The following is a 72,089-nucleotide window of genomic DNA, read 5'->3' on the forward strand; positions in this document are numbered from 1 at the left end:
AGCTAGAAAAGTTTCTTTTAAGGACTCGTGTGATTAGGTTGAGCCCACCTGGATAATCTGAGATGATATCCTCATCTCAAAGTCCTTAACCTTAATCACATCTGCAAAATCATTTTGTCCATGTAAGATAACATATTCAAATGTTCTGGGGATTAGGATTTGGGCATCTTTAGGGGACCATTATTCTGCCCACCAAAGAGATGAACAGAAATATTTTGGGGTGAAATGATGCCAAAGGAGAAAGCAAGTAGAAAAGAAGGGATTTGCCGCTGATGTTGATATCCATGTGACCTCATGTCTAATTCAAACATTGATGAAGTCTGCCAACACTTGAGCTGTACTTAGAATAGAGTCATTTGCAGAAGATCAAAAAAAAATCCTGGAAAAAGAATAAGATAATCAAAGGGGTTGAGGGAAGCAATTTCTAGACTCTCAGATTAACTGCACAGTGGGGAGGGTAGAGGTGGAGAGGGTGGTGTGGGAGAGTTGTAGGGGGCAGTGTGAGGGTGGGAGGAGTTGCAGGCTCCCAGATATACCGTGAAATGTGAAAATGAATGGGGTGAAGAGAAGAAAAAAAGCTGAAAAATATACATTTCCTTGTCTTTCATAAAAGAAAGCTAAGATAGCCTGGGTACGGTGGTTCACACCTATAATTTCAGCACTTTGGGAGGCCGAGGCGTATGGATCACCTGAGATCAGGAGTTCGAGACCAGCCTGGCCAACATGGTGAAACCCCCATCTCTACAAAAAATACAAAAAAAAAAAAAAAATTAGCCAGGTGTGGTGGCGGGCACCTGTAATCCCAGCTACTCGGGAGGCTGAGGCAGGAGAATCGCGTGAACTTGGGAGACCGAGGCTGCAGTGAGCCAAGATCATGCCATTGCACTCCAGCCTGAGCAACAAGAGTGAAACTCCATTTCAGAAAAAAAAAAAGAGAGAGAGAGAGAGAGAGAGAGACTTAAGAACTCTAAGCTCTCCCCGCCCCCCAAAAATTAGCAAAAACAGCTATTTTTTTTATTAGAGAGCTTAGTTATGGAGAGGTAATTTTGGCATTAATGTTTTAAGGGAATTCCTAGCAGAATCAAAAACTGCACGTTTATCTTTCAAATGAGTGACAAAGATGAAAACAAGTAGAGCATTGCCCAGACATCAGAAGGCCAAATAGAAGATTCAATAGCAGAGTATTAAAATACAGCATGAAATAGACTGACAGAGGCTGGATCCAGGAGGCACTTACCCCAATGATTTGTACCTAATGGTGTAAATTCCACTGCCAAGAAACAAAGACTCTCAGACTACAGGACTGTATTTGTTTAACAAATTGTTGCTTGTGAAACATCTCGCTAAAGCTAAATGACCTCAAAAGTCTAAAAGCAAAGTTGAGAAAGGCAATATTAATTAAAACATAAAAGGTGACTTCTAGTGTAGAAAATAGTAACATAACATCCAAGCCAAAATTATTCACCATGACAAGCAGAAAAATTACCTATGATAAAAATCTATAATCAATAATACAATTTTGAGATTATCAAAGTTTTACTCTTTGAATCAATATAATAAATAAAATACAACCCTTGGGAAAGACATGAAAATCATAACCAGAGAATAAATTTTTTCCTGTTTTTTTCTTTTTTGAGACAGGTTGGAGAATGATTTTCTCAGCCTAGAGAAAGATTTTACTTGTTGTATGTTAATGACAAATTAAGGATACAAAAATTAAATATGGATATAAATGATATAAACAATAGCAATAAGTTAGATGGAATGAATAGGATAAGTTTTTTCTTTAATGAAAATATACCTTCTTTTCTTACATTTATGATTATTTATACAAATTGATTATATGATACACACTAAAAAGCACAAAGATTCAAAAAAGCAATCAATGAATATAGAATTTCAACAAACATTTTATTAAATAACAATTGTCTCGAAACTTAAGATTAAAACCACAGATTACTCAGAAAATAAGGAAACTTCTTTTTTTATTTTAAAACACTATAGAAACAGGCCGGGCGCGGTGACTCACCCCTGTAATCCCCGCACTTCAGGAGGCTGAGGCGGGAGGTCAGGAGTTCAAGACCAGCCTGGCCAACATGGTGAAACCCCGTCTCTGCTAAAAATACAAAAATTAACCAGGCATGGTGTCAGATGCCTATAATCCCAGCTATTCAGGAGGCTGAGGCAGGAGAATCACTTGAACCTGGGAGGCGGAGGTTGGAGTGAGCTGAGATCACACCACTGCACTCCAGCCTGGGCAACGGAGTATGACTCTGTCTCAGAAACACACACACACACACACACACACACACACACACACACACACACACACAATAATCCTCACCACCGAAACCACTATAGAAACCTATATTCAGTCATGCGTCACATAATGACACTTGGACCAGTGATGAATTGTGTCTATGACAGTGCTCCCATGAGGAGATAATAATGTATTTTTGCTGTTTCTTTTCTATGTTTAGATACACAAATGTCATTGTGTTACAGTTGCCTACAGTATTCAGTGCAGTCATGTGCTGAATAGATTTGTAGCCAAGGAACAATGGGCTATACCACTAGGTGTGTGGTTGGCCCTACCATCTAGCCTTGTGTAAGCTCATTCTGTGACGTTCACACAGTGATGGAATTGCCGAACAAAGCATTTGTCAGAAAATATCTCTGTTCTCAAGTGATGAATGACTGCAATGTGGTCAAAGCAGGACTCCAAAATAAATTCTTAGCTTTGAATATTTCATAATAAAAGGTGAAAACAAAATGAAGCATTCTAACTAAAATTTAAAAATAAATAATTATAGTGTCTACTTAAACAACATGAAACCATGAAACTCAGCAATAAATATTTTAGAAAAGACTAACAGAATAACTAAAATACTAGTTATTTTAGTATAAAATATTACACTAAATATAAAATAAAAGGGTAATAAAATAATATTAATAATATTAATTAGTAAATAAATAGTAATTAATATTAAATAAAATATACTAAATACAATACTAAAATAACTGGCGCCGGGGATGGTGCCTCACACCTGTAATCACCTTCGGGAGGCCTAGGTGGGTGGATCACTTGAGGTCAAGAGTTTGAGACCAGCCTCACCAACATGGTGAACTCTCTACTAAAAATACAAATGTTAGCCTGGCCTGGTGGTGCACACCTGTAATTCCAACTACTTGGGTGGCTGACACAGGAGAATTGCTTGAACCCAGGAGGCAGAGGTTGCAGTGAGCAGAGATCACACCACTGCACTCCAGCCTGGGCAACAGAGTAAGACTCCATCAAAAAAATAATAATAATAATAACTAAAACACTAGCAATTTTCAAAACATGAGAGAAAAAAAGGAGGTGTAACAATAGAAAATAATAATGCACTTTTATTGCATTATTATAAATGCAATTATGAGGTGTACATAATTATATTCTGAAATTATGAAACATCTTAATGAGATGTATTATTTTTACATAACATAAATTGATAATGGCAAATTGATATAAGATCAAATAAGAATTTGAAATTATACTAAGGAGCTTACACAGTATGGCTGGCGACATTAGCTAGCGCTCGCTCTACTCTCTCTAACGGGAAAGCAGCAGAGTACAAGAGACTGAACTGTGTCTGCCTCTATTTCCAAAAGACTCACGTTCAACTTTTGCTCACACAAAGCTGGGAAATTTTTATTAGTCCTTTAAAAAAAAGTTAATATAAAATTATAGCAAAAAAAAAAAAAAAAGGAACCTGAACTTTAGTAAAACAGCTGGAACAATACGCAGCGGCAGCGGCAGTGGCAGGAGAAGAGGTTTAATTTAGTTGATTTTCTGTGGTTGTTGGTTGTTCACTAATCTCACGGTGATGGAAGCTGCACATTTTTTCGAAGGGACCAAGAAGCTGCCGGAGGTTTGCTTCTCCCGGCAGCAGCCCGATGCGAACCAAGGATCTGGGGATCTTCGCACTATCCCAAGATCTGAGTGGGACATACTTTTGAAGGATGTGCAATGTTCAATCGTAAGTGTGACAAAAACTGATAAGCAGGAAGCTTATGTACTCAGTGAGAGTAGCATGTTTGTCTCCAAGAGACGTTTCATTCTGAAGACATGTGGTACCACCCTCTTGCTGAAAGCACTGGTTCCCCTGTTGAAACTTGCTAGGGATTACAGTGGGTTTGACTCAATTCAAAGCTTCTTTTATTCTCATAAGAATTTCATGAAGTCTTATCACAAAGTGTACCCACACCAGAATTTCCAGGAAGAAATAGAGTTTCTTAATGCAATCTTCCCAAATGGAACAGCATATTGTATGGAACGTATGAATTCTGTCTGTTGGTACTTACATACTCTGGATTTCCCAGAGAGTCAGGTAATCAGTCAGCCAGATCAAACCTTGGAAATTCTGATGAGTGAGCTTGACCCAGCAGTTATGGACCAGTTCTACATGAAAGATGGTGTTATTGCAAAGGATGTCACTCGTGAGAGTGGAATTCATGACCTGATACCGGCTTCTGTCATTGATGCCACAATGTTCAATCCTTGTGGGTATTCAGTGAATGGGATGAAATCGGATGGAACTTATCGGACTATTCACATCAACTCCAGAAACAGAATTTTCTTATGTTAGCTTTGAAACACACTTAAATCAGACCTCGTAGAAAGACCTGGTCAGGAAAGTTGTAGAAGTCTTCAAGCCAGGAGAATTTGTGACCACCTTGTTTGGTTATCAGAGTTCTAAATGTCGCACAGAGCTTGCTTCGCCCCAGAAGATAGAAGGTTTTAAGCATCTTGATTGCCAGAGTGCTATGTTCAATGATTACAACTGTGTTTTTATCAGTTTTGCTAAGAAGCAGCAACAACATCAGAGTTGATTAAGAAAAAAGAAGAAAAAAGGCAAAAAGAGAACACATGAAGAAGGTGGTGGATGCTTTCTAGATGTCGATGCTGGGGGCAGTGCTTTCTATAACCACCACTCTGCAGGTGCAGAAAGCCCTCGATGTAATTACAGCATAATCATTTTGAATTGTGTGCATTTTTATATCAAGGAGTTAGATCTATCTTGCATGAATGCTGTCTTCGGAGTTTAGGTATTCTCTGCCACTCTTGCTGTGAAATTGAGGTGCATGTAGAAAAAACCTTTTACTATAGGAAACTTTACAACACTTGTGAAAGCAACTCAATTTGGTTTGTGCATAGTGTAATATTTCTCCAAGTATCACCCAAAATTCCCCACAGACAAGGCTTTCATCCTCATTAGGTGTTGGCCTCAGCCTAACCCTCTGGGACTGTTCTATTAAATTGCTGCCATGATTTTACATCCAGTTAACTCCACTTTCTAGAACACATTCTTCACTAATGTTATTGAAATCAATTTCTACTTCATACAGATGTTTTTTGAAACAGCGATTAAAGTTTTTCTTCCATGAGTTGAGTCCTTAAGAAAATGATTCCAGTTACACATTTTGCATATTTACTATTTTAACATTATTGGACCCTGCATTTGTAGTCCTTTGTTGTCTTCCCTCTTCCTAGTGTCTCCCCCAGGACCCCAAATAAAGCAATACACTGTTAACACTGTGGGTTTATGTACTAATTCTATACCCCAGATGCGGAATGGGGGAGATAGTCCCTGGGCTTAATATTCTTTAAAGGGCATGGCAATTTAGCCTCCTTTTTATTGTAATGTGCTCTTTTGGGAAACAGTTGATTAGCAGGGAAGACTCAGAGTTGTAGATTGAGATTAGGATGTACTAGCTGAACTGTGGAAAACATATACAATTCTCTGTTCCGGCCGGGCGCGGTGGCTCAAGCCTGTAATCCCAGCACTTTGGGAGGCCAAGATGGGCGGATCACGAGGTCGGGAGATCGAGACCATCCTGGCTAACACGGTGAAACCCCGTCTCTACTAAGAAATACAAAAAATAGCCGGGCGAGGTGGCAGCGCCTGTAGTCCCAGCTACTCGGGAGGCTGAGGCCGGAGAATGGCGTGAACCCGGGAGGCGGAGCTTGCAGTGAGCTGAGATCCGGCCACTGCACTCCAGCCTGGGCAACAGCGCGAGACTCCGTCTCAAAAAAAAAAAAAAAAAAAAAAAAAAAAAAAAAAACAATTCTCTGTTCCTCAGTAAATGAGATTAGCATCTAATGAGTAGCACACCTTTACTAACTTACTAAGTAGTAGTGTAAAATGATTTTTATTTAGTTAACTGCCAGAGAGATTAAACGTAATTTTGCTCTGGAGTCAGTAAATCAAGTCAGCTGGGATCATTCACCTTAACTTTTCCTTTAGCAGCTATTTCCACTAGTTTCCACTAAGTAGTGTTCTATAAACTTTGATCCAAAGCAGAACCAATGTCTTTTCCATCTTGTGACTTGAAGTTCTGAGACTGTGATGCATGTGAGTGTTCTGACTTCATCTGTTCCTCTAAGGTGTTTCCCTCACCATGGCATTCATAGGATGAAATGAATGACTGCCCAGAATGAAAATTTGTCCACATTATTCAGATAAACATCATGAAGCAGAAGATATGAACAAATAAGTAGAACATAAATAAAATTGCAAAATACTCAATGGGAAATGACTAGTAATATAGGCTTTCAAGAGTTGGTACCTTTTAGCTATATTTGCAGATAATCTGGGATTTTAAGGAACTGAGAAAACAGCAAAGTTGACTGAATTTTATGTTTCTTGTCCTCTAAATATTTTGATAGTTTCTGGATTGATGCAGTGATGTTTTTGTTCCTTCCATATTTATAAATGAAACACCTTTTTAAAGTGTTTCTAAACCTAAAATCTACTTGGTTTGAAATCAAGTGGTTGGAACACTGCTTAACTTTTATTTGAAGCATGTTGTTGACTGAAAGTTTCATTAAGAAAGTTTTCAATCGGCCGGGCGCGGTGGCTCAAGCCTGTAATCCCAGCACTTTGGGAGGCCGAGACGGGCGGATCACGAGGTCAGGAGATCGAGACTATCCTGGCTAACCCCGTCTCTACTAAAGAAATACAAAAAACTAGCTGGGCGGGGTGGCGGGCGCCTGTAGTCCCAGCTACTCGGGAAACTGAGCCAGGAGAATGGCGTGAACCCGGGAGGCGGAGCTTGCAGTGAGCTGAGATCCGGCCACTGCACTCCAGCCTGGGCGACACAGTGAGACTCCATCTCAAAAAAAAAAAAAAAGAAAGTTTTCGATCAGTTTGATTCTGTAATGAGCACAGCACCTAATATTTTGAAGAGCTCTGTTTTTAGGACCAATGCTTAAGGTGGACTTTGTTAGTAAACAATATCCCAATAGATTTGTTGACTTGAGGTCTGTTCTTTTTCCCTAATAGAATTAAGAATTCTAATGTTGAAAAACTGCACAAATTTGGGACAAAGCCTAGAAAACAGAAATGTAGATTGAATCATAATCTAAATCATGGTATGATAGAAGAGGGAATCTTTTGGTGCCATAATTTCTCCTTGCACTAGTGTTGGACTTAAATCAGTTGAAATGTATTTCTACACCACAATTTATGCTTCAATAAAAGTTTGTCTATTGACATTCAGAAACTTTTCTGTTGTCCTGTTTTTTAAAATAGTCTGCTTGACCAAATACTATATATCTGAAGTTTAAAATCAATATAACAATGTGTATTTGTGAGTTTGGAGTTAGAGAAAAGTTTAAAGTGTTAGGTCCCAACCTTTATTATAGACTAGATTCTTAAAACATTGGTTGAGGATGATCAAACTATGAATTTCCTTATTTCATTCATGGTTATTTCTGTTAAGCAGGAAAAATTTATAAGCTTGATCATTTTCTTTATTTTTTTAACTTAGGATCTTGTTCTGTTGTCCAGGCGGGAGTGCAGTGGTTGTTCACAGCTGCGATCATAGCATACTGCTTCCTTGAACTCCTAGGCTCAAGCAGTCCTGCTGCAGCTTCCCAGGTAGCTGGGACTGCAGGCTTCTGCCATCACGCTTGGCTTTGTCATTTTCTTTATTTGGCAACATTTTAGTTCTACAGTCAAATGTGCAATAAGCTGAAAATCTTATGAAAATGTATTTTCTGATCTTTCTCAGAATATGCTTCAGTTAGAAAATATTTCCTCAATTGTCATTAAAAACAGATAGTGTTCCTAGAAAAGCAAAATATTACACATCTGTGCAATATATAATTCACAAGATTCATTTGCCACAAACAGGTGAGTGAATTTGGGGGTTCATTAGTAAGCAGTCATCAAGCTTCCATCATAGACACATAAGTGGAAATGTGATATTATTTTATTCTCTTGGATGGATAATTGCGATGGATTTGATGGGTTCCAGGCCTCGGGCTTTACAATCTCATCCACTTTGCCCTTCCTCTTGTCATAATGGAAGAGGTGCTGCTAGTTTGGATTCCATCCTTTCCTCCTTTCAGAGACTGTCCTGTGATTTCCTAAAACATTTCCATTAGTTTGTTTCAATTTTCTGATTTTCTTCCCTTAGGGCCCTCCACAGGCCTCTGTGCTAGTGCCTTGAATGATGGCAAGTGTCCAAAAAATTTTTCTTTTCTTTTTGAGACATTCTTGATCTGTCACCCAGGCTGGAGTGCAGTGGCACGATCTCGGCTCATTGCAACCTCCGCCTCCCAGGTTCAAGTGATTCTCGTGCCTCAGTCACCCAAGTAACTGGGACTACAGGTATGCGCCACCACACCCAGCTAATTTTTGTAGTTTTAGTAGAGACAGAGTTTCACCATGTTGGCTAGGCTGGTCTTGTCTCCTGACCTTGAGCGGTCCACCTATCTTTGCCTCCCAGAGTGTTGGAATTACAGTCATGAGCCACCGTGCCTGGTCAAGTGTCCAAATTCTTATTCCAAAACTGAACTTTGGGCTGGGTGCCATGGCTCACACCTGCAATCTGAAAAGTTTGGGAGGCTGAGGTGGGAGGATTGCTTGGGCCCAGGAGTTTGAGGCCAGCCTGGGCAACAAGGCAGGCCCCTGTCTCTACAATAAATAAAAGGAGGTTGAGGCTGCAGTGAGCTGTGTTCACAGGGCTGTACTCCAGTCCAAGCAAAAGTGAAACTCTGTCTTAAAACAAAAATCATGACTTGTGTAATAGCCACCGTTTTCCTGGATTCTCAACAGAATCCTATGGTGAAATTTGAAACGCAAAGCTTGAGGTATGTGACTTCAAGATAATAAGAAAACCATCAAACAGACTTGTCAAGGGGTGTCTGATAAATTGTTGGATATTTGGCCTAGGGACCCAGACGATTGATTTTAGATTTGTAAACATCTTAATATGGAGGTTTTTTGTTTGTTTGTTTGTTTTAGATGGAGTCTCACTCTGTCGCCAGGCCGCAGTGCAGTGGCACAATCTTGGCTCGCTGTAGCCTCCACCTTCTGGGTTCAGGTGGTTCTCCTGCCTCAGCCTCCTGGGTAGCTGGGATTGCAGGTGCGCGCCACCATGCCCAGCCAATTTTTTGTATTTTTAGTAGAGACAGGATTTCGCCATGTTGGCCAGGCTGGTCTTGGGCTCCCGACCTTGGGTGGTCCGCCTGCCTCGGCCTCCTACAGTGCAGGGATTGCAGGCATAAGCCACCGCACCCAGTCTTAATATGGAGAATTTTCAAACATATAAAGTAAACAAAATGATACACTAAACGTTGATATACAAGTTCCAACACCACCATTCTAATTAGGCATATCTTTCTAGTGATTACATGCTCTTTTTAGATAAAATTTATTTAAATTGAAATACATAAATCTGACTGGGCGTGGTGGCTCACGCCTGTGATCCCAGCATTTTGGGAGGCTGGGGTGGGTGGATCACCTGGGGTCAGGAGTTCGAGACCAGCCTGGCTAGCGTGGTGAATCCCCATCTCTGCTGGAAGTACGGAAATTGGCCGGGAATGGTGGCGCATGCCTGTGGTCCCAGCTGCTCAGGAAGCTCAGGCAAAGGAATTGCTTGGGCCCAGAAGGCGGAGGTTGCGGTGAGTCGAGACTGCCACTGCACTCCAGCTTGGGTGACAGAGTGAGACTTCATCTCAAAAAATATATATATATATTATATATATATATACACATAAATCTAAGCTATAATTTTGGTAAATTGTTCTCCTTCACTCACACCTTACCACGACAAAAGGAGCTCACTTATCTCTACCCAGGCAATTAAGCAATCTCCACCACCACCATGCTCAAATGTTTTCATCATAGACTAGGGTTCATTTTTATTTCCTTCCCTGGAACTTTTTAATTCTTTCAGCATAAACATTGTTGAGGTTCAACAGTCCTTATTGCTGAGTAGGATTGTATAAATATACTGTAATTTGTTCATCTGTTTTCCTGTTGTTGAACATTTTATTGGTTTCTAGATTTTGGCAAGTGTTATTAAACTGCTATGAACATTTGCACACAAGTATTGTGACTTCTTTGCGTGTGGTGGTATCTTGTGGTTTCAGTCTGCATTTCTCTGACTAATGAACATGTTCTCATGTGTTTATTGGCTATTAATACGTCTTTGAGTTTGAGTGTGTATTTTTTAATTAGGTTGGTTTTTGTTACCAAGTTATAGGAACTCTTATGTATTTTTATTAAAATTCCTTGTCAGTTATTTTGCAAATATTTTCCAAAAAAAAGAAATTATACTAAGGAATGAAACAAATGGGAAATATTTAATATGGGTGTTTTCTGCTCCCTGTCTTTACACAAAGACAGAAAGCTATAAAATTTATCCTATAAGGTAGATGTTCCTGTTCCCAATACCCTGACCAAGATAACCAAAAGTATTTTAGAATAATCTCACTTGTGAATACAAAACTATGTGATTAATAACAATGTCAGTAAGTAGAATTTAATGATACATTAAAATAATAATATAAAAGCATAAACGGTTTATCCCAAGTATAGAAGTGATCAATATTAAGAAAAACATTAATATTACTATAGCTTATATTACACCTCTGAAAAATGAGTCTATAAATCAGTAAATGAGTAGATATTAAAGGATGTTTTATCAAGTCAATCCATTATTATTTTAAAGTCTTATAAAGACATGTAAGAGAATACTTCCTTAATATTATCAAGAGTATATTCTAAGCTATTAATAATAATTGACGTTATGCTCCAAGGAGAAATAAGCCCTCTAAGGATTTCTCTTCAAACAAAGCACCTAACAAAAGCCCCTGTCTACCTTTTTAGTTAATTCACTTTTGAAAGTTATGAGAACCGGCTTTGTGTATCTTGGCTATCAAGGAGGTTGGAGACTCAACTTTCATCTGAAAGAACTCTAAGTATCTGATATAATTTGAATGTTTGTCCCCTCCAAATTTCGTATCGAAATATGATCCCCAATGTTAGACGTGTGTGGTCCTGGAATGGATCCCTGTGAATGGCTTAATGCCTGCTCCAAGGTAATGAGTGAGTTCTTGCTCTGTTAGTTCACTGAAGAGCTGGTTATTTATTTGTTTATTTATCTATCTATCTACCTATCTATTTTGTGACGGATTCTCGCTGTGTCACCCAGGCAGGAGTGCAGTGGCATGATCTCAGCTCACTGCAACCTCCACTTTCTGGGTTCGAGCAATTCACCCGCCTCAGTCTTATGAGTAGCTGGGGCTACAGGTGCCCGCCACCACGCATGGGTAATTTTTTATATTTTTAGTAGAGATGGGGTTTCACTGCATTAGCCAGGATCATTTCAATCTCCTGACCTTGTGATCCACCTGCCTCAGCCTCCCAAAGTGCAGGGATTACAGGTGTGAAGAACTGGTTGTTTAAAGGATCCTGGCACCTCCTCCTCTCTCTCTTGCTTCCTGTCTCTCCATGTGATACACTGGCTCCCCATTCACCTTCTGCCATGATTGGAAGCTTCCTGAGTTCCAATCTTTGCTGTCTCATTCTTATAAGCCACCTGTCCTAAATCCCTTCTCTCTCAGGGTGTACTGGCTATTCTGGACCTAGCTTTTAGAATAGTCTTTCTCTTTTGCAATACATTACCCTATGGTGTAACTCCTTTGTTTGGTGTTTCTTGTTTAAAACTAAGACATCAAAAACTGAGGTCTCATAACAGCCATCAACACTATCATGCTTTGCTTTGTATTCTTTATTATCACCATTTTCTTCTTTGATATGTCAATATTCACATTTTAAACACAGCCAACTGGTACTGAAGTCTACTATATAACATTGTTAAACCGAAAATTTAAATGATCACAAAATGATTTGTCATAAAAGCATGCATATTTCTCAACTTTCAGCTTTATCACACTTGCTATCCAAATTTTTAACAAATTCCTGACACAGTCAAATACATTTATCAAATTTAACTTTTTATTTAATGATTTAGATGCAATTCCAAAGTGATTTAGAGTCAAGTTTATTATTATATTTACTTTTGGCTAAATTTGGCTTTCCAGACTAAGGAAAAACTAAAGCACATTTTCAAAGGCTTGGAGGACTTATGTTTACTGGCATCAATTGCTCTGTAGTAACATAAATAAATCAAGCCTCATCTTTTTATCAATGGTATTTTAATAGTTATATGTCTGAGCACAAGCATCAAGGACAGAACACTAAATAATGTTAAGTGCATATTTAAACTGATAAAGTAGAAAGTGATCATCAGAGTCTAATAAAAATGATGGATGCAGCAACATAACATTTGACCAAACCATTCAGGGTATGTTTGACAAACAAGAAGGTTGCATAGGATCTGCACTTCACTATTAACATAAAGTGTTTCTCTGTCTGTGTGTGTGTGTGTGTAACTTTAGCTTTTTTTTCAACCTTACAACCACCACATTCACATCCACAGAATAAGAAAAAATAACTCCTTTTCCTAGAAGGCAGTGATTCATCTTTTATTTTATTACATCTGTTCCACATTGCTGTGTGAATGCTGTTGAAGTGAACCCTCTTTCGCCAGAAGACTATCTGGGTGAGTTTGAATAGATTGACTCTGGAGAGAACCAGCTCAGCACAATCACTTGAACTGTCCCTTTGATTTTCAAGCAGTTAAAATGCCTTTGAAGAGTGAAGATAAAGTGACTGCTGATTAAGCAGAGAGTTTTACATGGAAACTAGTTTGTCAATTGTTTATGGACTACAACTTTAAAAATGTAAAATGTGTAACATAAATACTGCACAACAAAATAGGATAGAAATGATGGAGTTGGTCACAAAGGGCAACCAAAACTTTATTACAGCAGTATAGAAAAATATACATCTATGGTCAGAGGAAGGTAACTTGAAGGATTTGAGACATGTTCTCTAGGAATCTAAAATTATTTTTAGTTATGTTTTCGATAAAAATGTTTTTTAAGCATTTTTAATTTTCAAAAAATATAAATGCATGTTTTGTCAGTTTAGCTTTTCAGAAGAATTTAAATAAAATGGAGTAAAACAATACATATAAAAACAACTTTTCTGGTAATAGATCAGTTTAATTTTCAGACTAAAAAAGTTAAATTTTACAAATCTTAAGCTGATTAATTTGATCAGAAGTGATTTTTTCTTACAAGTGGGAGAAATGACAAAGATGCAGCTTTCATATTGAGTGGGAAAGGAGAATATTACCAGAAGCTAGATAATTGTTTCACTAATCAGTGTTGATTTGCATTACTATTTTGCATAATCACTCAAATTATGTTAATAATAAATAGTGGCCTTGATCCAAAATTGTAGAGAAACTTATTTTTTTCAATCAGCCAAAATATTTACCAAAAGAAGGGATAGAAATAAAGGTATTTAACAGTTATTATTTATATAAAAAATAAAAATACTTCCTGAAATGAAAAAGGGGAGAAAAAAGAGATATAAAAACAAAAGAAAAGGAAGAAAGTGTTCACAATAGCTGAGGTATTGAATCAACCAAGTATCCATCAGCAGGTGAATGAATAAAGAAAATGTTATATATTTATGTAATTGAATGCTATCTGACACTTAAAAAGAAGAAAGTCTTGTTATTTGCAACAACATGGATGAACCTGGAGGACATTATGCTAAGTAAAATACACTGGCACAGAAAAAAAATACCACATGATTTCATCTTTATGTAGAGTGTAAAAGAAAATTCAGACTCATAGAAGCAGATGGTAGAATGATGACTGGGGGGGTGCTAGGAGTGGAGGACATGTTGGTCAAAAGTAATCAGGGATTTTTTTACATCACTTACCTTAACAAATAAGTTATTCTTCTCTCAGTTTGAAGGGACTTGAATCATATCCTGAAGAATTGAATCATATCCTGAAGGATCAAAACTGAAGGAATAATATATTGGTTAAAGCAATGCAGGTTGCATGCTAAAATGAGCAGAGCAGTAGGTCATCTGTAGATCGCAAGACCCTGATCTGAGAATGGGAAAACTCAGAGAGGTCCTTTGACAGTGCCTGGCCAAATAAGTGAGGACTGTATCAAAATCCCTGTGGCAGCATCATCCATGTTAATTGGGTTGTTTGGCCAAAGGGATCTTTGAAAGCAAATAGTTATTGAGTGCCAGGATGTAATGGTATACAGAAAAAGGCATCCTTTAGATCTAATACTGAGAACCATTTAGTTCCCTCAGGTATAGGGGTTAGGTACCACTGCATGGATTGGAACTACAGCTTCATTAATGAGGCAAGGTGCTTCATTCCCTCTAGGTTTTTGCACTCCTAATATTGGGGTGTTGCAGGAGCTGTTACAGGGTTTGAGGTGGCCCCACATTTTCTGTTTATTAATAATGGCTTCTGGCCATTTCCTAGCCTCTGGCTTTAGGGGCTATTGTCTCTGTTAGAAAAAGAAGTGGGATCCTTAAGATCAATCCAGACTGGCCAAACAGTTATAGCTTGACCAATTCTTCCTTGAGTTGCCCACACTTCTGGATTAATATTAGCTTCCACCAGGAGGAGACAAAGAATTTGTCCTGGAGCTATAAAGATGCTGGCCCCCATGTGAGCTAAAATGTCTCTACTTCATAAAGGAATAGGACTTTCAGCCATGATTAAAAAGGCATGTGTAAATAATAGGCCCCCCAAACTACAACTACAAGGACAGAGGAGGCCTGGACTAGAGAGGAGAAGAGAAAGATTACCTCCAGTGTCTATGAGGTCCACCCTCCTTTCTTCAGTTTCTTTAATCACCTGGGGTTCCTATGCAGTAATTGCATTTTGAGCCACTGGAGCCAGGAATTTGAGCCCCAGGACCTGTCAGTCCTGCTGGACTACTGTGAGACTGGTTCTGAATCCAGTGACCTCCACTTCTTGGGGCAGTCCAGTCTCCAGTGATTCCCACCACAGGCTGCACAAGGTCAAGGTGGCTTCTTCTTGCTGCCTGGGCACTCCTTCCTAAAGTGCCCTGAGTTGCCACACCGGTAGCAACTAGTAAATGCCCCTTGGGGATCCTGGACTTTGAAAGTCTGCAACGCAGCTATGTCCTTCTCTTGTGCTTTTTATTTTGAGCCTCTTCTTTGTCCCTATTATAAAAGGCTGAGGTGGCTATCCTCAGGAGGTTTTCCAAGGTGCTATCTGGTCCTACAGCTTGTTTTTGCAGTTTTCTTCTAATATTAGGAACTGCCTGTGTAATAAACCTGCCCTTTAGGATGAGGATGAGCTGTCTCTCAACTGAATTAGTGGGAAAAGAGGTATGTTTTATTAGTGCCTCTCTCCGCCTTTCCATAAAGCCTGAGGGATTCTCATCTGGCTTTTGGTCTATCACGAACAGTTTAGAGTAATTCAAAAGTTTGGCCCTAGTTCTTTGTAGGCCCTCCAATACGCACATTACAAAATGTTTTCTTTTCCATTCATCTATGGAGTCATTGGAGTTTCAGTCAGGGTTGTAAAGAGGTACTGCCTCTCTTCCTATTGGAAATGATGGTTCCCCTAACTCTTCACCTTTTCTATTTTCTCTTTTTCTTTTTGAACTACTACAGGAGACATATTGCTCATCTCCAAAATTCTCTTCTACCTGCAGAGCTGTCTATTTTTCAGCTGTGGCTAGGGTTTTGGCTTAGGAGCAGCATAACATCCCTTCATGAGCATTCATACACCTGAGTTAAATTTTGGAAAGCTTCTATATACTTATCGGGGTCATCAGAAAATTGGCCTAAGGTCTTGGTCCTGCAATGTGAAAGGAACTTGAATCCTAGTGGCATCACCTCCGTTGGGCATTTTCTGTAAGGATAAGATTGAAGCTGGGGGATTGGGGAGTTTTGGAAATGGTGAAGCTGGAGGAGCTGATGGCATGGTTGGAGGGGGCCCAAAATGAGGGGAACAAGAAGGGCCCAGACATTTGATAGCTGCCTCAGATGATTCCCCTGGAAGTTTATTCTCTAGTTTTGGGGAATCACTTTTTGGGGTCTGCCTGATATGACTGCTAAAAGAGCTGAGTTGATTGTTCAATGTTTGCAAAGGTCTAGGTTGTCTTGCAGGGAAAAGAACACCTGTACATAGGGATCTCAGACCATTTTCCCTCCCATCTACAGGAAAGATCTAATTGTTAAGTGGATTTAAAACCAAGGCTTCCCTCCATGGGCCAGGCTAGTTCAAGATGGTAAGAAGGCCAAGCCCTTGCACAAAAGAATATTTGCTGTTTTTTTTTTTTTTTTTTAACAACAACAAAAACTCTTGTGGTCAAAGGCATCCCAATGCTTCAGAATGCATTCCAGAGTAGTGTAGGTCAAGGATGATCTGTTACCCATCTAGAAAGATAAGTGTGAAAAAGTCTTCTTTTTAGTCTCCTTTCTTTTCTTTGGAATGCCCCAGGGTGGAGGGGAAGACAGTGGGGTGTCCCACAAACTGTTTGTCCTCCTTTGTCCCCTGAGCCGCAGCACTTGTTAAAGGTGTCACCCATGGATGCAGGTGTGACACTCAGCCATGGATCCAAAGGAACTAAGCAATGGAGTCAGTCATGCTTACCCATGCAGCTCTAGACCTTTACTGGGGATTTGCCTTTGACTTCCTTGGTTTATGTGATCTGTGTGACTCCCCAATAGATAAATCTCAGGAAAGACTATGTACGAGTTGTATTTGGGCAAGGCTTCTTTAATGGAGGAAATGTACTGGATTGAACTCTATGTTCTGCTATTATGGCCTGGACTAACATATTTATTCTTATAAATAAATGCAGTGACTCTAGTTCTCTGGACATAAAATCCCCTTACCATTTAAGTGTGTGTATATATATATATATAATAATAATTATTATTATTATTATTATTTTAGTTGGAGTCTCACTCTGTTGCCCAGGCTGGAGTGCAGTGGCATGGTCTCGCCTCACTGCAAGCTCCTCCTCCCAGGTTCATCCCATTCTCCTGCCTCTGCCTCCCAAGTAGCTGGGAGTACAGGCGCCTGCCACTGCGCCCGTCTAAAATATATATATATATATATATATATATATATATTTTTTTTTTTTTTTTTTTTTCCAGTAGAGACTGAGTTTCACCATGTTAGCCAGGATCGTCTCAATCTCCTGATCTCGTGATCTGCCCGCCTCGGCCTCCCAAAGTGATGGGATTACAGGCGTGAGCCACCGCACCCGGCCTTAAGTACAATTTTTACTGGAGGAAGAATAGATGACTTAAAAGAACGTAGGGACCAAATGGTAATTTTCCTGCTGATGGAAAAGTATTGAGACTAAAATTTGGTTTTGGAGGACATTTTTCTCCTCATTGTTGAGTTTTCCCATTCATAGAAGAAGCATAAAATTTGATCTCTAGTAGAGGGGTGCAAAAAGGGAGAACTGGGAAACTAGATTATTTTAACAAAGGGCCGGTAACAAGGTGCCTCATGAAGAGGATTCCTATTCCACTAGGTGGCACTGTTGACCTTGAAATACCATGGGCTCTTCAGCCCAAGGTTAAAGAGAGAGATGCTCACTGGGTGGGAAAAGAAGACCCTCTGTTCCTAGAAAAATTACAAAATTGGCAATCCCTTGAGTTATGTTCCCAGTTACTATGGCATTTCCTGATCTTGCCTAACAGAACTATTTCCCTGAACTGTGAAAATTCCTGCAGCATTGCATACAGAGACTGGTTAGGAGACATGGTCTCCGACAGTAAAGAAGAGAAATTGCAATAGGAAAAGCTTGGAGATCCTGTTGCCAACACCAGTCGGGCTGTTGGAGGCTGGGGTTACTCCAGAAGTCTTTGGGTAACACCAGGGTGTGACCCTGGACAGGAACCATCTTGACCTCTTGATGTCGTCGAGCCCCACGCAATGGATAGGCTCTGCATGGCAGGAAACCAGTTTGAAACAATGCTAACGTTGCCAGCACCCTGAGGGCACTTGGGGTTTGTTAAGTTCTCTACAGCAAAACTGTTGTCCAAATCTTGAGAATGATGGCCACGCTAAAGGTTTTTTTTAACTGGCCCAGTTTTTTAATTTTAAAATTGAGGACAGAAGGCCTCAAAATGAAAGGGAAAAGTTGGAATCCACTCCTATACTCACCCTTCTGATGAATCTACCTTGGATTCTGAATGGGATCCCACAATAAATAATTAAAGTATATTAAGTTTTCTCAGTGACTAAAATAAAATAGATTGAAATTGCTAATTAGTCACTTATACTGTGGTTTTAAATGTTATTTAATGAACACGTTAAGTTTCTTTTAAACTCATTTTTAACAACATATTTCTATTTATGCATAGGGGTGAATGTTTGTACACCAGGTCTTTTGAAATTCTATAAGCTAACATCTTTGAAACCTCTTGGCCTATAACCCAAGAAATGTTTTATTTCCAAATGTACAGCTAAAATAAATGACTCTACAGCATTATTTTTTATTTATTAACTACACTAGACAATAGAGTTAGTTTGCTACTCTTTTACTCTTTTTGGGAAAAATGGTGAGTAGTTTAGTCACATGTTTCTTAGAATAAGCCATTTAATTTTGAAAACGTGAGGCTGTGAAAATCATGCAAAATTACCGAATTAGGAAAAGAAAATATTTTTTAAAAAATAAAATTCTTATGGCCATAGCCCAAGAATGATGAGACAGAGAATGTGGGTTATTTAAAACCACACTGCTGCAAATGCTCATTCCATCAAAACCATTCTGATGAAAAAAAAGAAAGAATAATGGGCCAGAAGTACTTTTAGAATACTTTTCTGATTCTACTGAAATATCTAATTTTTATTTTTCTTTATTATTTGCCATATAGACATCTGTACTTCCACAAAAGATGCCATGAATTCCAAGATAATATGCTCACACATATATTCCCCTAGAAGGGCCCTGGTGTGTTTGCAATCAAGGTGCAGCCTTTCTGGCCTTCCTTGTGCTGCTGTGTTTGTGCAAAACAGGAAGGCAGGAAGTAAAGCAGAGTCAATCAAAACATGTCCAGTTTCTACAGCCACAGAACCTGAAATCTAGTGTTCTGTCATCTAGAAATAATGACAGTATTTCAAAGTTGAGAAAACTAAATTGATAAATACTTTATATTTTTAGTTTTTGTATAGTTTATTTAAAAAATTATAGTTTCTGATTTATAAATTTGAACATGCACATATCTAAAAGTTTCATTTAAATGAAACTTTTCATCTGAAACATTCACCCATATGTATAAAAGAGACATAATTCTGTGTCTTTCACCCCTAATTTTGACTATTAACCCAAAACTGGAGAAATGCAATATGTCATTATACACCACAGAACATTTCATTATTTTTACTTTAGATTCAAGGGGTACATATGCAGATTTGTAACACAGGTATATTGCATGACGTTGATGTTTGGTTGACATTGAATAATTTCATTGCTCAAGTAGTGTACATCATACCTGATAAGTGGTTTTTCAATGTTTGTCTTCCTTCCTTCCTTTTTCTTAGAATTCCCAGTGTTTATTTTTCCATCTTTGCTTCCATGTGCACCCCATGTTTAGCTCCCACTTATAAGTGAGAACATGTGGTATTTTTCTGTTCTGTTAACTTGCTTAGAATAATGATCTTCTGCTGCATCCATGTTGCTGAAAGGACATTACTTCATTTTTTTTTCTGTGACTGTATAGTATTGCATGGTGTATAAGTATCTCATTTTTCTTATCCAGTCTAAGATTCATGGGTTCCTAGTTTAATTCTATGTCTTTGCTATTTATAAATAGTGCTACAATAAACATGTGAGTGCAGGTGTCTTTTTTGATAAAATAATTTATTTTTCTTTGGGTAAATACCCAGTAATGGGGTTGATAGGACAAATGGCAGTTGTATTTTTAGTTCTTTGAGAAATCTCCAAACTGCTTTCCACTAAGGCTGAACTAATTTGCATTTCTAAAAGTGTATAAAAATTCCCTTTCACGACTTCAACATTTTTTTTTCTAATTTTAATAACAGCCATTCTAACTGGTGTGGGATGGTATCACGTTGTCATTTTGATTTACACCTCTCTGATTATTAAGAAAGTTGAGCAACCTTTTTTTTTTTTTTTTTTTTTTGAGACAGAGTCTCACTCTGTCACCCAGGTTTGAGTGAAATGGTAGAATCTCAGCTCACTGCAGCCTCTGCTTCCTGGGTTCAAATGATTCTTGTGCCTCAGCGTCCTGAGTAGCTGGGACCACAGGCATGCACAAACACACCTGGTAAGTTTCGTATTTTAAGTACAGACGGGGTTTCACTATGTTGGCCAGGCTGGTCTTAAACTCCTGGCCTCATGTGATCCTTCTGCCTCAGCCTCCCAAAGTGCTGAGATTATAGGCATGAACCCCCACTCTGGCCAATTTGGTTTTTTTTGGCAGCTTTTATGTCTTCCTTTGAGAAGTGCCTATTTATATATCATTTGTCTGCTTTTAAAAATTAAATTTCTTATAGATCATATATATTAATCCCTTGTTGTATTCAGTTTGCAAATCTCTTATTTCATACTGTAGATTGTCTATTTGTCGATAGTTTATTTTGCTGTGCAGAAGCTCTTTAATTAGGTGTCAACTTCCATTTTTTTTTTTTTTTTCACTCATGTTTAAGGTGTTAGTCATAAATTCTTTCTAGAGGCCAAAGTCTAGTGAAGTACTTTCTAAGTGTTCTAGGATTTTTATAGTTTAGTCTCACTGTCAAGTCTTTAATCTATCTTGAGTTTTATTTTTTATATGGTGAGAGGTAGGGGTCCAGTTTTCCCCTGTACCATTTATTGGATAGGGGGTTATTTCCCTTGGTTTATTTCATTGACTTTGTCAAAAATAAGTTGATTGTAGAAGTGTAGCTTTTTTTCTGGGCTCTCTCCTCTGTTTCATTAGCCTATATATATATATTTTGTAACAGAACTATGCTGTACTGGTTACTGTAGCTTGTAGTACAATTTGAAGTCGGGTAACATGAGACCTCCAGGTTTATTGTTTTTGTTTAAACTTGCTGTGGCTATTTGGGCTCTTTTATCCTTCCATATGAATTTTAAAATAGTTACTTCTTCTAAATCTATAAAAAATGGCATTGAAGGCTGAGTATAGTGGCTCATGCATGTAATCCCAGTGCTTTTAGAGGCTGAGGTGGGCAGATCACTTAAGATCGGGAGTTCAAGACCAGGCCCTAGCCAACATGGTGAAACCCCATCTGTACTAAAAACACAAAAAATTAGCCCGGTGTAATGATGTGTGCCTGTAGACCCAACTACTCCAGCAGCTGAAACAGAAGAATTGCTTGAACCTGGAAGGCAGAGGTTGCAGTAAGCCAAGACAGAGTGTACTTATGGGTTATCATTAAGCATCTGTTATACAGCAAGCGCTGTCATGTTTGTTTGCTGCATTTATATATAAAAACATCCTGGTCGGGCGCAGTGGCTCACGCCTGTAATCCCAGCACTTTGGGAGGCCAAGGGGGGCAGATCACGAGGTCAGGTGTTTGAGACCAGCCTGGCCAACATAGTGAAACCTCGTCTCTACTAAAAATACAAAAAATTAGCTGGGCTTGGTGGTGGGTGCCTGTAATCCCAGCTACTTGGGAGGCTGAGGCAGGAGAATCGCTTGAACCTGGGATGCAGAGGTTGCAGTGAACCAAGATCGCACCACTGCACTCCCGCCTAGGAAACAGTGTGAGACTGTCTCCAAAAAAAAAAAAAATCCTGACTTATGAAGCCTCCCTAGTACATACCCTAACAAATTGGCTCAATACATAAATTTACTTGTCAATTAAAAAATCTGAAAGCAGTTGGGCACGGTGGCTCATGTTTGTAATCCCAGCATTTCAGGAGGCCAAGGCAGGAGGATCACGAGGTCAGTTCAAGACGACCCTGGCCAACAAGGCAAAACCCTGTCTCTACTAAAAATACAAAAATTAGCAGGGTGTGGTGGTGGGCACCTGTAATCCCAGTTACTCAGGAGGCTGAGGTAGAACTGCTTGAACCCGGGAGGTGGAAGTTGCGTGAGCCAAAATCGTGCCATTGCACTCCAGCCTGGGCAACAAGACCAAGCCTACGTCTCAAACAGAACAAAATCTGGAAGCAGCAATAACTAAAAGTAGGCTTACCGCTGGGTGCAGTGGCTCACGCCTGTAATCTCAGCACTTTGGGAGACCAAGGCAGGTGAATCACCTGAGGTCGGGAGTTCGAGGCCAACCTGACCAACATGGAGAAACCCTCTCTCTACTAAAACAAAATTAGCCAGGCATGGTGGCACGTGCCTGTAATCCCAGCTACTCTGGAGGCCGAGGCAGGAGAATCATTGGAACCCAGGAGGCGGAGGCTGCAGTGAGCCAAGATCGTGCCACTGCGCTCCATCCTGGGCAACAAGAGCAAAATCCCATCTCAAAAAAAAAAAAAAAAAAAAAAAAAAAAAAAAAAAAAGGGAGACTTATATAGGGTTCTCCAAGTAAAATAACAAAATGGAATGTTCTAACTAAATAAAATACACTAATTGTGGAATTACATCCAAAAGTTATTTTTGTGTGCAATTTCATAAAAATAATTTATAATCCCTGATGAGCTCACATAATGAATACTTCAAAAACTATAAAACACATTATAAGAAACAGAAAAATTATGGGTCTAGCATGAGTACCAGGCAAGTAAAACAGAGAAATTGTCTGGGGAGGTTATGAACCATAAGCCATAAGATCTTATAGTCATGAATTCAATACAAAGCAACATATAGATTTGCCTTACACATATTTGAGGTTTTTAGTTTTCCAGTAGTCACCTTATTAAAATAATGTTTTCTCAGTTTCTTCTGAAAATAGAAATTCATACTTACAAAAACATACTTCATAATTTTCTTATACCTAAGGTTTATTTTTTCAGTAATATATCTTTATGTAAATCAAAACTAAACGTCTGTGTGCGTTTGCAGGCACAGAGGCCACATGTTCAAAGTAAAATACAAAACAAATTTTTAAAAATAAAATTTAGGTCTCAGAAATACGGATTTTATTTTTACTTCTGTATAATTATTATGACCATAAAAATGACCCTGTAGTCAATAACAATTGTACATTTTAAAATAAATAAAAGTGTTAGATAGAACTGGATTGTCTGTAATACAAAGAATAAAATGCTAGAGGTGAATACCTCATTTACTCTGATGTCATTATTACATATTGTATGTCTGTATCAAAATATGGCATATATGGCATAAATACATACACTATGTACCCAAAAATATTAAGAAAAATAAATTTAAATTTTAAAAAGATAAAAATTTAACCTATGGGAACACTATTCTTTAATGTATTTGCAGTTTAAGCCACTGGAAAAGATTACTAGAGATGTAAGTCCACTATGTTACCAAATAATATACTGTTACCATCTTTTACCCCACACCCTTGAGTAAGGTGGCATAGGTTAAAGTCAGTGGCAAAATAACACTTCATCAAATACACAAGTCTTAGTATGTTAAAAAAAATGTTTAATTAAACAAAATTAAGTTCACACACAATTAATTTTTTTAAAGTACTGCATTTTATTACATAAAAGCACAATCAACAAAATGATACACTAATTTTAACTGAAAATGTTTTCTCACTATACTGCAAAAGAATATTAGTCTAAACATGTACCTCAAGCAGCACTTAATATTCTAAGTTAACCACAAAGAGCATCTCTACATTTTCCTCATGCATCTTATATTTTAATTTTCTTACTCTTCCATAGAAAGGGGCATAAATAATGCCCACCTTTAAAAAAGAATCTCTCATAGCTCTGATTCAGCAACAACTGATCACTTGATTTCACATGTGAATACAATAGGAATGAAGAAAAACATGAATTTGAGAGTTAATTTACATTATTAATTGCTTTTCAAAAAATCTGTAATTTTTTTCAAGAAAAAAGTATACTTTGAATGTAATTATAAATCTCCAAAAAATCTTCCACTTCTTTTAAAGTTATATATAAATAACTTATCTAACAATTCTAGTTTTGAATTTCCTATACTCAACACTCTAATTTAGTGTAACGTCTGAAGTGTCAGTGCCTCATGCCTTATGATTTCCACTGTGAATTCTCTGATATTTACATAGACTTAATTTTGGATTAAATATTTTTCATATTTACTGCATCTGCAAAAATATATTTTAGAATGAACTGTTTTCCAAGCTGTAGTTTTTGAAAAAAATGTTTTTCCATATTTATTACATTTGCAGGGTTCTTCTCCAATATAAACTCCCTGATGTTGAACAGTTTGAGCAACTAATGCTTTAGGGTTTTCCTCTGGTACAAAATGTGTACAATAAGATCTATCACAAAAGTAAAGGTACTACAACCCTCTATTTGCAATGTTTGTCTTAAGAATACTCTTCCTTATGTTAAAGGCTTATATTTTCTGAAAGATCTTTTGACAGTAACCGCATTTTATTAAGTATGAACTCTCTGATGTTCAGATGTGAGAAGATATAAATGGCTTTTCCATATTCTTTATATAATTTTTCTCAAGTATAAATGCTTTCCTGTGCAATAAGGTGTGAGGATTGGTTAAAAGTCTGCCACATTCTTCATACTTGTAGGATTTTTCTCCATTATAAATTATCTTACCTACAATCAAGTGTGACAACCATTTAAAGGCTTTGTCACATTCCTCACATTTCTAGGGCACCAGTATGGTTTATGTTTAGAAAAGTTTGAGATGTAGTAAAATCACTCTCACATCTTTCAGGTTTGTAGTTTCTCTTTAGTATAATTTGAGGATTTGTTAAAGGCTCTGCTACATTCATGTTTGTAGGGTTTTTCTCCAGTATAAATTATCTGATGTGTAATAAGGGTTGAGAAGTTGTTAAAGGCTTTGTCACATTCTTCATATTTGTAGGGTTTCTCTCCAGTATAAACTATTTTATGTGCAGTAAGGTTTGAGGACTGGTTAAAAGCATTGCCACATTTTTCACATTTGTAGGATTTCCCTTCAGTATGATTTACCTTATGTTTAGTAAAAATTGAGGACTGGTTAAAGGCTTTGCCACATTCTTCACATTTGTAGGGTTTTTCTCTAGTATGAATTATTTTATGTTTAGTAAGGGTTGAGAATACACTAAAGGCTTTGCCACATTCTTCACATTTGTATGGTTTATCTTCCATATGATTTCTCTTATGTTTAGTAAAAGCTGAGGACCAGCTAAAGGCCTTGCCACATTCTTCACATTTGTAGGGTTTCTCTCCAGTATGAATTATCTTATGTTCAGTAAGGGTTGAGGACTGTTTAAAAGCTTTGCCACATTCTTCACATTTGTAGGGTTTTTCTCCAGTATGAATTCTTTTATGTTTAGTAAGGGTTGAGGACTGGTTAAAGGCTTTGCCACATTCATCACATTTGTAGGGTTTCTCTCCAGTATGAATTATCTTATGTTTAGTAAGGTTTGAGAACTGGTTAAAGGCTTTGCCACATTCTTCACATTTGAACGGTTTTTCTCCAGTATGAATTATCTTATGTTTTTTAAGAATTGAGAATACTCTAAAGGCTTTGCCACATTCTTCACATTTGTAGGGTTTATCTTCCATATGAATTCTCTTATGTTTATTAAGAATCGAGAACTGGTTAAAGGCCTTGCCACATTCTTCACATTTGTAGGGTTTCTCTTCTGTATGAATTCTTTTATGTTTAGTAAGGGTTGAGGACCGGTTAAAAGCTTTGCCACATTCTTCACATTTGTAGGGTTTTTCTCCAGTATGAATTATCTTATGTTTAGTAAGATTTGAGGACCGGTTAAAAGCTTTGCCACATTCTTCACATTTGTAGGGTTTTTCTCCAGTATGAATTATCTTATGTTTAGTAAGTGTTGAGGACCAGTTAAAGGCCTTACCACATTCTTCACATTTGTAAGAATACTCTCTAGTATGAATTTTCTTATGTTGAGTTAATTGTGAAAGCATGCAAAATGATTTGCCACGGTTTTTACATTTGAAAGGTTTCTTTCCAGTATGTCTTATCTTACTTCTATTTACATTTGAAAATTTATGAAAGACTTTCACATATTTATCACACTGAAATATTTTGCTCTCAGTAGTTGTCAAACATTGGTTAAGTCCATTATAACCTCTTTTGTACACCTTACATGCATCCACGCTTTTATGGTCTTTTCTTAGCTGTAAATTCTCATGTCCATACTTTCCACATGTTCTCAGTATCACTTTTTGGAAAGAATCTTTTATGCTCTGCTCTGGCCAAACATCTTGGGTAAAATGAGAACACATAACTGAAAAAAATTAAAATAACAAGTTACTTCACTTACTAGACTCAGATGAATATACTTTACAAATTTAACCTATAAAATTATACAAACTACAACATAAGCAAGATGGCACAGCAAAGGGCACAGGCCCTAATTCCTTATAGAAATATAAATGTAACAAAAACATACTGACCAAAATACATTTGTGGAAAAGTTATAAATGAGTTAAATGTGTACAGTGCCCCAGGTGAGAACAATGCAAAGGGCTACATAGAAGGAAAAGAAAACTCTGTTATGTTTACACAACACAGCTCTTCCTGCTCCTCAATAACCTAGTGCCTTTAGCAGTAAATTGCCAATTCCTGGTTTCCTTTTTAGAAGACAAGAAAAATACTGGCACATACATCTTTATTTCTGGCCTCTAGGGGCCTTTTTAGACACTGGTTTCTGTCTCCCATGCCATAAAGCGCTGAAAGAAATGATGGTATACTTTGGAATGACAGTTTGTCTGCTGAGATCAAAGGTAAACATTACAGCAGCAGAGAGAATGCAGCAGCACTACAGACAACAAACACGTGTTGCAACTGATTACTGACTTATCAAAAAACACAAATCAATTCCTTTAACTAAAAAGTAAACACAAAATTTCAGACAAGATACATCCTAAGAACATGTTTGAGAGACTCAGGGAATCTCTAGCCAAGACAACTGGTTTAAGATTACGCCAGGACAAGGCTACATAATAAAGATTGTAACAGGCAGCTTTTTGTTAATGTCCAAATCTCAATCAAAGATTACAATGTATACAAAATATTAGGGCAACATGGCCCCATCAAAAAATTAAAAAATTTTTAGAAAGCAACCATAAAAAATAAAGTTATAAATTAAAGAAATTGAAAATAAATTGAATAATATTCCATGAGTGAAATAGAAACACAGATGATTTTTGAAAATCAGACAAATGAGGATAACAACAAAAATATTCAAAATATCAACACCCCTTCAGAAATTGTGGAGGTAAAAAATACAAGAAAAAACAGTAACTAAAAATCATAAAATAAAAAATGAAGAAGCTAGACAAACTAGGATATACACAAAGATACTTATAACACATATATAAGCACAATTTCAGAAGTTACAGACAAGAAGAGAGCCTTGGGAGCTGCAAGACAGAAGTAATGTGTCATTTATATGCATAGTCTTATGAGATAACCAGTGAACTGTCAACAAAAATTTTGCAGGCCATAAAGAAACTGTGTGATGTAGTCAAAGTCCAAAACAAAATTAAAACACAGAATGTAAAATTATTGGACACCATCAACTAAATCAATATATTCATGGAAGAAATCTTAGAAGAATATAGAAAAAAAAGTAGTACAGAGGATACTTGAAGATAAAAAAGGCTGAGAACTTTCCAAATTTTGACGTAATAAGAGAAAAAATATTCCTAACCAATAACACTCGGTTAGAAATTGTTTTACTTTAAAAACAAGAAAAATATAGATTTTCCAAAATAAAAGGTAAGGGTGTTCATTATCCCTTGCACAGTCCTATAAGAAATGCTACATGCTGAGCAGGCACCATGGCTCATGCCTGTAATCCTACAACTTTAGGGGACCAAAGCAATCAGATCGCTTGAGACCAGGAGTTCAAGAGCAGCCTGAGCAACATAGTGAGACACTGCATATACAAAAAGAGAAATGCTAAAATAAGTCCATTATGTTGAAAAATAAAATAATGCTGGACAGCATCAGAAAACCATATATAAATAAAAAGCTCTCTATTAAATGTAAATATAGACAAACATAGAATTCTTTACTATCATAATGATGGAGCATCAAACCCTTAAAGTTCTTCTACAGAATACAAAAAACAAAATATGAATCTGAATAAATCTGTTAATAGAAACACAATATAAAATAATTTGTAATATTAGTAACAAACTAGAAACTGTTTTAAGATGTTTTTTATAATCTTCATTTTTCAAGATGATTACAAAGATAATATTTATAGAAACTATGCAAAACAAAAAATAAAGCATGTCACTATGAGATTAAACAAAAATTTAAGGAGTAAAACAGGAAATGAGAAAAAACATATCTACACAAGAAACAACAATGAAACTGGTAATAGTAACATCATTTCTTTAAAAAATCATTTTAAATATAAATTAAACTACTTAATAAAAAGAAATGTAATCCCAGGACTTTGGGAGGTCAAGATGTGCTGATCACTTGATTGCAGGAGTTTGAGACCAGCCTCAGCAACATGGGAAAACCCTGTCTCTACAGAAAATACAAAAAACCAGCTGGGTATGATGGCACATGCCTGTAACCAGCTACTTGACAGGCTGAAATGAAAAGATCATCTGAATTTGGGAGGTTGAGGCTGCAGCTCATTGCCATAATCACACCACTGCAAACCAGCCTGGTTGACAGAGGAAATCCTATCTCAAAAAGAAATAAATATGTAAATAAATAAGTAAGAAAGCATGTAATATACTGCCTAAAAGAGATCCATTTTGGCACTAAGTCAAATAGGCTGAAAGTAACAGAATGAAAAAGATCTATATCTATGCAAATAGCAACCACAATTGGGTGAGGTAGTCATAATTATATCAGACATACATGCTTTAAGTACCAGCAAGAGATAGACTGATATTATATAATAGCAAAATGGGTCAATTTACCAGGAATCTATAGTTACCATATCTATCTACTCTTTTAATAAACGAGTTCTCACTTGAATTGATGGAGTGTATACTTTTTGATTACTAAGAGGAGAGTGCCAAGCCATTCATAAGGAATTTGCCCCCATGACCCAAGCACCTTCCTCCAGGTCCCACATCAACATCGCAGCATGAGGTTTGGAGAACGTGAACATCCAATCAATATCATAGACCAACTAGGCTTAACAGACATGTACAAAACTTTCTAGTCAAAAGCAAGGGAATACACAATATTCTTATTTGCAGCTGGTGTATTCTGTTAGGACATACATCAAGTCTTATTAACATAAGAATACTAGCTGGGTGCAGGGGCTCATGCTTATAACCCAACACTTTGGGATTTCAAGGTGGGAGGATGACTTAAAGCCAGAAGTTTGAGGCCAGCCTGGACAACATAGTGAGAACCTGTCCCTACAAATGATCAAAATATTAGCCAGGCATGGTAGTGCATGTCTGTAGTCCCAGCTGCTCAGGAGGCTGAGGAAAAGGATCACTTGAGTCCAGGAGACTGAGGCTGCAGTGAGACAAAATTATGCCACTGCACTCCAGCCTGTCTCAGAAACAACAATAAATAAACTTAAGACCAAAATAATAAACTGTATGTTCTCTGACCAAAACTGAAAGAAACTAGGAAATAAAAGAAATGTGAAAATAAAACACATTCTTCAACATATTTTTTTGCTCAAGGGTCAAAAAACTTCATTTTGGGCCGGGCACAGTGGCTCATGCCTGTAATCCCAGCATTTTGGGAGGCCGAGGCGGGTGGATTACCTGAGGTCAGGAGTTTGAGACCAGTCTGGCCAACATGGTGAAACCCCGTCTCTACTAAATACACAAAAATTAGCCAGGCATGGTGGCGGGTGCCTATAATCCCAGCTACTCAGGAGGCTGAGGCAGGAGAACTGCTTGAACCCAGGAGGCAGAGGTTGCAGTGAGCTGAGATCGCACCAGCCATTGCATTCTGGCCTGGGCAACAAGAGCGAAACGAGGTCTCAAAAAAAAAACAAACAAAAAAACTTCATTTTTTTAAGATGTCAATACAACCTATAGTGGTAAAGAAATTCAACACAATCTCTCTAAAAATATCATAGCACATAGTTTTTAACATAAATATTGTCTAAATTTTTAAAATTTGATTAAAAGCTATAATTATGCAAACACCCATGAAAAAGAACAAACGGGCATTATACTTCCTGATTTCAAAACATATTAAAAGCTACAATAACAAAAACAATGTGGTACTGACACAAAGACAGATAAAGAGATGAAAGAACAGAACAGAGAGCCTAGAAATGAACCCTTCTGTTTATGATCAAATGATCTTCCACAAAGTTGCCGTGAGCACACAATAGAAGAAAGATAACCTCTTCAAAAAATGGTGAAATTGGATATTAACACTTATAAAGTCTGATCCTTTCCTTGAACCATATACAAAAATTATTTTAAATAAAACACTTAGACATAAAAAAATAACTAACAAATCTCTTAGGAAAAATATAGAGGAAAGACATTATATTGGTCTTGGCACCATTTACAATATTAATGCATGAGCAACAAAGAAAAGAACAGAAAAATTGAATTACGCTATACTTCAAAATTTTTACACATCAAAGAAAACATTCAAGAGAGTGACAATGTCTCCTACACAATAAGTGAAAATATTTGCAAATCACATATGATAGGAGTTAATATTCAGAATATATAAACAACTCTTCAAACTGAACAATAAAGTTGAATAACTTGATGAGAAATGAAGGTATGAAGAACAGAAATTAAGAAATTGAACTTTACCATATAAAGTTTATCATATAAAGTTCAGTAATATTGAACTTTAACTGAATCTTTATCAAGAGATATATACATGGGAAAAAGCATTTGAAGGACAGACAAAATTACTAATTTGTAGAGAAATGCATAAGCAGCACAAAGAAAAACAAAATCACCTCACACCGGTTAGAACAGCCACTATAAAATTTTTTAAAAGGCACCGAATCTGTTGATGATGCAATGAAAATAAAACCCATGTTATTTTTTGGTGAAAAACAAGGATGCAGCCATTATTTTAAAATATTATATGTTTCTCAAATAATTAAAAATGGAATTATTATTAAACACAGTAATCCCATTTATGACTCTATATCCAAACTATGCAACATAGGATCTTAAAAATATATTTGAACATCCATGTACCAGTATTCACAAAAGCCAAAAGGATGAAGCAACCCAACTGCCTTCTTGATTTATAAACACATCCAAAAATGTAACATATCGATACAATGGAATATTATTCAGCCTTAAAAAAGAAAATGTTTGTCACATTTTAAGATAAACTTTGAGAATATTTTGTCACCTGACATAAGCCAGTAGGAAAATGATGGATACTGTGTGATTCCACTTATATGAGCTATCTTAAACAGTCACACTCATAAAAACAGTAAGTGGAAGGGCGTTTGTCAAGGGCTGGAGAGAGGGTAAAATGGGCAGTTATTGCTTAATGGGTACTGAGTTTCAGTTTTACAAAATGTAAAATTTCTAGAAGTCTTGCATAATGATGTGAATATAGTTAACATGCCTGAAATGTACAGCTTTTTGGAGACAGGGTCTCACTCTGTCACCCAAGCTGGAGTTCAGTGGCACAATTAAGGCTTACTGCAGCCTCAAACTTCCCGGCTTAAGTAGTCCTCTCCCCTCAATCTCCCAAGTAGCTGGGACCACAGGTGACAACCACCATGTCTGGCTATTTAAAAAAAAAAGGTGTAGAGAAGGGGTCTCCATATGTTGTCCAAGCTGGCCTCAAACATTTGGGTTCTGGCCAGGTGCATGGCTCACTCCTGTAATCCCAGCACTTTGGGAGGCTGAGGCGGGCGTATCACCTCAGGTTGGGAGGGGGAGAACAGTCTGACCAACATGGAGAAACCCTGTCTCTACTAAAAATACAAAATTAGCCGGGTGTGGTAGCACATGCCTGTAATCCCAGCTACTCCGGAGGCTGAGGCAGGAGAATCACTTGAACTCAGGAGGCGGAGGTTATGGTGAGCCAAGATGGCGCCATTGTACTCCAGCCTGGGCAACAAAAGTGAAACTCCATCTCAAAAAAAAAAAAAAAAAAACAGGGCTCAAGTGATGCTCCTGTCTTGGCCTCCCAAAATCTGAGGATTACAGATGTGAGCCACCACCATGCCTGGCCAGGAAATGTAAACTTAAGTAGATTTAAGATGGTAAATTTTAGGTTATGTGTTTTTACAACAATTACTTTTTAAAAGAAAAACTAAAAAAAAATACAATTATAAATCTTTCCAAAAATTACCTTCAAATTACAAAAGTATCTCTCTTACCCAAAGGAAATTATATAATATTTATCATTAAACACATGGTGAAAAGAAGAGTATTTCCAGGACTACTCACTTAGACAAAACAACCATTGAAAATCAGCTAAGAAAGAATATACACAAGATATGCTGTAACCAAAATTAAGGTCATATTTATAGATAAACACACACACATATATAATCAGACTATGATGGACATATGGCTGACTTATTTCTTAAACTCAACATTCACTTAAAGTGTACAAACAGTAGTGCAAATTGCAAAAACTGTAAAAACAAGAAACAAAATAAACCGATAAGAAACCTAAATAATAAACAGTAATATGGAACTGTAAAACATTAAGAGAAATGTTTACTTATAAAATCTGGTTTGCAATATTGATGTACCATTAAAAAGAATTTGTCTAGATAACTGCAATATTTGACTGTAACTGTGTACTCATGGAAGGCAAGTATGTATGGCAGTAAAATTTCAGAGAAAATGCAGTATAATCATACATAGAGGATTCTAATAAAAAACTTTTAATAACTAAGCATTTTTAAAAATTGAGATAATTTTTATGTTTTAAACATATGCTATTCTTACACAAGGTGAAACCGCTGCAATCCAACTTTAGAAGCAAAGAATAGCTTTACGTTTGCGAAATAAAGAAAAAATTTTTATTTTGTTGAATATGGTTAGTGCCTTTGATACATAAAACAAATATTTGGGGGATACATTATGTTATTACTTAGATATAGGCTAAAGAAAGTGGATGAATGAAAATACTATTCCTTTTCGCCTGCAGCAAACTTAATTTTATAAATAACTATTTTAGTAATTATGGAGTGCCTACTAATTATCTAATTTACTTCAGGCATAACATGTAAATTCTAGCATATTGTCCTAAAGGTCTGATTCTAAAGCTACAGACAAATTTGAAATAGAGAATACAAAGTAAAAATGTATAGGAAGAGTGACATCAGAAGATAGGACAATAAAAGGTGCCTTATTTTGTTATCCTCCAATAGCAAGCAAATGCGTCAGCCATCCCTCATAAAAATGCCTTTTGAGAGAGTCAGGCATCACGGCTCACACCTGTAATGAAAGCTACATTATACATTAAGGTTGGAGAATTGATTCAGGCCAGGATTTCAAGAACAGAATGGGTTATGAAGCAAGACCTCATCTCAAAAATAAGTGCCTTTAAGAGAGCTTTGAGATCCAGGGAGGGAGTTGTGAAATGCTAAACCCGAGATTGAGGAGAGTTGTTTTCAGAAGACAGGCCCTCATTCAGGAGGCAAACTAAAGGACTCCTGTTCTTGGCTACAGACCAGAAAATGGCCCACCAAACTTAGTCCCACTAAGAATTCTGAACTTACTCTGTAACCATCACAAACTTCTCCCAGCCACAGTCTGGAAAAGGTCCTGCCCTTCCAGCGGCCTGAAGAAAGACAACCATTTATAGCCATGCAGGCAGGGGGGCCTGCAGACCTTGGCCTTTACTGCGGTCTCTGAAGCAGTTTAATGACTCAGTTCGAACTCTCTGAGCCACAGTTTATGGCCAGTTATATCTATACAGAAACTTACACAGTGGCCTGAGGAAATCCTCTCTGGTACTCAGTGAAAGTCATACTCATCCACATCCTGATATAAGGTCCACTATATGCAGACCAGACTACAGAAACCTGCCTTACTGTCTGCCCTACAGAGCAAAGTCCTGGAGGCTATTCAGTCTGTTCAAAAATAAAATGGAAATTACAATTACCCAAGCCCCTTGTAACAAGCCAGTAAAGGTGGACCCTAGTGTAGACCCAGCAGCCTTGTGACCAAGCTACACCCCTCTCTACTACCAATCCAGAGGGCATCCCATCACCCTGGGAACCCAACAAAAGATTTTTACCTTCTAAAACCAGTTTATCAAAACTTGAAGAGGTGTTTGCTCCTTCAAATTTACAAACACCAATGCAAAACTATATTGTGCCAATGTCAATGCTTCTATTTTAACATAGCACTGGAAGTATGTGGCAAAAGAATTTAAAAAGTTCTAAAAAGCCATTGAAATTGAAGACAGATAAGTAAAAAGTTGCTGTTTATAGATCACACAATCTTATACAGAGAAAATCATAAACATTTATACCTGTCTCAACTAATACTCAGAAAATTAGCACAATATAAAATTAACATACAAGCTATGGTTCCACACACTTAAAATAAGCTACCTGATATGATAGAGGAAAAAACAATTTCATTTGTAATAGCATTAAAACAATACACTTCACTTCTCCATCCTGGCTAACACGGTGAAACCCCATCTCTACTAAAAATACAAAAAATTAGCCGGGTGTGGCGGTTCACGCCGATAGTCCCAGTTACTCAGGAGACTGAGGCAGGAGAATGGCATGAACTCAGGAGGCGGAGCTTGCAGTGAGCCGAGATTGCACCACTGCACTAAAGCCTGGGCAACACAGTGAGATTCCGTCTCAGAAAAATAATAATAATATTAATAATATATTTCTGGGCTTGGCACAGTGGCTCACACCTGTAATCTCAGCACTCTGGGAGGCCGAGGTGGGCAGATTACGAGATCTCAAGGGTCAAGAGATCAAGACCATCCTAGCCAACGTGGAGAAACCCCATCTCTACTAAAAATACAAAAATTAGCTGGGCGTGGTGGTGCACGCCTGTAGTCCCAGCTACTTGGGAAGCTCAGGCAGGAGAATTGCTTGAACCTAGGAGGCAGAGGCTGCTGTGAGCCAAGCTTGCACCACTGCACTCTAGCCTGGCAACAGAGCGAGGCTCTATCTCAAAAAAACAAAAAGAAAAGTAGTTTAACAGAGTTTCTCAAAATTATGCAGTTATTTGTGTGTCCTCAAAAGCAACGGAAAAGCAGTCAGATTGTGTAGTCTCTTATTGCCATGAAAAGGACTTTGGCTTTCACTGTAAACTTGAAGGAAGATCACCTTAGAAAATTTAAAAGCATTAGACAGAAGATGCCCCTATGTGAGAGCAAAACAAAAGTTTGAGGCTTCCCAGAAACTTTCTTTTTTGGAAACAACTTCCCAAATTACATTTTAAAGACCGAGGCTGGGTGCAGTGGCTCACGCCTGTAAATACCAGCACTTTGGAGAGGCTGAGGCGGCCAGATCACCTGAGGTCGAGAGTTTGAGACCAGCCTGACCAACATGGAGAAACCCCATCTCTACTAAAAATACAAAATTAGCCAGGCGTGGTGGTGGGTGCCTGTAATCCCAGTGCTTAGGAGGCTGAGGCAGGAGAATCGCTTGAACCTGGGAGGCAGAGGTTGCAGTAAGCCGAGATCGCACCCTTGCACTCCAGCCTGGACAACAAGGGCAAAACTCCGTCTCAAAAAAAGATTGGCCTTCTCCTTGACTTTTGGACCTCTCATTTGTGTCATCTGTTGTATTAACTGTCACCTACCTGGGGTTTTGTCTACCATCTCACGTCTCTTCATATTCCAGGGTTCTTTTTCTTGCTCCAGCCAGGTGATCAGGTCTGGCTTAGAGACAGCAATACCTGTTTTATTAAAAATAAGTAACATAAATCTTGCTCACATTCTCTAATTACCAACATAGTAACATGCTCAGTAAAGAAGATGTAATAGATTAATCTAGTAAATTAATCCCCAAATACTAATTTATGACAAATATCTAAATATTTTTAAAATATTTTAAATTTGTAGATTTTTTTGTTTGTTTTGAGACAGAGCCTCACTCTGTCACCCAGGCTAGAGTGCATGGCACGATCTCAGCTCAATGCAACCTCCACCTCTTGGGTTCAGGCAATTCTCCTGCCTCAGCCTCCTGAGTAGTTGGATTACAGGCGCCCACCACCACGCCTGGCTAAGTTTTGTATTTTAAGTAGAGAAAGGGTTTCACCATGTTGGCCAGGCTGCTCTCAAACTCCTGACCTTAGGTAATCCACCCACCTCGGCCTCCCAAAGCGCTGGGATTACAGGCATGAGCCACCATGCCTGGCCTACATTCGTAGATCTTTAATTTTACTTAATACTGCCCAGTACTACTAAATTTACTAAATGAAAAATTGGTGGTAGCAACAATATTTTATGCCAATAAATTTCTGGAATTACCACTAATTTAGAGTAAAGGATAAAGATCAGCTCAGGAATGTGGAGAGTTCAGGTCAAAATGAAACATCTTGAAGAAGTTCTTTTCTACACTGACAAATCTGTTTTCTTGAAAACTGGGATCTGAAACTCATTTATGCAAAGCATAAATTACCAAAAGACATTCTACAAAGAAGAGAAATAAAATCTTTAGAGTACGTTAGGAATTATGTATTGAAGTTATCCTCACCAAGGAAGACCAGGTTTCTGTAGTTCTCTAACATCACATCTCTATACAAATTCCGCTGTGCAGTGTCCAGGCATTGCCATTCCTCCAGAGAGAATTCTATTTTCACATCCCTAAATGTCAGTGGTCCCTGAAAAACACACACACACACACACACACACACAAACACACATATGTTTACTAAGTGGCCATGGGCAGAATTTTTTATTTGACTTAAGGTGAAACAAAAGAGTAAAGAGAACAAGTTCTGACTTACAGGAGTGATTGAAATTATCCAATAAAATAATTTTCAATATAGAAATATTTTCTAATATAACTCTGAGAAAAGGGAATGACATGAGAGTATATATATGACACTTTTCTGGATGATAAAGTATAAAATTAAGGGCATGAACACAAACATACATTTTTGAGTGTATATGTTTCAGATGGAAAAGATGTGGAGTTAGAAGGGACCTCTCAAATTTTAATGTGTATGATAAACTGAAGATCTTGTTATGCATATATTTTTTCAGAACATCTGGAATAAAGTCTGAATTTCTTAATTTCTAAGAAGATCACCAATAATGCCAATGATTTTTGCCCAAGATTATTCTGTCAAGCATCCAGTAAGTGGGAGGAGTGTGGGTTTTCCCAGTTTTTCTGACCTATAAACAAAGATGAGAGCCTTCATTTTCCAAAGACAGATATATGCAAAGAAAACCTAATAAAGAAGGGCAGCTGCCAGATTAACTGTAATGGTTTATGCACATCAGCTGCATAAAGATACTTAATAATTGGCTGGGCCCAGTGGCTCACACCTGTAATCCCAGCAGTTTGGGAGGCCGAGGTGGGCAGATCACCTGAGGTCAGGAGTTCAGAGACCAGCCTGGCTAACATGGTGAAACCCCGTTTCTACTGAAAATACAAAAAATTAGCCGGGCATGGTGGCACGTGCCTGTAATCCCAGCTACTCGGAAGGCTGAGGCAGAAGAATCGCTTGAACCCAGGAGGCGAAGGTTGCAGTGAGCCGAGATTGTGCCATTGCACTCTAGCTTGGGGAACAAGAGTGAAACTCCGTCTCAAAAAAAAAAAAAAAGAAAAGAAAAAAAAGAAAACACTTAATAATCAAGAGGAAAATTACTAACCCTAAAGTGAAAAAATCTGTCAGAGAGCTCTTTAACCAAGTGAATCATTAATATCAACTGAACTAGGACAAATTTTTATAATGTGCTGATGAACAGAAGGACACAGCATCACTGCTTCACCGCTGAGATATTACTTCCCCAAAAATTAAATTATAGCCTGAATTTAACCATAAAGAAACATCCATTTTATGCCAAGTTCGAGATACAGATATGTCCCATGTTCTGTAATTTTTAATAGAAATTTTAAATAGTTTTTCTTTAGCACCCTAGAGAATGCATAACTCCTAATAATTTTCTTCAGAACTTTCTGGGTAGTAAATGTCATCCTGTTTCAAAAAGCATTTTCTTAATCCTGTTCTGCATAGAGCTAATGGAGAAGGTAGATGAAACCTCAATATTACGTGTTCTCCTTGACTACGAACCCCAGCTTTTCCCCAATAGGAATCTTGAGTATATTCATCCCCCGATATTAAACAGCCACAAAGGGAACATTTTTAACATTGCAGATCATAAATCCATGGTGAGAATTCTACATGGCATTTAAGAAGCCATGGTGCAGAGAAGGCTCCAGTATATAGGAAAGAAATATTTGCCCCGGCGCAGAGGCTCACACCTGTAATCCCAGCACTTTCGGGAAGCCAAGGCGGGCGGATCACAAGGTCAGGAATTTGAGACCAGCCTGGCCAACATGGTGAAACCCCGTCTCTACTAAAATACAAAAATTAGCCAGACATGGTGGCATGCGCCTGTAATCCCAGCTAGTTAGGAGGCTGACGTAGGAAAATTGCTTGAACCCGGGAGGCGGAGATTGCAGTGAGCCAAGATCACGCCACTGCACTCCAGCCTGGGTGACAGAGCGAGATTTTGTCTCAAAAATAAGTAAATAAAAATTTTTCAGACACTTGACTATAATGAAAAAATTTTTAAAGTAGTTAAAACAAACTCATTAGGGAGGAAAAGCACAAGTAGAGAAGTAAAGGTTTGTAAGTACTAAACACATGGCATTCCAGGAGGCACAGTGGACACAGCTCTTAATCTGAGACATTTTTAGCTGAAAAATAGCCATTTTTTCATCTTTCTCCTCCTGCTCTAGGATTCCTTCTCAGATGAGATTCTCTGGAGAAATTACACCTGAATCTGGAGAATATGCTTTTAAAGGTGTCGGTACCACCTGTTTACCTGCTACCATCACACCCACAGGCAAAAGGTCCAAGACCTGCAGAAAAAGCCCACCCATTTCCGTCCTTTATAACAGAAGAGATTCAAGAAAAATAAGCTGCTCTATGGAGATAAAGATATAAGTTTCTCCTTTCCTGTCCTCAGGTGCCCTCTCCTACCAGACACCAGCAACTTTTGCTAAAGTAATGGAAATATGGGCCACTCTGCCTTGTCCCTACCAAACCCAAAGACAACAGGCCCTTTAGTGCAAAGACAGAACTTAACACTCACGAATGTATCTTGAACCCCTCATACTTGATTCTGGCCTCACCTTAGAGTCACATGAGGCCCTTCAAGCAACATGGATGCTTCCAGAACAATAGAACAGAACCTGTGGGGGGGGGGGCACAAATAGAGATTTCTGCAAACTGGCTACGTAATCTTAATTAGAAGCCTGGGCTGATAAACACTTAGCTAAGTATTATCTCTCAAGCACTGATGAGCTTATAAATCGCTTGGTGATTTTGGCCCCACTCTATATAATGTGATTCTGCAGGTTTGAAAAGGGTCCATGAACGGGTATTTTAAACAAGTCCTCTATAGATGTTGATGTTGCTCCCCCTGCACTCATTATTAGCACTAGCTAGAGAAAGCAGGCACATCACAGAGTCCCTTACACTCAGCACATTTGTCACAACATAAATACTTCTGGTACAAATAAAGACAATCAATCTTCATCCTAAAGTATATCCTTTGCTGGCTCTTTACAGAGGAAACAGAGGCCAGTAATGTCCAAAGAAGTCTGCATTTGGAAAAAAACATTTACACATACACTAATGCAATGTTTATTAAACAGATACTATGTCCTCAAGAGTATGTTACAGAGTACTGCTGGGAATAAAACATTACATGATTTAATCCTCGTAACACCCTGGGAGTTGTTTAATAATTGCCAGAATTTAGATAAAGGGCCCAGCATTTTTATTTCTCCTTTGTCATTATTTTTTTTGAAAAATGTACAGAATAAAAGCTACATATAGACAGATGAGAGGAATAAGGAAAAGAGTTTAATGTAGTTTGGAGGAATTTTTATTGTGTTTATATTTACTTGTTTGTGGCTTGTGGAGCAACTACTGGGTCTTCAGGAATAGAATAAGGAATAAGTTGCTAAATGGCATGTCTCTGCAGGCACTGATTTCAATACAAAATTAAGAAATTAAGGCCCTAAAACATTACTTTATTTTTCCCATTTATCTGCTTTTAGATTTCAGGAAATTCTCAGCAACAGCTCTAGAAAGGCAGCAGAATTCATCACCCAACACTTATCTCTTTTAATCAGTTCTATGAGGCTAGACTCCAAGGTGAAGCCAGACCTTGGCTTAAGGCCTTCAAAAAGGGTGATTCTGAACAGAATTGGGGCAGGGAGAGGACACTATGTAGAACTCTGCTCTCTACGCCACTGGGGTATTTCCTGTTCTGTTTTTCCTAAGCTTACCTACGAGAAACTTAAATCCCACAGTTTGTGTAATTTAATCTTTTTTAGCCACTGCCCTGTCAATTGTATAATATATACTAATAAGCAATTTAAACAAATCTCTTAGGGTTTTCTAGGGTAATTTTGTTAGAAGATAAGCATGTATTCTTAACAAGGTAAAAGAAACAGAAATAATAATAACAACTCTTCTGTCCATAAACATCCACTCAAATGATGACCTCAGAAGTCACAGCAATATAAAGAAGTGGCCCAAATGAAGCCCACATATTTTGGCATGACTCATTTCTCTTACACTGAGACAAAAGCAGAATTAACCACTCTTGTCAGCCTAACACAGTTTTACTCTGGACATCCTCAAATGTTTCAAAGATGCCCAGGTGATTGTGAGAGGGTTCTCAGTGATCCTGGGCTGATGGCCCAATGGTAAGCCAGGCAGTAGAGACTCAGGCTGATTCTAAATAGAAAACAGAACGGCCCTGGTGGAGCTCCACAACCTGGCTCACCTGTCCTGATCAGGTAGTCTTTGGGTAAGAGGAAGGACAAGAATACTCTACTCCAGTATCACATTTTTTACAGGTAGTTATAGTTGTAGTCATGGCTCTGGATACTTTGTGACCTTGATCTCTCACTCCTAAGATGCTCTGTGGCCTTGATCTCTCAATCCTAAGATGCTTTGTTTACATTTATAGATTCTGCCATCAGATTCTATTTATACCTGGCACCTCTCACGTAACAGTAACAGGTCACTGAATGAGATCTGAAAAACTCAAATAGCCACACTATCAAGGGAGGTAGCTTTAAGATGTCTATGTTGACATCTCACAATGCAGAGAATGCCTCCTGTTGGTTTTCTGTACATTCTTAATCCAAAGTCTGGTACTGTCTTGTAAATCCCAGGCAGAGGCCAGATCTTATGTGTGGATTCTAGGTGGGGTCAACCTGGCTCTGCATTCCTGGATGTTACAGCAAGAAAAGTACAACCAAAGGAGAGATCCCCTCATAAAGACTGCTCTGGCACATTCTAAATAATATGTCCTTAATTTCCTCCTTAATAGGAAAACGCTGAGGAAACATGAATATAAGTAGACAGTTCATTGGGCCAAGCTTGAAGATTGTAAACTGGGAGCAAAGATTCAAGTTGCCTGGAATCTAGCAGCAGTTACAAGTGGATTTTTAAAGGCAAAAACAGACAGAGAGTGGGCTGGTGCAAAATTGTTTGTCAGGAATTCTTATTTACTAAAAATAACCTTGATTACTGATTGACATACGTTGCTAAACTGTATAGGGTGTGGGTTATAGTGTTCAGTGTGGCATTATTAATTTATAGCTACTCATGGCAATAGCAAGCAGTTTCAAGAGATAAATACAGAGCTCACAGGAGAGAGAAAGACATAATTGTGGTCTCATTTTGATGTCTCTTTGAGCCATATAATTAAAAGGATTTGCATTTCTCAGATAAAAGGTTTACTGCAAGACCCAGATTCAGAATGTGGAGCCACTGGTTTAGATCCTGGATGGGTGGAATAGCAGTGTTACCTGCACATTTGTGGGCATTTTAAAAAGAGGAGGAAGGGGAAAGTGGTGATTCTCATGCCTATATGTCTACTCAATGCATGAATGTTACTCTAATTGGGTTTCTGGGCCCCATAGTCTCTGAATCAGTTTCAGGTCTAAAGATACAAGAGTCACTGAAAGAGGTAAAATGGTTGACTGCTGTTCTGTGACGTATTTAGAAATTGGGTCTAGCCTCTCTAGATGTGATTATACAGGACTAGATACCAAATAAGCAGAGGCAAGACTCTGCCTGCATATTTAGGGGACAGCATGCATTTTGCAGCACAATCATGAGTTGACTGGAAGCCTGAGACAAAAAGGCCCATCTAGATTAAAGCTTGGTTGGTACCTTATATGTTTATATCATGTGTGGTAAGTTTAAACAGTGTTTGGAAAGTGTAATTAAAAGAAAAGTTTTCTCCAGCCCCAGAGTAACTCCACAATGATAAAACAGAAAGAAAACTGTTTTATTACACAATTAAACCAGAATGTGACATGCATCACAGTCAATCTGCTTAAGAGATTGCAAAGACAGAAAGACAGTCACAATAATTAGTCCATAAGTAGAATTTACAGTCCCATGTTATGCATAGTTCATCCTAAATTCACCTGGCAATTGGGGAGGCTATCTGTGTAAGCTAATTGGCTATATTCAATGGTAAAATAAACTTTTCACATCTCCATGACAGGAGGTAGTTTTGCAATTTGAAGCCAGGTGCCTGCTGAAGGTAGGCTCTCACTCTCCTACAGAAATGGTTGAATATAGTGCTCTCTTTTTGGCTATTTGCATTTTAAAGCAATAGCTCTCTACTCTGAGCACTGGGTTGCAGCACTCCAGCTCGCTGTCTCCTGGTGGCTGGTGTCTTCTCTTGACTCCTACCATCTTCCACTGATATGCCCACAGCACACAGCTCACAGCTGGCTGATCACATCTTATGTAAACCCCTTTTGCCACAGCAGCACTCCAGAACCACATCAGAGAGTGAAGCCTGAGCTGCAGGAGAGCCTGCAGGCCTCCTAGGTAGGAATGTACCTTCACAATAATGGGAACAAGAGCACTGTTGCAGCCTCAGTTTCTACTTATAGTGCTAGATTTCCAGCACGAGTCAGAATAGAGTGAGCTCTGAGTTCTCACTGTGACAGCCCAACTCATTCACAGACTTCTGACACAGACACACAAAGCATTCAAGAGAAAAACAGCTCTCAGTCTGAGAAAGAGTACATTGAGAGAAAAAAACGAAGTTAAAAGCATCTTAAGGCTGGGTGTGGTGGCTCACCTCTGTAATCCCAACACTTTGGGAGGCCAAAGTGGGTGGATCACGAGGTCAAGAGATCAAGACCATCCTGGCCAACATGGTGAAACCACATCCCTACTAAAAACACAAAAATTAGCTGTGTGTGGTGGCATGTGCCTGTAGTCCCAGCTACTCGGGAGGCTGAGGCAGGAGAACCACCTGAACCTGGGAGGCAGAGGTTGCAGTAAGCCGAGATAGTGCCATTGCACTTCCAGCCTGGTGACAGAGCAAGATTCCATCTCAAAACAAACAAACAAACAAAAAATCTTAAGAAAGAACTCAGATAAAAGATTGATCAAGTCAGTCAGAAAATATTCCCCTAAAACACATTTCTCTGTAAACAGCCAAAGTGCACAGCTACCCTCAGCATGAGAAACATGAGCATTATAAAGAAAGGGGGCATATTCTCAGCAAAATTTTATAAGGTTTCTTTTCCATCTCTGCTGCTCTCTCATCTCCTAGCCATTGGATGGGGGTCCTATACTGAAATACATCTGACAGTTTCCACCAGAATTTTTTGACAAAGAATTGGAATCTTTTATTCTTTCTGGATCCACTAAATAAAAAGTAGGGTAACAGGGTTTCTACTGATATGTTTAGTAGAATGTTTACAGTTTTTATACTTTTATGATTTTAAAAACAAACAATAAGAAGAGATTTTAAGGACCTTCAGAGCAGTATATATTCTGTCTAAACTCAATGAATGTTTTAAAGTTATAAAACAGGCATCACCAAGCTGTATTTTTGCATTGAAGGAGATGTGACTATAAAGTAGGGAGAATTATTTTTGTAGATAGACCCATTCTCTTTATCTAATAGTCATAATTTAGTCAGTGAAGAGACAACATCTGGGGTAACAACTACGGAGGAGATGCTCAGCTTTGTGAGTTTTGTGCCAGGCATTTTTGCTGAAAATGGAGATGGCAGCAAGTGTGAATCTGGAGGAATACTTAAGTCTTAAGAGTAGATGGAGGAAGAAGGGTCAGACTCCTACCAGAATAGTCCCTGTGGAGACAGGCATATCAGAGCTCAGGGTTTGAAAGTGGGCCTGAATAAGGGTCCTGCTAGATAAGCTGCAGATGGAAGCTGAGCAGTTACCAACTGCTAATGTGCCAAGTATACCAAGCACAGCATGTGTTCTGTATAGGAGCATTATTTTAAACAATGTTCTACTATCATCTACCAAAATAATTGTGGTAAAAGTATAGTAGCTTATTTTTTTTCTTTTATGTCAGCAATATTTTAAAATATTGATCTGTTTATCTTATATTTTTGTGGATAAATGTGGTATTTGCCTCATGATTGTAAGCCACTGAGAGTGCACTGAACCTATTCACACGTCTTTAAGATGCTTTGCTATGTTAAAATTTTAGGAGAGAAAAACGCAAGTGAGTAACAATTTAATAGGCATTTATTTATTTTGGAGTTGAATTCTGTAATTTGAAAAAGTTCAGTAATGCAAAGTGATCTGTAAGAAAAAAAAAGAATTGGAATCTGATTTAGCTCATATAGTAAAATATATCTGAGCTTGCAACATGGCTAACTAAAGAGCTATTATGTTTGTTGGGTGGCCACATCACCTTTATTTGTCCTGTAACAGCAGCATTCCAATTTACTGAAATGGAAAACACTAAAATCATGCTCATTTGTAATTATCCCTATGGGATAAATTAATAAGTCTGTCACGCCAGTATCTACTGTAAAGATTTGGTAGTGGATTTTCTTTGGATATCAGATGTAAATAAGTATAAATATTTTAATATTTATATATTAAAGTCATAAGGTATGTAGAAGTCATAAGGTATGTAGAAGTCATAAGGTATGTAGAAGTTTTAAAAATTGTCTGTAAACATAATTCAATTAAAACACTTTATATTTTAAAAGTATAAATAACAGGCTGGGTGTGGTGGCTCACGCCTGTAATTCCAGCACTTTGGGAGGCCGAGGCAGGTAGGTCACCTAAGGTCAGGAGTTCAAGACTAGCCTGGCCAACATGGCAAAACCCCATTTCTACTAAAAATATAAAAATTAGCCAGGCATGGTGGTGGGTGCCTGTAATCCCAGGTACTAAGGAGGCTGAGGCAGGAGAATCACTTGAACCCAGGAGGCAGAGGTTGCAGTGAGCTGAGATCTTACCACAGCACTCCAGCCTGGGCGACACTCCATCTCAAAAGAAAAAAAAAAGTATAAACAACAATATTAACAAGGGATTCATTTCAAGTAAATACTGTGGCCTTAAATTCATACTATGTAGAAAATACTGTTTAATTTACATGAATGCATTTATCTACAAACATTATGCATAACTATGCTAATTGTTCTGAAGTAATAAATAGAAAGCAAAATACAACTACAGACTCCACTATTCATACACTGAACCGTGCTTTTGCAGTGTAAGTACTTTAGCCTGAAAATACTAGATAATTACCTTGGATAATCAGTTTTTTGTCAAAATTACTCACTATCTTTTAGTCTTTATCATTCTGTATTGCTGAATTTAATGCCATCTTTGTGCTCGACTCTTCTGTAATCCTAAAATGAACTTAAACCTAAACAAGTCTGTGTCTACTTTTTTATTTTTTTTTGAGACAGAGTCTCGCTCTATCACCCAGGCTGGAGTGCAGTGGCAGGATCTCAGCTCACAGCAACCTCCACCTCCCGGGTTCAAGCGATTCTTCTGCCTCAGCCTCCTGAGTAGTCGAGATTACAGGCGCACGCCACCTCGCCCGGCTAATTTTTGTATTTTTAGTAGAGATAGGGTTTCACCATGTTGGTCAGGCTGGTCTCGAACTCCTGACCCCATGATCCTCCCACCTCGGCCTCCCAAAGTGCTGGCATTACAGGCATGAGCCACTGCGCCTGGCCCTGTGTCTACTTTAAAACACTAAAAGTGAAAAAAAATAAACTTTTGCCAAAGCAAAAACAAAGCAATGAATTCGAGATCCTAAAGACAATTTTGAGTCAAAAAGAATAACAAAAAGCTTATTTGGCTGTTAATATAATTTACATATATTTCAAAAGAACAAAAAAAAAGTAAATTTAAATGCTTTTAAGAAAAGAGATGAGCAAAATACTTTCTTTTATTTTCAGGTAGAAGAATTAAGCCTCTTCTTTCTAATTTATATTTTCTCCTACAACAGCCAGGTCTCTGGACATGTTCTTAATCTCTTCAACATCTGATTTTCAGTAGACACTGGCTTTAGGAATCTAAGGTCTTGGGCATACTGTATGCACTTGAAAGAATGTTTATGGGGGAAAACAGTGGAAGAGAGAAAGGTGTTATAAAAAATTCATGAGTGCAGATGAATAAAGCAAGTTCTTAGAGACCTAAGAAGAGACTTAAGACTCTGACACAGTAATACTGGGAGACTACAACACCTCACAGACACATGGTGAAACCCCATCTCTACTAAAACTACAAAAAATTAGCCAGGCATGGCAGCACGCACCTGTAATCCTAGCTACTTAGGAGGCTGAGGCAGGAAAGTCACTTGAACCTGGGAGGCAGAGATTGCAGTGAGCCGAGATCATGCCACTGCATTCCAGCCTGGGCAACAGGAGTGAAACTCCATCTCAAAAAAATAGAAAGCAAAAAATATCATTAAAATTGCCAAACTGCCCAAAGAAATTTACAAATCGAACGCTCTTTCTATCAAACTACCAACAACATTCTTGAGAACTGAAAAAACTTGTTTTTAATTTACACAGAACCAAAAAAGAGCCCAAATAGCAAAGGCAACCCTAAGCAAAAAGAACAAAGCTGGAAGCATCACATTACCGGACTTCAAACTATACTATAGGGCTACAGTAACCACAGCAACATGATACTAGCACAAAAACAGGCTCAGAGACCAATGCAACAGAATAGAGAGCCCAGCAACAATATGGCACACCTACAATCACCTTATTTTTGACAAAGCTGACAAAAGAAATGTAGGGGAGATTCCCTATTTAATAAATGGTGTTGTAATAACTAGCTAGCACTATGTAAAAGATTAAAACTCGACTCCCTGCTTACACTATATCCAAAATAAACACAAGATAAATTAAGGACTTAAATGTAAAACTTAAAATTATAAAATACCCTGGAAGATAACCTAGGAAATACAATTCTAGACATAGAAACGGCCAACGATATTATGAAGAAGATACCAAAAGCAATCACCACAAAACCAAAATTAGATAAATGGGACCAAATTAAACTAAAAAGCATCTTCACAGAAAACAAAAACAAAAACCCCAAGAAACTATCAACAGAGTAAACAACCTAGAGAATAAAGAAAAATATTTGCAAACTATGCTTCTGACAAAGATCTAATATCCAGAATCCATAAGGAACTTAAGCAAGTTTACAAAAAAAAAAAAAAACCTTATTAAAAAGTAGGCAAAGGACATAAACACATGCTTTTCAAGAGAAAACAGTTGGGTGTGGTGCCTCATGCCTGTAATCCTAGCACTCTGGGAGGCTGAGGCGGGCAGATCACAAGGTTAGGAGTTCGAGACCAGCCTGGCCAATATGGTGAAACCCCATCTCTACCAAAAAAAAAAAATACAAAAATTAGTCGAGCATGGTGGGGCATGCCTGTAATCCCAGCTACTTGGGAGGCTGAGGGAGGAGAACTGCTTGAACCCAGGAGGTGGAGGTTGCAGTGAGCTGAGATCGTGCCACTGCACTCCAGCCTGGGTGACAGAGCGAGACTCCATCTCAAAAAAAAAAGAAAAAACAGAAAGCATACATGTGGCTAACAAGCATATTTAAAAATTGCTCATCACTAATCATTAGAGAAATGCAAACAAACAAAAAAAAACAAAACACCACAATGAGATACCATCTCACACCAGTAAGAATGGCAATTACTAAAAAAGTCAAAAAATAATAGATGTGCTGGCAAAGTTGCAGGGTAAAGAGAATGCTTATACTCTGCTGGTGGGAATGTAAATTAGTTCAACCATTGTGAAAAGCAGTGTGACAATTCCTTACAAAACTAAAAACAGAATTACCATTTGACCCACCTCCTAATTAGGTATATATCCAAAGAATATAAATTATTCTATCATAAAGACCCATGCACATGCATGTTCATTGAAGCACTATTCGTAGTACCAAAGACATGGAATTAACCTAAATACCCTCAATGGTAAGCTAAAGAAAATACATTATGGTTGGGCACAGTGGTTCATGCCTGTAATCCCAGCACTTTGGCAGGGTGAGGCAGGTGGATTGCGTGAGCTCAGGAGTTGGAGAGCAGCCTGGGAAACATGGCAAAACCCCATTTCTACAAAAAATACAAAAAGAAAAGTTAGCCAGGCGTGGTGGTGCATGCTGTAGTCCTAGCTACTTGGGGGGCGTAGGTAGAACTGCTTGAGCCCGGAAGATTGAGATTGAGGCTGCAGTGAGCCAAGATCACGCCACTGCACTCCAGCCTGGGCGACAGAGTGAGACCCTGTCTTCAGAAATAAATAAAATAAAGATTTAATAAAAACAAAATATGGCACATAAAAATAATGGAATATTGTATGGCCATAAAACAAGAACAAGATCATTTTCTTTGCAGCAACATGGATGGAGCTGGAGACCATTATCCTCAGAAAACTAATGCAGAAACAGAAAACGAAATGCATGCTATCATTTATAAGAAAGAGCTAAATAATAACACATGGAGACAATAAGAGGAACAACAGACAACACTGAGGCCTAGTTGAGGGTAGAGGGTGGGAGGACAAAGAGGATCAGGAAAAAAAATACCCATTTGGTTCTACGCTTAGTACCTCAGAGACAAAATAATCTACACCAAACACCCACAACACAATTTTGCCTATAGAACAATCCCGCATGTGTACCCCCAAACCAAAAATAAAAGTTAAAAGAGAAAAGATCCATGGGTGGGGGAAGAGTGCAATGTAGGTGGAAGGACTGGTTTGTGCTACAGATAGTGGCCCAGGTGGGGCTGTCCTCTGATGTATTTGTGTCCATGCAGGCAGATGAGATTATGAACAGGTGGTGCAGAATGCAGAACCCCAGGCTGAGGGAGAAAGCAGGTTGCTGCTGCAGATTCAGTGTCTGGAGATGGGGATATGCCAGGACACTTGTAGACAATTTTGTGGGCAAGAAACAGGTTCAAAAATGCTGCGGTGAAATTCCTGAGAGTGGTGCCTAGTCCTGGGAGGAGTGTGTGCACATCAATGTCTGGTGAGTATGTTTGTGAGTGGATGGGAATCATGCGGTGGCAGCTGTGGGGAAAGGATGTCTGTTATCAGAGCTTCTTTCCTCTAAGTTTTCAGTCCTCTCTCACCATGGCAGGAGACCTGGAATCCTAGGACAATGGGCAGTGTGACAGCCTGTGTACAGGAGAGCAGAGCCTCCCATTCCCAGACACCCAGAGTTCCATTCCAGGTCAGACCTCTGTGATATCTTTCTTCTGTCCCCAAATCTACAGATTGGTGAACACCAAGCAATTCTCCAACACCAACTCATTTTCTAACATTTGAATTCTGACACTATCCAGAGTCAGCACAGACCCTGATTCAGGGCTCAGTCCCACAACATTGTCCTCACTGCAGATGTCAGTCACAAACCTCATGGGTCCATCTATTCTTCTTAGCTACTGCTTAAAAACTGAGGACTCCCATAACCTCCCTCCAGTTCAATAATTTGATAGAGCTGCTCACAGAACTCAGCAAAACACTGTAGTTATGTTGACCAGTTTATTATAAATGATACAACCTGGGAAAAGTCAAATGGAAAAAATGTATAGGACAGAAAAAAGATGTAGGGAAAAATGAAGCACACAGATAATCATGGTAAACAGCTGTGATTAATAAAATTCTCCATCCTTTGTGTTCTCCAGGAACAGTTTATGGAAAGAACCACCCTTACCATTATGACTTAGATGGTACACTCTTTTCTTACATACCACATAGTCAGATAAAGACTGCACATTTTATTTTTCTCATTAAAAAAAATCAGCTGAATTTGGCTTCAGTGGTCAAAAGAAAAATACTTTTTTTTTTTTTTTGTGAGACGGAGTCTTGCTCTATCACCCAAGCTGGAGTGCAGTGGCGCCACTCGGCTCACCGCAAGCTCCACCTCCCAGGTTCACACCATTCTCCTGCCTCAGCCTCCTGAGTAGCTGGGACCACAGTGGCCCGCCACTACACCCGGCTAATTTTTTGTATTTTTAGTAGAGACGGGGTTTCACCATGTTAGCCAGGATGGTCTCGATCTGCTGACCTCGTGACCCGCCGGCCTCAGCCTCCCAAAGTGCTGGGATTACAGGCGTGAGCCACCACGCCCGGCCAAATATACTTCTTAATCAAACTTTACTTATCTCCTTCCCACCAACTCCTGCACTTTGAGCTACCTTCAGTCTGAGCCAACATACAACCCCACTTTATGTCCCTCCTAAGAACATACTGACTTCAGGGTAAAACATTCTCTTATCTAAAATCTGATTGTTTTTTTTTTTTTTTTTTTGGAGAGAGAGTCTTGCTCTGTCACCCAGGCTGGAGTGCAGTGATGCTCAGTTCCCTGAAACCTCCATCTCCTGGGTTCAAGGGGTTCTCCTGCCTCAGCCTCCTAAGTAACTGGGATTACAGTCGTCCACCACCACACCCAGCTGAGTTTTGTCTTCCAAAGTGCTGGGATTACAGGTGTGAATCACCATGCCAGGCCTAAAGTTTGATTCCCTCTATTTGCAGTTCCCCGCCCACCTTCTTTCTAATCTTGTTTGCTCTTCCCTATGAAAGAAAGCCCTTGTCTGCCTAAACTTTGCAGTCCTTAAAGATCTTATAGTTGGTACTTCCTCCTGCCGCAATACTCCTTTGGAATTCAAATGTTCTTACATAATTCTAACTTTGTTTTATTTCAGAAAGTAACTGCCAGGCTGGGCACGCATGCCTGTAATCCCAACACTTTGGAAGGCCGAGGTGGGTGGATCAGGTGGTCAAGAGATGGACACCATCTTGACCAACATGGTGAAATCCCGTCTCTGCTAAAAATACAAAAATTAGCTGGGTATGGTGGCACCTGCCTGTAGTCCCAGCTACTCAGGAGGCTGACGCAGGAGAATCACTTGAACCTGGGATGCAGAGGCTGCAGTGAGTCTAAATTGCACCACTGCACTCCAGCCTGGCAACAGAGCAAGACTCCATCTCAAAAAAAAAAAAAAAAGAGTAACTGCCTCAAAATAAACTACCTCTAGAAACTGCCTCAAAACAATGACAACTTTATCTTCAGTAAGACCCTCCCAATCCCCTTCCATCTTAATGTTAACTCCATCTGCCTGTGGGTCCCCAGCTTTCCAGGGCTCTGTAGCTTCTCTCAGTATAAAGGCTTCTTCCATGGCTGGGGTGAGCAGGCTGGGACATCTGCAGGGGAGGCTCCCCAAAAAGAACCTAACTAGGCCTTTAATAACCTCCTTTTGCAGGCTCAATAACAGCCATAGCTTGGAGTCACTGGGCTGAAACTTTAATTTCCATGTTAGAGTCACTCTCTTGGTTTTTGAAACTAAGTGTCTGAAAAATCCAGCAAAATTACTCAAACACAGTATAAATATGAGTGAAGGAAATTTTAAGGTGCTTACATTTCACACCTCAATAAGAAAAGCAAAAGTATCTATTACCTTCAGACAACAGATTTATTATTTTATTATTTCCATTAAAAATCATGTAGTCATATGGGAATACTTTTAGTAGGTACCAAGTTTAATCTCATAAAATTTAGCGTGCAACTCAGAAATCAAGATTAGATGGTACAGAACGGACATATTCACTGTAACAAATTTACTCTGCAAAGTGAATCTATGTAACTCACCAATTATCTACCACATTTTCTTGTGGAAATGTATTCATTTTCTACAGCCAAAATGGAAGAGAGATTATCCCTATTCTTTTCCTTGGTAGCATTCTAAAAGCTAAGCCTTAGAATTATGTTTGTAATTACCCAGCCATAAAAAACACAAGTGGGCTAGGCGTGGTGGCTCACAACTGTAATCCCAGCTCTTTGGGAAGCCAAGGTGGGCAGATCACGAGGTCAGGAGTTCGAGACCAACCTGACCAACATGTTGAAATCCCGTCTCTACCAAAAATACAAAAATTACCTGGGTATGGTGGCATGCACCTGTAATCTCAGCTACTCAGGAGGCTGAGGCAGCAAAATCGCTTGAACCTGCGAGGCAGAGGTCGCAGTGAGGCGAGATCACACCACTGCACTCCAGCCTGGGTGACAGAGCAACAGTCTGTCTCAAACAACAACAACAACAAGTGAGAAAATTCCTAAATTCATTCTGGGAAAAAAGAAAAAGGTAAAAGAATTTTTAACAAATGGAATATGTGATTAGATATTAATTTTTTTCCTGAAACTCACCTCTTTTATGCCCTTTGTAAATATGCCTTACCTTTCAAGCTCTAATAAAATGAAAGTCAAAATAAGTAAAAAAAATCTTTTCAAGATGACAAACCCAGGAAGTGGCAGTGCTGATCAGAACACAGATTTGTCAGCAGGCGTGGTGTCTCACGCCTGTAATCCTAGCACTTTGGGAGGCCAAGGCAGGAGGATTGTCTGAGCTCAGGAGTTCAAGACCAGCCTGGGCAACACAGTGAAACCCAGTCTCTACTAAAATACAAAAAACTAGCCGGGCGTGGTTGTGCGTGCCTGTAATTCCAGCTACTCGGGAGGCTGAGGCAGGAGAATCATTTGAATCCGGAAGGCAGAGGTTGTAGAGAGCTGAGACCACGCCACTGCACTCCAGCCTGGGCAATAGAAGGAGACTCAGTAACCACCCTCTCAGAAGACACTATACCCCAGGTGTATTTTACTTTGCAAGTTCTTGTACCCTCTCACTGGGGTCAAGTTTTTTGTTCGTTTGTTTGAGACAGTCTGGAGGCTGGAGTGCAGCGGCATGATCTCAGCTCACTGGAATCTCCCCCTCCTGGGTTCAAGCGATTTCCCTGCCTCAGCCTCCTGAGTAGCTGGGATTACAGGCATGCACCACCACGCCTGGCTTATTTTATTATTTGTATTTTAGTAGAGGCGGGCTTTCACCATATTGGCCAGGATGGTCTCGATCTCCAGGACGGGTTTTGTTGTATCTTTTGGAATACTTTTTTTTTTTTTTCTTTCACAAATCTTACAGAATCCTGGGGACAGAAATAATTTTGGTGTTTTCCTCCCAATACCAGTATCTGATGGGCTGACCAGCAATGTTTCTCCAAGAAATGAAAGCTGGGTAGAGTGAAGACAATCTTAATATCTCAAGGAGTAAGCTTTTCAAAGGAAGAGTAGCCCAGGAGATGCCTCTCGGTCCCAGGGCATCCACCTGCTCCCTTGAGAGGCTACATTCCATACTTCAGGTTGTTCTACGAGAGAAAATGACCCAGGAGCTGATATTTACTAGACGCTCTAGCAAACATTGCCATGGAAGGTATCTTGCCCCAGACAGTACTGAAAAATAACTGAAGGGTGGCTGAGAACACATCACCCCCTAAAGTTTCCAAAGGGAAAGCAATCATGACCCAAAAACATTCTGATAAGATCACTGTGCCTAAGGAAGATAAAAAGAAAAGAGGCACAGAGATTTACAATACAATGTTAGCGGATTATTCTTTGCTTTCTTCTCATAGGAGATATTTACAAACAGGAAACAAATCTTTTAAAACGTGCCATCCAATGCTTTGTCAAAAGTGATTAATTAAAATACGTCATTGAAAATGTACACTAAAGAAACACAGTTGATAATGCGAATTAGGGAGGGTAAGTAGGCATTTGGGAATGTCAGAAGGACCTGGAAATTTAGTATTTTACTGCAAGCCAGAGTTAAGCTGGAGGAATGGGGGATGGGGGGTAGACTTGAGACCCTGCTTGGGACACATGTGCAAATTGCAGGGGAAAATCAGTCCCCTGTGGATGTGAAAATAATTAAGTGGCAGGCAATTAGACTGAGGTGGCTCCAGTCCCTGGGTTCCAACTTTGAAAAAATCAAACTCGAATGTATTTTTGGCGGAGGGAAGGGAGGGTAAATAACACTGAGGGAACAAAATTCAGGCTTAACCAACTGTAAACTGACCACCTCTGATTACATGACCAGGAAATTTCCACCTTAATCATACAAATTAAAAAACGACGTAACTGTACCTAACCAATTATTAAACTTTTTTTCATCATGCATCTTATAAAAGTGTTTGCTTTAAGCCCTTCCCATGGACCGCAAACTACAAACCATAGCTGGGTGCTCCAAATTTCCTGAATCGCTCTTTGATTAAATTCTTTAATAAAAATACCTTCACTCCCATAAATTTTTAATAGGAAAAAAGAGGACCTGGGAACCGCACAGACCAAAGCTCTTTCCATTCATAAACCCCGCACCCCGAGTCAGGATTCTCCTCTGATGATTCTCCCGTCGTCCCTGCACACTCGGCGAGAGATGCGGTTCTGCGGCTGCAGAGCTGCCCATAGAGGGCTCCAGGCCAAAGCACAGTCACTGCGCAGGGAGGAGACAGGAGGCCCGGAGTCCCGGCTGTCAGCTCAGCCGCCATCTTATGGCTGAAGGAGACTGAGGGCCGAGCTGCGCCAAGGAGAACTCGGGCCGCCGATTTCGGAGCAGACGGCGGGGAGGCCCGAGGCCCGCCACAGCCACTTCCAACCGGTTCCAACCAGACCCTCCCCGTCTCTCGGGATGTCGGACCCAGCAGGCTCACCATTTCTAGGTTTCCAGGGGATCCTGGAGTCTTAGTTGTGAAGCTCCAAGTTCCTGCTGGTAACAGGGTCACATCGGTGACCCTGGACGCAGAGGAGACAGAGAAGCGAAGAGGAGACGTGGAGCGCCGGCTGCAGTAAGAGACAAAGGCCCCGCCAAATCCCGGAAGCTGTGCTGTCCTCTCCAGCTGCGTGCCTGATTGGACGGTTCCCAGCTCAGCGTTCCTGATTGGGTAACGTTTAAGGCCTCCTCCCCTTCAGGCCCTGAGTGACAGGAGATGTGATCAGATGCTGGGCTGAAGGAAGAGTGACAGCCTAAGCTGTAGCCTTTTCAGACAGGGCTTCCTCCCTGAGCTGAGTCAGGCCCACCCTAGAGGGTATTTGCATTTAACCTTGTGAATAAGGCCATATGCATTTATAAATAATATATTATATGGCTATTCACAAATGCAAAGAATACCAATTATTCAAAATTTTCAGATTTTATGAGCTTCCTGGCTTCTGGTTTTCTTGTTTTGTTTTTGTTTTTTGTTTTTTGAGACGGAGTCTAGCTCTGTCGACAGGCTGGAGTGCAGTGGCGCGATCTCAGCTCACTGCAACCTCTGCCTCCTGGGTTCAAGCGATTCTCCTGCCTCAGCCTCCCAAGGAGCTGAGACTACAGGCACGCACCACCACACCCAGCTAATTTTTGTATTTTTAGTAGAAACGGGGTTTCACCATGTTGGCCAGGATGGTCTTGATCTCTTGGCCTCGTGATCCACCCACCTTGGCCTCCCAAAGTGCTGGGATTACAGGCGTGAGCCACAGCGCCCAGCCGGCTTCTGGTTTTTTAAGCAGGCAGCCTGAAATTTTAAAAAGAAGGCCATCCTCTGAAATAAAATGTGGGCGACACATGAATTGTACATTTTTTAGGAGCCAAACTTTAAAAATAAATAAGAAACAGGTGGAATTGATTGTAACAATTTAACCCAATATATCTAAAACCTTATCATTTTAATATGTGCGTGATATGTAATTATTAATAAAGTATATATATTTATTTGGAACTGAATCTTTGAAATTAACTCTGTATTTTACCTTTCTAGCACACTGCAGTTCAGACCAGCCACATTCCAGGCAGCCAGTAGCCACACATGGCCAATAGCTGCCACATTGAAGTGCAGCCCTGACATCAGGACGGTGAAGGGCCTGAACATCCCTTTTCTGCCAGAAGTGAAGGGACAGCCTCTCTTTACCAACATCCTTCTTCAGTTTTGAGGATGGAACAGATAGTCACCATAGAAAGAGCAGAGGGCAGCAGGAATAAAATAACCACAGGTACACCACTGCTGGCCACCTGTTGCCCACCTTTCTTCCAGAGATCAGACAGTAAACAAAAGATGATGGGGCCACAGGAGATTAAAACTCTATATCTTCAGATCTCTCCACAGTCATCACTTCCAGTGTTTAGATATAGTGAAAATAGATTCAAGGTAAACTTATCTTGCTATTTGGCCTGGCCCTAGTGGCCAGGGTGTGTTTATCTGTTTTCTCCTGTGGTGTGGGGATTATGTGAGTACAAGTACCAATCACATGCAAACATGCCTACATATTTTTCTGCATTACTCAATATTGCTCTTACAAAACATCCAACTTTAAAGCAGAAAAAAAAAAAAAATCAGTACCTTTAGGGTGCCAACTGTTGGAATAACAACCACTAATCAACCTGCCATTAAATCCTGGCATCCTAACTGCACTGGGTGCGTGTATTAGTTAGGTATTACAGCATGACAAACCAACCAAGACTTTTTTTTTTTTTTAAATACGAAGTTTCGCTCTTGTTGCCCAGGCTAGAGTGCAATGGCGCAATCTCAGCTCACGGCAACCTCCGCCTCCTGGGTTCAAGCAATTCTCCTGCCTCAGCCTCCCAAGTAGCTGAGATTACAGGTATGCGCCACCACGCTCGGCTACTTTTGTATTTTTAGTAGAGTCAGGGTTTCTCCTTGTAGATCAGGCTGGTCTCAAACTCCCAACCTCAGGTGATCCACCCACCCCAACCTCCCAAAGTGCTGGGATTACAGGCATGAGCCACCGGGCCCAGCCCAGCCAAGGCTTCTTAGCTCACAATTGAAATGGTCAGTCATTTAAGCTGGGCTCAGTGGAGCAATTCTTCTGATCTCAGCTGAGCTCCTTCAGACATGTGTTATCAGCTGCTTGTTAACTAGGCAGCTGTACTTCTGGATGTGAGCTTCTGCTTCTGGAGCTGTCAACAGGGACACCTTGCTTCTCCTCCCCCATGGTATGTTATCCTCCAGCTGCCTAGCATGGGCTTTTTTTCATGGAGATGGCAGCACTGTGAGAGAAAAACAGAAGCATTCAAGACTGCTAGTCCCCAAACTAGCACACTGTCATGTTCACATATTTTTACTGCCTTGAGCAAATAAGGCCAGCCAGATCTAGGTTTCAGAAAACAGATTCTGGATCTCAATGGGAACAGCTGTAAAAGTCCCTGGCAATGGGCATGGATATAGAAGGGATAAAAAATTGCTACCATTTTTGCAATCAGTATCATTCCGCCTTATTTTTTGCATATGTGGTTTATAGAACTCTTGCACATCAAGAAACTTGTCCAAAGACCCACAGCTACTAAGTGGCTGGGCTGAGATTCAGGATCAACTCTGTCTGACCCCAAAGCCCATGCACCTCCATAAATAACACTACTAAAGTAACTGCCTTAGATGCTTGAAATCCTGGAGAGTGACACTTCTAGAATAGATGCCAGATTCCTTTCGAATTTGTGACCATATAGTACTGTTTAATTATTGGTAATACTCCTCTCAAGAACTGCAGATGCACTCAGTGGCTCATATCTGTAATTTTAGCACTTTGGGAGGCTGAGGTGGGAGAATCACTTGAGCTCAGGAGTTCAAGTGCAGCATGGGCAACATAGTAAGATCCCGTCTTCATGAAAAAAGCTAAAAAATTAGCTGGGCATAATGGTATAATGGTGCATGCCTGTAGTCCCAGTCACTCGGGGAGCTGAGGGAGGAGGATTGCTTGAGCAAGGAAGGTCAAGGCTGTGAGCCATAACTGGTTACACCACTGCACTCTAGTCTGGGTGATACAGTGAGACCCTATCTCGAAAGTTAAAAAAAAAAAGAAAGAAAGAAATTGCAGAAGCATTTTGAAAGAATGTAGAATAATTCAGGAAAATCACTGAGGGATGAGTTTAGAAAATCAAAGCCCAACACATTATTTTTTATTGTAAAAAATTTGAAAACTTAAAAACAACCAACTTTAAAACCAATCAGAGTTTAATTGAGCAAAAAATAATTTGCAAATGAGGCAGCCTGTGGATCCAGAAGTAGGCTCAGAGAGACTCCAGCACAGCCACCTGGTGGAAAAAGATTTATGGACAGAAAAAGCAAAATGACACAGAGAAAATGAAAGTGAGGTACTGAAACAGCCAGATGGATTACAGCTTGGGATTTGCCTTATTTGAACATTGTTTGAACAGTTAACTTTTTTATTGGCAAAAACAGAGTGGTTGGTACAAGAATGTGTTACAGTCTACTTACATATCTAGTTAGGTTTCAGTTTACTATCTTGAAAAACACCTATTGACCAAACTTATACAGGAAAGGGGGCAGGTTTAGGCTATAATTAATTTAACAATTTCTCCCATTTGGTTACCTTCTCAATTTTCAGATGTAGACCAAAACTTTAGACATTGATATCAATCTGTCACCATTAAAAATGTACTTATTTAGTTTCAAATCCCACTGTGAAGTAAGAGAACTGTGGGTTTTGTAAAGTGGAAATAAGGGCTTCAGGTTATTATATTTCTTAAAGGCTTACAGTAAGAGGATCTCCTTGTGTTGAAATCTACTGTTTACACAAGAAAAACAAAACCTGGCCTATAGATCTTAAGGATCTACCTCTTTCCTTAAATTTTCAGTTTATGTGACATTTAGCATGAGGGACTCCATTTTGGTTTGGTTTGGTCTGCTTGGGCCTAGTGCACACGCTCAGTCACGAATAGTGGCCTCCGATAATTTTGTTTTAAAAATTCTTTCCATTTGGTTAAGTTCTCATGTAGGTCAGATTGTGACCAAAACTCAGGGCCTTAGCGCCACTTAGTTTCCATTGTTTTGGGTTTTTGTCCTTATCTGTTATGTTATAGGTTATGGTGTCCTCATGGTTACATATGTCTTTGAGTTTTTGTTATTCCAGTTAATGAGAAACCATTTGACATTCTAGAGATGACTGCATGCAAACATTTATAACTTTTGAGAGAATACAGTGCGGTAGGGAGACTACTATTTTGACATCAGGAGGGTAATACCAAGAGATTGAAGTATGCTTTTTAGCCAGGGTCCCCATGAACAAACCAACTAAAATTAAATAAATCAAATAATTAGCTAGATAAACATCTATTCATTTCAACCAAGCATCCTATTCATTAATCTCCTGTAACTGAATCTCTGTAATAGCCAATGTATTTCTCTAGTGCAAATACAAGTATTAGCAACTGCACAGATACTTCTTTGTTTATCCAGTAAGCAATCCAGAGAAATTCATTATTTAGCACAACTTTAACCAGAAAGTTTAAAGTCTATCATGTAACCAACCATAGCCTTTACGGTAGAATCTGCTATAGAACCAATTATGGGGGATAAATTTCTAACCATTACCTCATTTACTCTAAACCATGGGAAAAAAAGACCTAAAAATTATGCCCATTCAGAGGAGTAATGGCTTCCTGGCAATGCTCCCTAACCAATTCTGAACAAGCTCTCTTTAACTTATGAAGTAGGTTAACAGCAGTGGACCAATATTCTGTTTCTGGTATTATAAGGCAACAAATGTCCCATTAAAATTTCTCACCTACGCTGGCCCTTCATCTTTTACCTATCAAGGCCTAAGTTTGTTCTTATATAAGGTTTGGTGCAAAATTCTCTACATATAAAAGTATAACCCATGAGTGCACACAAGAGACCCCTTTTTTATTGTTGTTATTTATAGAGCCATAAAAAAATCTGTGAACTAAGAGTGTCATGATAGCAGAGATGTCTTGATTTTTGATCTTGTGTAAACAGCTATTTACATCAAGGTTGCTGTCTTCTTTTGAGAAGAATCTTCCCTGGTAGCTTTACCTTAACAATTGCAAGAGATTGGAGGGCCCCTTCTGAGTTATAAGATTATCAAATCAAGGTTCAAGATCCTCAAGTCTTGCTGCAGTGCAGATGCAAGCAGACTCAATCTCTGGGTTCTAGAGTATAAAGGGTTTTACTATCCTCAGTCAGTAGACTATTAGCTTTCTTTACCTGGTGAAAATATGCTTGGCCATAATGCATTAAAGCCTTGCTGAATTTAGTGATAATTAGACTTCGGTAGCAGAAGATGCATGAGGTTCTATTATTAGGGGCATAGGCCTTCCAGTGACTATTTTATAAGGGTCAACACATTTTTTCCACTCTAAGTGGATCTGATTGTCATCAATCTGCAACTGCAAAAGCAATCCAATCAATTTACTTAGCTTTGCTCAATACTAGTGGATCTATAATACTTTATTTAACCGTTTTACAACTATTCTAATGAAATAAGTATCCTTATCATTAGAGACTTTTTCAGAAATGTCCCATGAAGAAAACATGTTTCCTAATATCCTTTAAGCTTCTGTTATAACATCAGCCTTCTTGCATAAGAAAGCTTTTATACTACCAGGAAACATGCATTAAAAATTACAATAAAATATCTGTATAAATGTTTAACTGGCCTACCATGTAGCAGAAATGTACACAAAGTTTCAGTTGTCTTCTTAGGATTGTATGTTTTGTTTGTTAGTTTTTTTGAGATGGTGTAACATATATAATCTACAGTTGCTTCTTGGGGGCATACTAAGCATGTCTGCTAGGTCTAGTTATTTTTATCTTTTTACCTTTTTTGTATTTTTAGTAGAGACGGGGTTTCGTCATGTGGCCAGGCTGGTCTCAAACTCCTGATCTTGTGATCTGCCTGCGTCAGCCTCCCACAGTGCTGGGATTACAGGCATGAGCCACTGCGCCTGGCCAATGTTTTAGTATTTTAACACAAAAATGACTCAGAAATGTTATGATTATTATTAAATTACCATAATATGATTTTAATATTTTAAATTATAGAAAAGGATTTTGAAACTATGAAACAGGCATTATTCTCATTGTATTTCCCAGTCATCTTCGCTCTTAAGTAAGCATGCAGCACACAAGATAGCTATGAAAGGCAGGTTTTGAGTAAGTTGTGAATTTACATACCAGGTGTGGAGCACAGGGCAGAAGAAAAATCCATCCTCTTAAAGAAGAGCGAGGAGGCAAAGCTGGAACAGAGAAGAAGGAGTCATATTGGGCTTGATTCTGTCTGGTAGCTGCCAGTGTAGGCACTGAGAACTTGTTGCCAAGCCTCAACATGGCCACCCATCCTGACACCTGAGTCCACAGGCTCAAAACCAAAAATTTGCTGAAGTATTGAATTATATTTAAATGATTATTATGAAGACTTTTTTTTTTTTTTTCCCTTGAGATGGAGTCTTACTCTATTGCCCAGGCTGGAGTGCAGTGGCATGATCTTGGCTCACTGCAACCTCTGCCTCCCAGGTGCAAGTGATTTTCTGCCTCAGCCTCCCAAGTCACTGGGATTACAGGCACCCACCACCACACCCAGCTAATTTTTGTGTTTTTAGTAGAGATGGGGTTTTGCCATGTTGGCTAGGTCTGTCTCGAACTACTGACCTCAAGTGATTTGGCCTCCCAAAGTGCTGGGATTATAGGTGTGAGCCACTGTGCCGGGCCTACAAAGCTATTTCTATTTAACCAACAAGTTAAAAACTACCTTCATTTGCCAAGTATGGTCACATACACATAACACATATAGACATAAGGACAAATATATAGAAGCAGATCTTACAGCTTTTCTAAACAATTTTCATCTGCTGGCTTTTAAATACTTTTTATTTTTCTCATTTAGCCTATCAAATTTCCAGTTGCCTGTTTCATTGCTGCAAGCAATTTTTATCTAGGCAACAAGTTTGCGTTTCTAATGGGACAACTTAGGTGAAACAAAAAACATACATTTCTAAAGCACAGAACTAAAAATTTAGGCTAAAATGTTGTATTATTTTTTCAACCAAGGAAAATACAGTGTAAGTAAAAGTTTAGTTAAGAGAAGATGGTCAGAAAAGCATATTAAATGTATGACTTGTGTAAATTTAAAACAATTCTAATTTTTTTTTTTTCTGTCACCCAGGCTGGAGTGAAATAGCCTGATCTTGGCTCACTGCAACCTCTGCCTCCTGGGCTCAAGCAATTCTATTGCCTCGGCCTCCAAAGTAGCTGGGATTACAGGCACCTGCCACCACAGCTGGCTAATTTTTTTATTTTTTTGTATTTTTAGTAGAGATGGGGTTTCACCATCTTGGCCAGGTTGGTCTCAAATTCCTGACCTCAGGTTATCCACCCTCCTCAGCCTTCTAAAGTGCTGGGATTACAGGCATGAGCCACAATGTTCAACCAAATATTTTTAATGTATTGCAGACACCTTACAAATGGAGATTTCCTTTATAGACATAGATTTTTTTTTTTTTTTTGGACAAAAGGATTTCAAGATAAATTTCAGGAAGTCGTAATTTAGTTCAAAAGGTGGTCTTTCTAACTTTGCTACTGTTTCTTAGCTATAATTACTGAGTTCAGCATGGAGCCTATTAAGAAATAGAGCCAAGAAAAAATTCTCTAAGGCTGGACTAAGCATGGATAAATCTGACAAAGAAGCAAGCCTGCTTTACCTGAGGGTGTACTTTTACAAGCACTTTATTCAGGATAATTTTCTTCTCACCTTCAAGGAGAAATGTCTACGTATCTGTACAGATTTATCACTATCATCAGTTTCTAATTTTCTTTCACTACGGTTAGAGAACACATTGCATTTGTTAAATATTTAAATTGTATTTTTTATTTCTATGGCATTGAAGCAGTGCATTGGCGTGATCTTGGGTCACTGCAACTCCACCTCCCGGGTTCAAGAGATTCTCATGCCTCAGCCTCCTGAGTAACTGGGACTACAGGCATGCACCACCACACCCAGGTAATTTTTGCATTATTGGTAGAGATGGGGTTTCACCATGTTGGCCAGGCTGCTCTCAAACTCCTGACCTCAAGTGATCCGCCTGCCTTGGCCTCCCAAAGTGCTGGGATTTTAGGCATGAGCCACTGCGCCTGGCCCTGTTTAATCTTTTTTATAAGTAATGTTATTATTTATATAGCTGTGCTTATATTTGTTATATTATTTTCTTTTCTATGTATCTCATGCATTTTGTTACATTTTTCTACTTCTGCTTTGTTTTGCATTAAGAGAACAATACTGTGTAACAGTCTAATTTCTTTCATAATTTTCTTCACATATTTTTGGAATTATACCCTTAGTTGTTTCTCTAATTCTTACAATTAGAATTAGAGATGGAGTCTTGCTCTGTCGCTAGACTGGAGTGCAGTGGCACGATCTCGGCTCACTGCAACCTCTGCCTTCCAGGTTCAAGTGATTCTACTGCCTCTGCCTCTGGAGTAGCTGGAACTACAGGTGTGCACCACCACGCCCAGATAATTTTTGTATTTTTAGTAGAGATGGGGTTTCACCATGTTGATCAGGCTGATCTCGAACTCCTGACCTCATGATCTGCCCGCGTTGGCCTCCCAAAGTGCTGGATTACAGGCATGAGCCACCATGCCCAGCCTATATTCATATTTTTATACAATTGTTTGAAATGAACTAAAATCATAAAGAAAAAGTAATATTCTTTTATACTTTCTTTTGTAATAACAATTACATTTACCAATACTCTTTGTCATTTTATGTGAATTCAAATTATCTGTGGTCAGTTGATTTTAGCCTTAAGAATCTTCATTCAATATTTTCTGTAAGATGGGTTGGCTAGCACCAAAGTTTCTCAGTTTTTTTGCTCTGGAATGTGTTTATTTTACATTTAGTTTTAATAAATATATTTTCTCAATATAGGATTTTTAGATGACAATTTTTCTTTGAGGAATAAAAAAATTTCAATTGATCGTGAAAGGCTTTCAAGAGTTATTAGTTTTAATCATTAAAACCTTAATAACTGATGCTTATATAGTTTACTAACTAAAGCCTTTATAACTAAGGTCTTAGTTATTAAAACTAAAAGGTTTTAGTTTTAATAAATATATTTTCTTAGTACAGGATTTTTACATGACAGTTTTTCTTTGAAAAATGGAAACGAATTTCAATTAAACTTGAAAGGCCTTTCAAGAGGACAAATCAATACCTAAAAACGCCAACTGGGTTAACATAGGAAGGCCTATCAATGGCAGAACATAATATATTAAATTGGGTTGGAGAGAGCAGTGAGAATAAAACTTGTGGACAATAAAAGTATATAAGGTGAGCCAGGCGCGGTGCTCATGACTGTAATCCTAGCACTTTGGGAGGCTAAGGCAGGTGGATCACCTGAGGTCAGGAGTTTAAGACCAGCCTGGCCAACATGGTGAAACCTTGTCTCTACTAAAAATACAAAAACACAGCCAGGCATGGTGGCAGGTGCCTGTAATCCCAGCTACTCCAGAGGGTGAGACAGGAGAACCACTTGAACTCGGGAGGCGGGATTTGCAGTGAGTCGAGGTCACACCACTATACTCCAGCCTGGACAACAAGAGCGAAACTCCATCTCAAAAAAAAAAAAAAAAAAGAAAAGAAAATGAAAAATTATATAAGGTGATAAGGTGAGTAGTTCTGACTGAGGTCAAATGAGGAGCTATTATTATTATTCTTTTTTTTATTTATTTTTTTGAGACGGAGTCTGGCTCTTGTTGCCCAGGCTGGAGTGCAGTGGCACAATCTCATCTCACTGCAGCCTCTGCCTCCCAGTTCAAGCTATTCTCCTGCCTCTTCGTGATCTGCCCGCCTCAGCCTCCCAAAGTGCTGGGATTACAGGCATAAGCCACCGTGCCCAGCTGAGGAGGAATTTTTTAAAGAATCAAAGATGACACATGACAGCATATCATGCTGAACATAAACCAGCTGAACTGTTGTTCTGTTTTAAGATTCATAGGCTTACAGAAAGAAAAAGATTGCTAAAAAGTGGGTACTTTCCTGTTAGTGTATGAAAGGAAACACTCCTATGAGCATAAGATGCAGAGGAGATAGAAGAATGGGTTGACCAAATTCACCACAAGAACTGCTCGAGCCGGGCGCGGTGGCTCAAGCCTGTAATCCCAGCACTTTGGGAGGCCGAGACGGGCGGATCACGAGGTCAGGAGATCGAGACCATCCTGGCTGACACGGTGAAACCCCGTCTCTACTAAAAAAATACAAAAAACTAGCCGGGCGAGGTGGCGGGCGCCTGTAGTCCCAGCTACTCGGGAGGCTGAGGCAGGAGAATGGCGTGAACCCGGGAGGCGGAGCTTGCAGTGAGCTGAGATCCGGCCACTGCACTCCAGCCTGGGCGACAGAGCGAGACTCCGTCTGAAAAAAAAAAAAAAAAAAAAAAGAACTGCTCGATACATCATATCTAAGTAAGATCTCTTTTTTTGTTGTTGTTCATTTGTTTCTTTTTTTGAGACAAAAGTGAAACTCTCGTCTCCCAGGCTGGAGTGCAGTGGCCCGATGTCGGCTGGCTCATGTAACCTCCGCCTCCTGGGTTCCAGCGATTCTCCTGTCTCAGCCTCCCGAGTAGCTGGGATTACAGGCGTCCGCCACCACACCCAGCTAATTTTTGTATTTTTAGTAGAGACTAAAAGGTTAACTTTTAGGTTCAACATAGGTTTCACTATGTTGGCCAGGCTGGTCTTGAACTCCTGACCTCAGGTGATCTACCCACCTCAGCCTCCCAAAGTGCTGGGATTACAGGTGTGAGCTACCACGCCCAGCCAAGATCTCTTGAAGAAGACAGGTTATCTCAAAACTCAGGGAGTTTAAAATGGAGGCATTCTGCTCTTATTAAATGCACCTAAACAAGTTATAGAGAGAAGCGCTGAAAAGCACCCTGTATTTTGCTCCCATGTCTGGTCCACTGGCTCACAGATGTGTTGTCTGCAAGACTGAGGACTTTGCATATGGAAGTCTGATAGAGGTAGCATTTTTCTAATTCCCACAAAGGTACTTTTGGTGTAATTCGGACTGTGAAAAAACTAGAGACCATTGGAGAATATACGTAGAAGACACCCTGAATCACTTCAACCGGTGGGCATACATTGGGAAATCTGGCACTGTTTTCTATTTATTTTAATGTTTTGGCTATTAGGAGGTATTGGTTTTGTTGCCAAAGACTAAGACCATACAATCTACCAGGCCAAAGTTACCTGGAAGAGTGAGCTCACACAGAATAATTTAAAACCCAGTTATTCCTATTGTGTTTTCTAGTAATTCAGTTCAGTTTTTCCTTTTGTGGCTCCATTTCTAATTATCAGAAAGCTAGGGCTTGTCATCCTTACAGAGTTTACATTAAAATTATGGGCCTGGAGGGGGATGAGCTAATGGCATTACTTCCTTGTAAGTATATATTGGGGGCCTCATCCCTCATACATAGACTCACTTCAGGACTCATTTGGGTAAATGTCTATTTGTCAGCATTATTAACAGTGAAAGTTCAAGACTCAGGTAAGTGATGGAATGAGGTAGAATTTTCTCAATAAAGTGCTAAAATAATTCCCTTCTAATAATTTCAGTAATATATCTTACTGAGTAACAGCTAAATGCAGTAGAAGTTTCCAAATTAAAAGATCAATTTCTTGAATTTTATTAGGCTATAAATTTTGAAAGGATTTTAAAAATTTTGAAAGAATTTGTTACCTTTGAATTAGAATTGCATTTACATTTTCTCATTTTTCTAATTTTAATTTATGGTATATATATAACTAAAATTTTGAATGTTATTATTATAAAAGATATTGGAACTTGTTCAGAATTCAGTCATCCTTTCTTTTTTTTTTTTTTTTTTTTTTTTTTGAGACAGAGTCTCGCTCTTATCGCCCAGACTAGAGTGCAATAGAGTGATCTTGGCTCACTGCAACCTCTGTCTACCTGGTTCAAGCGATTCTTCTGCCTCAGCCTGCTGGGTAGCTGGGATTACAGGCGTTTGCCACCATGCCTGGCTAATTTTTGTATTTTTAACTCCTGACCTCAGGTGATCCACCTTTTGTATTTTTAACTCCTGACCTCAGGTGATCCACCTGCCTCGGCCTCCCAAAGTGCTAGGATTACAGGCATGAGCCACAGCACCCGCCCATTTTTTTTTTCAGAATTGGAAATACTTTAGTATATTTTATACTTTTTACAACCATTTAAAATTGAGATGTAATAAACCCTAAGATTATTATTCAGCCTTTCTCATTTATTAGCTTGTAGCAGATAACCATAAAAAAAGTTTAAATAGCAATTGCTAATACAAAAATGTTCTAATTTTTATAAACTAGAAATATCTGCATTTGGCATTTATTAAATTTCTGTAGAGTTACTAAATAACAGATATAGAAGCTTTTAATAGTAAGTATAATTATAAATATAAACATAAATTCAGTTATAGTATTTCATATCTCATCACGAAACTAAGTTATAAAATATTACTCATGTTAATCGGCTGGGTAACAGTTTTTAGCAATAAAAGAATAATAATCTGCAAAAATTGAAGAAGATAGCATTCCCTTTTTATTAAAAAAAAAACTCTGGGCCGGGCGCCGTGGCTTATGCCTGTTATCCTAGCACTTTGGGAGGCTGAGGCGGGTGGATCACCTGAGGTCAGCAGTTTGAGACCAGCCTGACCAACATGGTGAAACCCCATCTCTACTAAAACTACAAAAATTAACCAGACATGGTGGTGCACGCCTGTAATCCCAGATACTAAAGAGGCTGAAGCAGGAGAATCGCTGGAATCCAGGATGCGGAGGCTGCAGTGAGCCGAGATGGCACCACTGCACTCCAGCCTGGGTGACAGAGTGAGTCTCTGTCTTAAAACAAAAAAACAAAAACAAAAAAAACTCTGAATTTTTTACTCATACAGTCTCATACAATTTTAAATTTGCAATTTGCTTTTTAAGATATATTCACAAATTTGAAAAGTATGTTTCAATTTTGTTAATAAAATGTATACGTTAATGTTTTATTTCAGTAGGGATAGTGTCCTTTTGTTGTCTATGATTCTTTTTTTTTTTTTTTTTTTTTTTTGAGACGGAGTCTCGCGCTGTGTCACCCAGGCTGGAGTGCAGTGGCGTGATCTCGGCTCACTGCAAGCTCCGCCTCCCAGGTTCAGGCCATTCTCCTGCCTCAGCCTCCGAGTAGCTGGGACTACAGGCGCCCGCCACCACGCCCGGCTAGTTTTTTGTATTTTTAGTAGAGACGGGGTTTCACCATGTTAGCCAGGATGGTCTCGATCTCCTGACCTCGTGATCCGCCCGCCTCGGCCTCCCAAAGTGCTGGGATCACAGGCTTGAGCCACCGCGCCCGGCCTGTTGTCTATGATTCTTAAAATGAAAGACAGAGTATGAAGTAAGGGTACTTTGAAATCAAAAGAAAAAAGATATTGATAATAATTACTTGTGACCAATGAGGGCATAAAATTGTTAAGAAAATTAAACAGTACAAAATTATGTAATCACATAAGTGTCTTAATATTAGATAAGACATTTTAAATTCTGTGTGTCTGTGTTGTGGACTTAGAGATAGTAATGTCAGAGAGAAAAGAACTTCAACTACTTTCAGTGTACATGAAAAGCAAAAGATGCTTTCCTTTAAATTCCAATTTCCAACTTGGAAATATCCCTCCAAATTTAATATTTGACAGTATGACTCTCATTATCTCTTTATTGTTATGCACATGGACATGATGACAAAGGATATTGGAAGCCTTTAGATAAAAAAAGTGTTTATTCACTAATATCTTAGTTAGGATGATCAGAAAACAATCGACAACAACAACAACAAAAAGAAACAAAAAACTGGCCAGGCGCGGTGGCTCACACCTGTAATCCCAGCACTTTGGGTGGCCGAGGCAGGCAGATTACGAGGTCAGGACCAGCCTGACCAACATGGTGAAACCCTCTCTCTACTAAAAATACAAAAATTAGTCAGGTGTGGTGGTGCATGCCTGTAATCCCAGTTACTCAGGAGGCTGAGGCAGGAAAATCACTTGAACCCGGGAGGTAGAGGTTGCAGTGAGCCAAAATTGAGCCACTTCACTCCAGCCTGGGTGACAGAGTGAGACTCTGTCTAAAAAAAACCAAAAAGCAAAAAACAAAACAAAACAAGCAAACATAAAAAAACTTCCATTAGAACTTTTACGGTTTTCTAATATTGGCAACACAGTATTTGTGACCAAGTCCCTCCAGAGTCTTTCTGTGTGCTACTTTTGCCTATGCTTCCCCTGCCTATGCTTTTTCCTAGGGCATCTGAGTATTAAGTGTCTTGAAATTAGCAATATGCTTGTCAGCAACAATTGTGTTTTCAGTTAGACCCTATACTAAGTCTAATTTCTAATAAATTGTTGATGTATTGCAGTGATTTGATGACATCTGATGATTATAATATTTCTTATTCTGTCATTTATGTGCTTAATAAAGATCGTGCATCTTAAATTTCAGTATCCATATTTCATGAAAAAGAATATGAATGATGTCAATCTAATACAGAAGAACTTCTTATAGCTTTAATGCAGCAACAATTGATCAAATGCTTTTTCATAAATGCTACAAATGAAGGCATAGCATCAAGTGATGAGAGTTTAATTACATCAATATTCACATTTCAAAAAATCTAAGCTTATCTCAATATAAAACAATAAACTTCAAACATAATTATAACTCTTCAAAGATCAAACTCTTGCTTCTTTTAGTTTTACATAAAAATAAATTATGTATTTTAACTTTTTTTTGAGACAGTCTTGCTCCGTCACTTAGGCTGGAGTGCAGTGGCGCTATCTTGAGACACCGTAACCTCTGCCTCCCGGGTTTAAATGATTCTCCTGCCTCAGCCTCTCAAGTAGCTGGGAGGACAGGCACCACACCACTATGGTTCTGGTAAATTGTTTTAATTTTTAGTAGATACAGAATTTCATCATGTTTGCCAGGCTGGTCTTGAACTCCTGACCTCAAGTAATCCACCTGCCTTGGCCTCTGAAAGTGCTGGGATTGGCATAAGCCACCCAGCCCTGCCTTAACTTTGGATTAATCTCTATAATCAACACTCTGCTTAATGTCTAAAGTGTTGTGTGTGCCTTAGTGATTTCTCCTGTGAATTATCTGATGATTATTTTGGCTATATTTATTTCTTTACATTTACCGAATCTGAAAAATATCATTTAATGTGAACATTTTGCTGTTTTCTAAAATATCGTTTAATATGAACACTCTGATGTTTTCTGGTATTTTTAGAACAAACAGTTTTTCTTCATTTATTATATTTGTAGTGTCTGTCTCCAATACAAATTCTCTAAAGTTGAATAAAGTGTGAGCAACTGTTTGAGGATTTTTCTCCAGCATAATTTCTCCTGTGTACAAAAAGATCCATGATATAAGTGAAGGCATTGAACCCATCTTTGTATTTGCAATGTTGTTCTTCACTAAAATTTTGCAATCTAATCTATATTTTGTAAAATGTTTTTAGACAGTAATTACATTTATAACACTACTAGTCAGTATGAACTCTTCCATATCAAGTAAGATAACAGGTATTACAGACATTGCCACATTGCCACATTCTTCACATCTGTAAAATTTTTCTCAGGTTTAAATTTCCTCATGTACAGTAAGGTATAAGAACTGGTAAAAGACTTTGGCACATTCTTTACATTTGTATGGTTTCTATTGGTATGAGTTGCCTTATGATTAGCAAGATTTGAGTGTTAAAAGCTTTGTCCCATTCTATACATTTTCAGGGCTTCCCTCCAGTATGAACTTTCTTATGTTCATTAAGGTGTGAGCTCTCATTAAAGGCTTTGCCACATTCTTTACATTTGTAGAATTTCTTTCCAGGATGTCTAGTAAGGTATGAAAACCATATAAAAGCTCTGCCACGGGCGGATCACGAGGTCAGGAGATCAAGACCATCCTGGCAAACAAGGTGAAACCCCGTCTCTATTAAAAATACAAAAAATTAGCCAGGCGTGGTGGCGGGTGCCTGTAGTCCCAGCTACTCCGGAGGTTGAGGCAGAATGGCCTGAATCCAGGAGGCGGAGGTTGCAGTGAGCCGAGATCGCGCCACTGCACTCCAGCCTGGGCGACAGAGCAAGACTCCATCTCAGGAAAAAAAAAAAAAAAAAAGCTCTGCCACATATTTCCCATTTGTATGGTTTCACTGCAGTATGAATGTCCTTATGTTGCATATAGAAACAATTTAAAGGTTTTGCCACACTCTTCACATTTGTAGGGTTTCTCTCTACTACAAAGTATTATACGTTTAGTAAAAGTTGAAGACTGAGACTATGTCACATTTGTCACATTTATAGATTTCTCTCCAGGATGAATTCTCTTATGTTGAGTAAGGGATGAGGACCACTTAAAGACTCTGCCACGTCTTTCACATTCGTTGGGTTTCTTTTCAGCATAAATTCTCTTAATAATAGAAAGGGTAGAGCAAGATTTAACCACTTGGCCACATTCATTACATTTGTAATGTTTCTCTCCAAGATGATTTCCCTTATTTTCAGTCAAGTGTGAGCACTTATTAAAGCCTTTGCCACATTATTTACATTTGTAGGGATTCCATCTGGTATTGATTCTCTGATGTTAACTTAGAATTTAAGACATTTAAAATAATTTGTTACTTTTTTTAACATTTAAAATTACTTTCCCTCCAATATGTCCAGCATGTCTTATGTCTATTTATTATTGAAGATTTACTAAAGACTTTCACA

The 72,089-nt window shown here is 38.8% G+C and overlaps 1 protein-coding gene and 1 pseudogene across 6 annotated transcripts; one reads left to right on the top strand and one right to left on the bottom strand.

Moving 5' to 3' along the window:
• Positions 1–3,546: 3,546 nt before the first annotated feature.
• Positions 3,547–4,872, top strand: LOC112620915 (annotated as a pseudogene). Its single transcript, XR_003118618.1, has one exon. The product of XR_003118618.1 is annotated as an S-adenosylmethionine decarboxylase proenzyme pseudogene (transcript).
• An 18,918-nt stretch (positions 4,873–23,790) lies between these two features.
• ZNF92 (zinc finger protein 92) lies at positions 23,791–55,406 on the bottom strand. Of its 5 annotated transcripts, XM_025378444.1 has the most exons (5): positions 55,207–55,400; positions 36,887–37,013; positions 35,991–36,086; positions 25,068–26,536; positions 23,798–24,936 (listed from the first exon to the last, which is right to left on the bottom strand). In XM_025378444.1, the coding sequence occupies exons 1-5, from the start codon at positions 55,207–55,209 to the stop codon at positions 24,730–24,732; spliced, it is 1,902 nt and encodes a 633-aa protein (XP_025234229.1). In that variant the 5' UTR covers positions 55,210–55,400; the 3' UTR covers positions 23,798–24,729. The 5 variants fall into 5 exon arrangements, with proteins under 5 accessions (XP_025234230.1, XP_025234233.1, XP_025234229.1 ...); XM_025378445.1 differs by having other exon boundaries at positions 23,791–26,536; XM_025378447.1 differs by lacking the exon at positions 36,887–37,013 and having other exon boundaries at positions 23,798–26,536; positions 55,207–55,406.
• Between the last annotated feature and the right edge of the window lie 16,683 nt (positions 55,407–72,089).

Source organism: Theropithecus gelada, chromosome 3 (assembly GCF_003255815.1).
Source record: "Theropithecus gelada isolate Dixy chromosome 3, Tgel_1.0, whole genome shotgun sequence".
Lineage (NCBI taxonomy): Eukaryota > Metazoa > Chordata > Mammalia > Primates > Cercopithecidae > Theropithecus > Theropithecus gelada.

What these genes read in the sequence shown, in the direction of transcription:
- ZNF92 (XM_025378444.1), bottom strand. An exon ending in CAGAAACCTGGTCTTCCTTG is followed by an intron (nt 36,087 to 36,886) that starts GTGAGGATAACT and finishes TTAATAAAACAG; the next exon opens with GTATTGCTGTCTCTAAGCCA. An exon ending in GATGGTAGACAAAACCCCAG is followed by an intron (nt 26,537 to 35,990) that starts GTAGGTGACAGT and finishes AATTTTTTTCAG; the next exon opens with TTATGTGTTCTCATTTTACC.